Source organism: Schistocerca cancellata, chromosome 10 (genome assembly GCF_023864275.1).
Source record: "Schistocerca cancellata isolate TAMUIC-IGC-003103 chromosome 10, iqSchCanc2.1, whole genome shotgun sequence".
NCBI lineage: Eukaryota > Metazoa > Arthropoda > Insecta > Orthoptera > Acrididae > Schistocerca > Schistocerca cancellata.
In genome coordinates, this window is record NC_064635.1 from 38,137,358 (window position 1) to 38,209,446 (window position 72,089).

Consider the following 72,089-nt stretch of genomic DNA (forward strand, 5'->3'; position numbering starts at 1 on the left):
CGGTTCTAGGCGCTTCAGTCTGGAACGGCGCGACCGCTACGGTCGCAGGTTCGAATCCTGCCTCGGGCATGCATGTGTGTGATGTCCTTAGGTTAGTTGGGTTTAAGTAGTTCTAAGTTCTACGGGACTGATGACCTCTGATGTTAAGTCATTGGATCAGAGCCATTTTTTGTTCAGTGTAATACTGGCGACGAACTTTTGTAATTCATTGCTCAAACATATCTTGTTGAAGAAAGCTTTCTTTTTTAAATAGTTTTCGTGTCTGCTATCTATTCATGAAGTTTTCTGGTTTACCTAGTTTTTTCTTGAAAAAAAAAAAGATTACCTGATCCTACTCTCTCATTTAGTAGTTATGACATTACCCAATAAATTGATTGACCGAATTTTCTAACCATAACTTAGTGTACGAGGCTTCCTGATACCTTCAGGTATTAAATTCAGCGTTTCTTGCGTACAGCAGTCGGTATATCCGTGTAATCCACGTGTTTCATGGTGGTATTTTATTATCTCCCAGGAGTAGGTACGATAAATTAGCAAGATTTGGTATTTTGCATACCAATAGTGAATTCGTTGAGGTAGCGTTTGTGATCACAGAACACCGAATTCTGGCAGTTGCAGTCCCTGTGTCAATCTTTTCTTGCTTGTTGCGTGATTTCATAATTTTGTTGCAGAAGTTTTGGAATCGACACAACCTCGCTACTCATTACTGCAGCTTATGCTGAGCCCCCAGCTATTGCCACCGACATTATTGCATTCCCACCTTTTATCACAACAGCTAGTGCCCCACAGCTGTTGCCATCTGGCAATGACTTTCTGAGTAACTATCAGTCTTATGACACTTGTTGAATTCTTCTTTAATTTTAAAAAAAATCTCATTTATTCTTCAGTTTTAGTTGCATATTTTAAATTATCAGACATGTTTCGATCACCCTGGATCATCTTCAGATCTAAGTTGTTGTGTCAATAAACCTGGCTGCTTACGAGAGAGTACGCCTCAATAGCCGTCAAGCAGTTCCGTTGATGGACGGTATATATGTACTACTACACTACTACTACAATTACTACTACTACTAACAGTAATAATAATAACTATAATAATCATAATAATAATAACGCCAGTTGAAGCTCCAGTTCTACTAATCAAGTGCCTGAGATAAGCTGAATTACATATTTGCAATATTCATTGATTCAGTGTGCCCTAAGGGATAAGATATAACATGCCAGTGTCGACAATACAGTTGGGTGTCGTGACCCACTCATATTCCTGAATGCATGCAAATCCGTTTGTGGAATGGTGAGTTTCCAAAATCATAAACAGCCCTCAATATCCCGGCATTAAGTGCATAGCACTATTATGCTGAGATTTCACAAGTCCTGAACTGCGTGGTATCACTGAGATGTCAGTTACACGCACATGGAGCGAAATAGACATTACGTTGCAGGACACCTAGCTCGCTAAAGTAAACAATAATAAACGTCTATAATCGCTTACAGACCACGTTCTTTGAATTTGAAGAAAGAGACGTCTACACATATGTGAGTGATCCAGGTAATGGCCTTTGTAGATTCTCCTTCCAAGGGATATGCCTTAAAAAACATTCGGATTAACGATGTATTTTGCATGGTACCTTCTGGCTTGTGAGAAAGATCTTAAGCAAAATCCGGAGTGCAGTGGCAAATGTGACATGAAAAGTATGCTTCTGATATTATAAACGTGATGAGATAGAACTCTCCATGAAACTCCAGACGCGAGTAACACCAATAACAAGTTAGTTTCATAAACGATCATTTTAATAATGTATCTATTCAGGTGTACAACCTGTATAAACACTAATCTGCTGATAATAAGACTGTTCATAAAATTGTTGATCTTCTCCATTTTTCCAGTGGTAGATTTATTGGTCATCTCTGATGATGACAATCATTATCAATGCTGGATAAAGACAAGTGTGGCATCTTATTCCTTCCCATTTCACTACACATCATGGTGCACAGAATATTTTTCCTCTGTTCCTGAACGCGTTTTATACGAGTGATAAAGTCACCGAGCGTCAGTAGGACTTCTCTACACAACCCCAACACATGTAGATATTCCTACAGATGCTAACAAACTCACGAAGTTTAATAATTTTGTCCGCTAGAAGCGACTACCGTTTGCAGTACATGCCGATATCCAGTGACTTCTCAGTGAGGCGGAAAGGGTGATCCCATTATCTCAAACAATACCATCAAAGAACGACACGTACCATTTACGGACGCATTAAGTTGTGTATGCATATGGTTCAACTCGTAACCATTTTGTACGTACTTTGGAGAAAATTCTGCGGAAATGCTGCATTCTGAGCCTGAAGAACTTGCCAAGATAGTTGCTGTGATTTATCACACAGGCGTTCCTATGATCATCATACCGAAAGATCAATCATCGTTTAAGAGAACAGCTTTATAGCAGAGGACATGTACCATTACTGGAGCAATCAAGATCATCTAAGGTTGTCGTAGCCTCCTTTGCTCCAGGCACAGGTGTCATTGTTCTCTGAGGTCAATGTCCTCTGCTCTGAGCCAGCCGTGTGACTTGAAATGAAAGTGATACTCGTAAAATAAAAATTAATTTATTAATGAGCTAACTTGCACTTTGACTTTTGTCTCTGACAAAGGTGAGACAGGTACTGCATTAAAATTTGATTTTTTTTGCCCAGATGCATACATTATAAAATTTTTACCTGTCTAATACAAACTACCTGTGAAAAAATTTGACTATAGATGAATGTGTTTTTCTTCGTGGCTGCTGTAAGGAGAGAACGCATTAGGTACAGCATGAGATGGCGGTCGGAGGTTTCTCCTTCTCCGGTTCTCAGAGAAAGCCAGGCAAAGTCGGAGAAAACTGCTACAACTAGCTTTGAATCGCTGGAATATTACGAGGGCAGTTCAATAAGTAATGCAACACATTTTTTTTTCTCGGCCAATTTTGGTTGAAAAAACCGGAAATTTCTTGTGGAATATTTTCAAACATTCCCGCTTCGTCTCGTATAGTTTCATTGACTTCCGACAGGTGGCAGCGCTGTACGGAGCTGTTAAAAAGGCGTCTGTAACGGATGTGCGCTGCAAACAACGGGCAGTGATCGAGTTTCTTTTGGCGGAAAACCAGGGCATCTCAGATATTCATAGGCGCTTGCAGAATGTCTACGGTGATCTGGCAGTGGACAAAAGCACGGTGAGTCGTTGGGCAAAGCGTGTGTCATCATCGCCGCAAGGTCAAGCAAGACTGTCTGATCTCCCGCGTGCGGGCCGGCCGTGCACAGCTGTGACCCCTGCAATGGCGGAGCGTGCGAACACACTCGTTCGAGATGTGTTCTGAAGTGTATTGTGCTACTCTTAAGAAATTGAAGAAACGACTTAAGCGTGTTCGTAGGCACAAAAATCTGAACGAACTTCTCCTTCTTCATGACAACGCAAGACCTCACACAAGTCTTCGCACCCGAGAGGAGCTCACAAAACTTCAGTGGACTGTTCTTCCTCATGCACCCTACAGTCCCAATCTCGCACCGTCGGATTTCCATATGTTTGGCCCAATGAAGGACACAATCCGTGGGAGGCACTACGCGGATGATGAAGAAGTTATTGATGCAGTACGACGTTGGCTCCGACATCGACCAGTGGAATTGTACCGTGCAGGCATACCGGCCCTCATTTCAAGGTGGCGTAAGGCCGTAGCATTGAATGGAGATTACGTTGAAAAATAGTGTTGTGTAGCTAAAAGATTGGGGAATAACCTGGTGTATTTCAATGCTGAATAAAACAACCCCTGTTTCAGAAAAAAATGTGTTGCATTACTTATTGAACTGCCCTCGTACAATCACATTACATAACGTAGGGACATTACAGACTTACGTCTTCAAAGTCGCAAGTTCTCCCTGATTGGCAAGGCGCGGAACTACACCTAATCTAACTGGCACAGTGCTCGTATCCCAGGTGGCATAAATGAAAAGAGCTTTCCACAGCTGACGAGCGAGATAAATATTAGTAGTCCGTCAGGATCTCAGATACATATCCTGTCCAGCATTAGAAAGTGGGAAGACGTTGATTATGTTTGTATGTAACACTGCAAGCCGTAGGGTTCACATATACTGATCTGCCAGAACGTTATGACCAGCTATCTTATAGCCTGTATGTCCACCTTTGGCACGGATAACAGCCGGGAGTCGTCGTGACATGGAAGCAACGAGGCCTTGTTGGGTCGCTGGAGGGAACTGGCACAACACATCTGCTACACCAACATCGACTGCATTGCCACCGACATTATTGCATTCCTACCTTTTATCACAACAGCTAGTGCCCCACAGCTGTTGCCATCTGACAATGACTTTCTGAGCAAGTATCAGTGTTACGACACTTACTGAATGCACCTGTACCTTATTTCTATGCACTAGGATTGCATTGCTTTGTGACAGATGGCGCTGTAATAGTTACAAACATATGGCTTACAGTTTTAGACGAACAGTTGGTGACACGTAGGTTTTTTAAATTAAAATACAGACATTTAGACGAAAAGTATTCACTGCTCAGAAGAAAGTGGATAGAATAATGTGAGGGGTTCATAGTCCCACATCTTGTAGGCATCTTTTTAAAAGACTGGGAATTCTTACAACAGCCTCACAGTACATTTACTCACTAATGAAATTTGTTCTCAATAATATGGACCAGTTTAAAAACAACAGTGATATTCATGATTATAATACCAGAAAAAAACAAAGACTTACACTATTCTTTACTCAACCTATCCTTGGCACAGAAAGGGGTAAAGTATGCTGCTATAAAAATTTTCGACAAATTACCAGATTAAATAAAATGTCTCACAGACAGCTGTAACAGCTTCAAAAATAAATTGAAATCATATCTCCTTGACAACTCCTTCTATACCATAGATAAATTCTTGAATAGGAATAAATAAATCTACAAATATAGTATATGCATTTTGTGCCATTTAAGGCAATGGGGTAAATATAAAATATTAATCTTTATTAATCTTTAACTCTGTATTGTAATATATATATATATATATATATATATATATATATATATATATATATATATATATATCTTGTTTCATATGTGCATTTCTTGTGCACTTGACACATTCCACATCATAACAGCTACCATACCGTGCAATTGATGAATGGAACGTGCAACCAACTAACTCTGAAGTGCATTGTCATACCCTCAGGAAACTGAACAAACTTTGCCATAGAAATAAAACGAACTTCTCCATAACAACGCAAGGCTTTACATAAGACTGTGAAACTGAGAGGAGCTCACAAAACTTGGTGGATTGTTCTTTCTCACCCAGCAAGTTGCTTAAACAGGCATACAAGTGAGAATGGCATACATAATTTTATTTTCCACAGTGAATGCGTTTTGCCTTAGTGGATAATCACCTCCACGTATCACACTGTGAAACCAATGAATCAACACATGTCAAGTGTGTTATTTTAGTCATTTGTATGTTCCACAGCTGGTCAACTATTTTATTGCAAAATAAGTTGGACCTAATTGTTTTGACTACACATGACCTTATTGCTGGTGTGCTCCATTTATCAAAATTTTACGTTTTATGGTTCAGAGTTAATGCGAGCCTAGATACTTTGCAGGAAGCAAGAGCAATACCCAATATTTGACAAAAAAAAGGAATTTCTTCAGATACAAAAGATGTGTGAATTAAACGAGAGACTTAACACTATTTAACGTATTTCTTACAGCAGAAAGCAAGTCTTAGCATATGACTGTCCACTCAAATTTCAAAAGAAAGTTTCACTTCTGTGGCATACATTATTGACACAGGAAACTCCTGGGATAAGCTACTGAAAGCCGGAACTGGTGATATTTTATAATTTAGAATTTCTAATAAGTGACGGATGGATTTATGTATGTAAATTGCTTTGTACAGCGATGGTTCAGTCAAATATTCAGGAGCTGTCTTGCCAACTTGAAAATAAGTTTGCTCGCTTTTGTGAACATCACAGATTTTGACAAGTTTCTGCTGTCATACTGTCCCCAACAGAAGTCTGCCAATCATTTACAATAACCTATAGTGTCACGAAGTGGAGTCAACTACAGAATGAAATTAGTGAAGCTAGAATTATAAAAATTAGTCATTTATTAATTTCAGTAAAAATACATTCAAACATTAATCTTTAGTCAGCAACAGTAAATAATCAAAACATCTTACATTTTGTACTACAAACTATATGTAACATGAGATGAAGACGATCATCATTCACTTACTCAAATGGAAATACACATAACGTAAATAAATACGTATATTTTGTTCGAGCAAATTGTATAGCAGATAGTAAACTACGCTTTGTTAGATGCAGGAATTGAGGGTGATATATACAAAATTCTCTTGAGAATAGTGTGGAAAGAGTTCTTGTAGACATGAATGGTCTCTGAAATTATTTATGACACTCTCTGTTTGTGAAAAGGGAAATAGCAAGTGGAATCATTAGTATATCGCTACTAAAATGTAGACACTGTTCGTGATAAATGTTCTACATGGTTTCTATATGCACTGTCAAAACCAAAAGTGACAGCTGATAACTTTGGTTACTTCAAGATTCGTAAATGTATGCACAAGAAAAAATCTGAGTCTCAAGGAATTTTATGACCTACACGTTTCGCAGAAGTAATGGTGACGCAAACACTCAACTGCTTTCACCTCTCTTCACATTTCCGCATCCTCGCTCTCCTCTATCAGCCTGACAGGACGTGGGTTACCACGGAGATCCCGGTAGTAACTGTAGACGATCACGAGGGAGTACACGCTGAGCACTGGAAGAGAAAAGCCAGAGATACACGCAGGATGTATGCGGATGTTAAGCTAATCAAATGCAATGGGTTATCACTTAGAAATAAATTGTATGGACTAGATATGAACAGAACAGCAAATGATTCATTCATGCAATGTGTGTGATTCACATATCTCATCAACAACCAGTATCTTCAGGAGTAGATTAACAAGGGGCAAACAAATGGCAGAAATTTAACCTGTATGCTGTTGTAAAAGGAAACTCGTGTTTTATTAATTTTATTTATTTCATGTGTATACTATATATATTTAATCAATTAAAATAGACTGAAAGCTTTTGAATAGGATACTGCTTTTCAAGTTATACTCAGTAACTACCAATTAGCTCCTATTGACAGCTGAGCCAGTGCTATTACACACATAGTCCAGTTACTATGTGCATTATGTATGGAAGTTTACTTGTTAATTCTGTGTTTGCTTGTGTTTACAAATCCAGAATTAAAAATTCTTTTCATTTGTAGAAGCTATGACCAACAAGACATGATTATAATTTATTTTTAAAACTCTCGTGTTTCGAAATTTTGTACTACATCTACGGTCAGATTCATTTCTATGCCTGTTCACTTTGTAACTTGTGGGGAATGACTAACCAAATATACAGTCTTCTACCTCCTCTGTTATATCATTTTTATTGATATTTTTGCTATTAAAAGATCTTTCACATTTAGAGCCATTGGATTTCTTTCAGTGTCTGGGATATTCATACGGCATTTTTGAACACTTTTGAATGTACTGTAAGTAGGCTGTTTATGTTTTCTTATTGGCAACGTTACGTAGCGCTCTGTATGAAAATCACTGGCTGCGCTGTGTGTAGTCTGTGGCTAGTTTGCATTGTTGTCTGCCATTGTAGTGTTGGGCAGCTGGATGTGAACAGCGCGTAGCGTTGCGCAGTTGGAGGTGAGCCGCCAGCAGTGGTGGATGTGGGCAGAGAAATGGCGGAGTTTTGAAATTTGTAAAAATGGATGTCATGAACTGCTGTATGTATTATGACTTTTGATGACTATTAAGGTAAATACATTGTTTGTTCTCTATTAAAATCTTTCATTTGCTAACTATGCCTACTAGTAGTTAGTGCCTTCCGTAGTTTGAATCTGTTATTTAGCTGGCAGTAGTGGCGCTCGCTGCATTGCTGTAGCTTGAGTAACGAAGATTTTTGTGAGGTAAGTGATTTGTGAAAGGTATAGGTTAATGTTAGTCAGGGTCATTCTTTTGTAGGGATTTTTTAAAGTCAGATTGCGTTGCGCCTAAAAATATTGTGTGTCAGTTTAAGGACAGTCTTGTAAAAATTGTTCTATGGGGACGTTTCATAGTACGTATATGGATCTTCGCTCATAGCCATTACACTGAGGTAGAAAAAGGTATGGGATAGCTCCTAATATCGTATCGGACCTTCTTTTGCCCTGCCTTGAACAGCATCTTGCCGTGGCATGGACACAAGTCGTTGGAAGCCCCCTGCGGAAACATTGACCCATGCTGCCTCCATAGCCGTCCACAAATGCGAAGGTGTTGCCTGTGCAGGATTTTGTGCACGAACTGAACTATCGATTATGTCCCATAAATGTTCGATGGGAGCTGGGTGGCCAAACCATTCATTCGAATTGTCCTAAATGTTGCTCAAAACCAATCGCGAACAGTTGTCACCAGGTGGCATAGCGCACTGTCACGGGAACATGAAGTCGTTTAATGCTTGCAGGTGGTCTCTAAGTAGCCGAACGTAATCATTTCCAATCAATAATAGGTTCAGTGTGGTCAGAGGACCCTGACACTCCAAGCAAACACAGCCTACACCATTACAGAGCCACCACCAGCTTGCGCACTGCCTTGTTGATAGTTTGGGCCCTAGGCTTCGCCACACTCGAACTCTACCATCAGCTCTTACCAACTGAAATCGGGACTCAGCGCCCGCATCTCGTGGTCCTGCGGTAGCGTTCTCGCTTCCCACGCCCGGGTTCCCGGGTTCGATTCCCGGCGGGGTCAGGAATTTTCTCTGCCTCATGATGGCTGGGTGTTGTGTGCTGTCCTTAGGTTAGTTAGGTTTAAGTAGTTCTAAGTTCTAGGGGACTCATGACCATAGCTGTTAAGTCCCATAGTGCTCAGAGCCATTTTTTTCGGGACTCAGCTGACCAGGCCTCGGTTTTCCAGTCGTCTAGGATCCAATCGATATGGTCACGAGCCCAGAAGAGGCGTTGCAGGCGACACAATGGTGGCCGGCCGCTGTGGCCGAGAGGTTCTAGGAGTTTCAGTCTGGAACCGCGCTGCTGCTACGGTCGCAGGTTCGAATCCTGCCTCGGGCATGGATGTGTGTGATGTCCTTAGGTTAGTTAGGTTTAAGTAGTTCTAAGTCTAGGGGACTGATGACCTCAGGTGTTAAGTCCCATAGTGCTCAGAGCCATTTGAACTTAACACTGTTGGCAAAGGCACTTGGCGTTGATCGGCAGCTGCCATAGCCCACTAATGCCAAATTTCTCAGTACTGTGCTAATGGATATGTTTAGTCGGGTGACTGAAATGAGCAGTGACTGGTGCAGAGCCAACCTTTTATCAATAAACAAATTGAAAACTGAAGAAATTTAGTTCACCCTGAAACCAATTGAACAGAATACAAAAAATGTCAAGTTGCTAGGTTTACGTATAGATCGAAAACTTACATGGGACAGACACACAAATTATCTATGTGGCAAACTTGCTCGAACTCTCTTTCTATCACACAAGCTTAGACACGTTATCAGTAAAAATCTGCTAATCTCCACATACTTTGCTTTTTTCCATTCACAACTTTGGGGTAACTCAGTGGGTTCAAGTACCATCTTCAATTGGCAGAAGAAAGCAGTCAGGTGCATTTTAGGACTAGCACCAAGACAAAGTTGCAAAAATCATTTTAAAGAACTAAAGATAATGACACTACCTAGTATATACATTTATAATTGTTTAATATATGCTAAAGAGAATGTAAAAAACTTTAACTTAAGATCTGAAGTGCATGTTCATAATACTCGAAATAATAGTAACATAGACCTACCATACACAAGGCTGACATTAACACAAAAGAGCCATAAACACCTTAGCTTGAAATTTTATAACAAACTCCCAAAAGCTGTGAGCGAACTACCGATGAATAACTATAAGCAGACAATAGAAGTGTGGCTCAAATGTACGCCATATTACTCACTTGATGAGTTTCTAAACAGTGACACAAAAGAGATATGCTACATGAAACAAAAAACTGCCATATGAATTATACCTACAGTAATGTACCAGCAAAGACTTTTTATATGGATACATAAGATGTACCATAAATATATCTTGATACTATTGTATATTTTACTGTTATGATGTATTATTATTATTATTATTATTACTACTATTGTGAATGAATAATTGTTGTATTATCAATATTACTTTAGCATGCGTATCTGATTGCCCTGCACAGGTACAATTATGTACAATAATAATTATTGTAATTTTAAAAAATGTATTGAACACACTGACGATGACAATTGTATGGAAAACATACTGAAAGGCAAGTAAAGATTGTATTCTATTCTATTCTATTCTATAGAAAATCCGAAGCTTTTCAAAGGATCTACGTATCACTGTGTCGAAAATGAAGTTATGGTGTTTGATTGTAGACAGAGGCAACACACTGTGCCAGAGTACGTGCGATGAAGGAAAGGGCAGAAGTGTGCGAAATTTATGAAAAATTAATAGAAAGAGAGAGTCATGAAATACCAATCTGAGGAATAGGGCTAAAAAAAGAACCACTACCAGAGGATAAACCAAATGCAAGCTTTCTGTGAGATAACTGTTTAATAATACTGAATGACAGATCGATGTGCAACAAAAGGCTCTTCAAACTATTGTAACTAGCAAATAGTTTCGTGTGCATTATGATAACAGCCTATTGGCGTGCTTCTAGTACCATGTGTGTCAACGAAAACTATATAACTGTAGTGAGAGTAGAGCGACTTTTGCATCGGACTGCATAATAATTGTGTACTTACGAAAGTAGAGGACGAGCCAAACAACTGTAATACTGCCGGCGATAGTTGATTCGATAACCGCAAAAGCTTTAATACATGATACAATGCCCATTACAGTCCCTGCTATGAGTAGCAAGGTTTCCACAACCACCCATGGAAGAAGTATGCCAGCATTTTCCTGAAATGCAACAGAGAGAGCTGACAATACTGGTACACATTTGCGTCTTTACTTTCACACATGATATGTTGGCAACATTATGTATTCGTCCTCTTGAAAACAAAGACCACTAATGTTCACTGCTAAATAAGAAGCATTTCAACAGAACTAATAAATTGTATTTCTTAGCAAAATTAGGCAACTGTAGAGTGAGCAGTAAAAACAATAATATAGAGAAATACGGCCTTTGTTTTTCATTTCAAAGTGTAGTATAACCTTGTGTGCATTTGAGTGAACTGTTCGTTGCAGGATATGATCCCTGCGGGGAATGTGTAGGGCGGTACAAACAATACTCGCGTTCGAACTAACCCAAACATACACACTCACAAAAACGCAACTCGCACACTGATGACTGAAGTCTCAGGGAACTACAGTCATGAGTGTATGAGTTGCGTTTGCGTTAGTGTGTATGTTGGGTTGGGTTGTTTGCGGAAGGAGACCAGACAGCGAGGTCATCGGTCTCATCGGATTAGGGAAGGAAGGGGAAGGAAGTCGGCCGTGCCCTTTTAAAGGAACCATCCCGGCATTTGCCTGGAGCGATTTAGGGAAATCACGGAAAACCTAAATCAGGATGGCAGGACGTGGGACTGAACCGTTGTTCTCCCGAATGCGAGTCCAGTGTTAATGTGTATGTGTGTGTTTGTCGTCTAATTTTGACGAAGGCCTTACTGGCCAAAAGCTATATTTGTGACCGTCTTTTCGTTGTGCCTATCTGCGACTCAGTGTCTCCGCTATATGGTGAGTAGCAACTTTCCCGTTCACGATATTGTTACATTGCATCCTGGATTTTCCATCGAATGCTATTTAGAAGAGTTACAGCCGCTCAACGCCATCTTCGGATACAGCTCAGCAAGGTCTAGCAATTCTATGGAATTTTGGAGCTCTTCAGAGAATATTTTGAACTCACGACAACACTTAACAATTAGCTGCCGATAAGCCACAGAAAACGATGTCTAACCACTCATACAAAACAGATAATACAAACATTTAAATAGAAAAGATAAATTTCTGAATTTTAAATAAAACTTTCAATTCTCTGTCAGAATAATAATAAGTATTAGTTTTTCAATCATTTAATACTTTAAAACAGCAAGAATGAAACAAAAAGTGTCAAAATGAAGTGTTGTTCATTTTCTGATAAACATAGTGTGTTTCTGTAGTAAGACAATTTACCTGAATTGCTCCATAGATGAGAAGTATGCCACAGATAAACTGGATAACAGAGAAGAAGACGCCTAAAATCAACTCCGCCTTAGTAACTGAAGCAGAAATGGAAATAAATATCAGTTGTATTTCTCATAACTAAAATTTTAACACAAAAGGAAATGAATAAACCAAAATGAAAATAAACACATTCAGAGTACACACATTCTACTAATTCTACTAAAACAGTGAAGATTCTCGGTGTATAATGTGCACTAACCAGCCGGGTTGGTAATTCAATTGAATGCATTACGTAAGCTGGCTTACACACCTGGGCTCATTACGGTTTCTGAATGTAGCTTGCTCGTGCTTGCTGCGTTAGTTCCACGATTATAAATTATTTCTCCATTGTGTCAGTTATTATTTATAATTAACCTGTAGAATTGATGTTCTTATGTCTGGCAGGAGAAAGGAAATGGGTGGGTAGGCAGGAAGCGTGGAGAGGAAAACCAACAAGGATTATTTTGGAAAGTTTAGTAAAGAAACATAAAAAATGAACTACACGACAATTAATTATATTGCTCTATCTAAGATAAAACATGTTCTCTAGCTCAAGGATTGGTGTGCTGCAGTTCTCCATGCTACTCTATCTCGTGCATGTCTGTTCCCCTATGTATAGCTACTCCAACTACATGAATTTGAACTTGCTTTCTAAAGTGAATCCTTGGTCGCCCTCTACTGTTTTTACCCCACCACTGGCCTCCATTTCCACATTAACTAACTCCTGATGTCTCAAGACGTGTATCAACCTGTCAACCTGTGCATTCTGCTAGCCAGGTGGCGCCACAAAGCTCGCTTTCATTCTGATTAGACTCAATACTTCTTCATTACTTCTGCTTATCCAATCTACATCATCACATTTCAGTGTCATACAGTCTAGACAAATACTTCCAAGAGAGTCTTCCTAACACATTTTTATTCGACGTTGCTACGGGAAGCGTTGAATAAGTAAGCACTCCGTCTTCAGGCCACGACTGGCCTACGGGGACCATCCGACCGCCGTGTCATCCTCGGTGGAGGATGCGGAAAGGAGGGGCGTGGGTTCAGCACACCGCTCTCCCGGTCGTAAGATGGTATTCTTGACCGAAGCCGCTACTATTCAGTCGAGTAGCTCCTCAGTTGGCATCACGAGGCTGAGTGCACCCCGAAAAATGGCAACAGCGCAATGGCGGCCTGGATGGTCACCCATCCGAGTCCCGACCACGCTCGACAGCGCTTAATTTCGGTGATCGCACTGGAACTGGTGTATCCACTGCGGAACAAGTAAGGCAACACATTTTTTTGTCAGCCAATTTCGGTTAAAAACATGCAGACTTTGTTGTGCGACGTCATGGAATATTGCTGCTTCAACCCCTACAGTTTCATGAAATTTCGATAGGTGGCGCTGCTACACACAGTATTCGAAGAGGCGCCTCTAACGGAAGTGCTTTCTAATCGGAGAGTTATCATTAGGTCCAATTCGGCAGAAAACCAGAGCATCACAGATATTCAAAGGCGCTTGCAGAATGTCAGCGGAAACATGACAATGAACAAAAGCACGGTGAGTCGTTGGGCGAGGGGCTGTCATCGTGCCAATGAGGTCATGCACATCTGTCCGATCTCCCGCTTGCCACTCGGCTGTACACCGCTGTGACTCCTGGAATGTTGCAACGTGCGGACACTCTCATTCGTGACGATAGACGGGTCACAATCAAAAACTTGGCTGCACAACAGGACGTCTCTGTTGGTAGTGCCGACACAGTTGTCCAGCAGTTGCAGTATTCAAAGGTGCGTACCCGGTCTGTTCCTCGCCGTCTAGCAGAAGATCATAAAGAGCAACGGAAGACCATCTGTGCGCAAGCGCTCGCACTTTAGCACACTGATCGTGACAATTTTTTTGTCGAATATCGTCACATACGATGAAACATGAGTTCGTCACTTCGAACCTGAAACGAAACTGCAATTCATGGAATGGTGCCACACCAACTTTCCTCCAAAGAAAAGGTTGAAAGTCGGACTCTCACCTCGTAAAGTAATGGCGTCGGTCTTCTGGCACTCTGAAGGGTTTCACTCTCTTTGTTATTGCTCGCCTAACAACTAATATACTGATAAATGGTCATCATCATCATCATCATCATCATCATCATCATCATCATCATTTAAGACTGATTATGCCTTTCAGCGTTCAGTCTGGAGCATAGCCCCCCTTATACAGTTCCTCCATGATCCCCTATTCAGTGCTAACATTGGTGCCTCTTCTGATGTTGAACCTATTACTTCAAAATCATTCTTAACCGAATCCAGGTACCTTCTCCTCGGTCTGCCCCGACTCCTCCTACCCTCTACTGCCGAATCCATGAGTCTCTTGGGTAACTTTGCTTCTCCCATGCGTGTAACATGACCCCACCATCTAAGCCTGTTCGCCCTGACTGCTACATCTATAGAGTTCATTCCCAGTTTTTCTTTGATTTCCTCATTGTGGACACCCTCCTGCCACTGTTCCCATCTACTAGTACCTGCAATCATCCTAGCTACTTTCATATCCGTAACCTCAACCTTGTTGATAAGGTAACCTGAATCCACACAGCTTTCGCTCCCATACAACAAAGTTGGTCGAAAGATTGAACGGTGCACAGATAACTTAGTCTTGGTACAGACTTCCTTCTTGCAGAAGAGAGTAGATCGTAGCTGAGCGCTCACTACATTAGCTTTGCTGCACCTCGCTTCCAGTTCTTTCACTATGTTGCCATCCTGTGAGAATATGCATCCTAAGTACTTGAAACCGTCCACCTGTTCTAACTTTGTTCCTCCTATTTGGCACTCAATCCGCTTATATTTCTTTCCCACTGACATTACTTTCGTTTTGGAGATGCTAATCTTCATACCATAGTCCTTACATTTCTGATCTAGCTCTGAAATATTACTTTGCAAACTTTCAATCGAATCTGCCATCACAACTAAGTCATCCGCATATGAAAGACTGCTTATTTTGTGTTCACATATCTTAATCTCACCCAGCCAGTCTATTGTTTTCAACATATGATCCATAAATAATATGAACAACAGTGGAGACAGGTTGCAGCCTTGTCTTACCCCTGAAACTACTCTGAACCATGAACTCAATTTACCGTCAACTCTAACTGCTGCCTGACTATCCATGTAAAGACCTTTAATTGCTTGCAAAAGTTTGCCTCCTATTCCATAATCTTGTAGAACAGACAATAACTTCATCCTGGAAACCCGGTCATATGCCTTTTCTAGATCTATAAAGCATAGATACAATTCCCTGTTCCACTCATAACACTTCTCCATTATTTGCCGTAAGCTAAAGATCTGGTCCTGACAACCTCTAAGAGGCCTAAACCAACACTGATTGATAAATGGTTGAGGTAAAATATGTCGCTACGAAAAGAGCCCTGAAATACTTTTTAGGGATGCTGTGCTGTGACTTTCTTTGGATCATTAATTTTCAACAAAACAGAATATATTATGTTCTTATTATTATAGGATCTGGCTTTCTACAAAAGGAACATTGTTTCGTTACTGTAACTCGCTATAAAGTTCAACATATCTTTCTTACTTTGCAGTTATTTAAAAGGGTACTGAAAATTATTTCGTTGTCAATATTGGTGTTACATTTACATCTTTTTTTGATATTTAATAAATATCGTCTGTGGCGGTTCCAGTAGTCCCCGACACAGATATTATCTTTAAAAAATTGATACATAATTTTATACAAGTATAAAACATGACACATAATGGTTTCTCTTTATTACATAAAGTTCACACATCATTGTCCATGCAGAAATAAAAATATAATCATCCAGTTCAATTTTTTTACCATATATAATATGTGTTTTGCCAGTAGACGTTACAAGGGGTTATTTTGTTTCATGCCTTCCCTCACTGTGCAACATCATCTCTGAAATGTACTATGTGCTACCCTCAGGCAATCGAAGAAACCACTTCAGAGCGTTCGTCGCCAGAAAACTGTAGATCCTCCCCCCACGATAACGCACAGCCCCACACAAGTCTGCGCGCCCGAGAGGAGCTCACAAAACTTCACAGCCTGGATCTCGCACCTCCCGAAGAAAATGTTTCAAATGGCTCTAAGCACTATGGGACTTAACATCTGAGGTCACCAGTCCCCTTGACTTAGAACTACTTAAACCTAACTAACCTAAGGACATCACACACATCCACACTCGAGGCAGGATTCGAACCTGCGACCGTAGCGGTCGCTCGGCTCCAGACTGCAGCGCCTAGAAACGTACGGCCACTCCGGCCGGCTAATAATAATCATCAAAGAATTATCGGAAGGGATAGTAAGTGTCCATGATGCTTAAAGCAAGTGTGAGTTGATTTACTGTTTGAATATGACAGATATTAATCACGGAATAGTCAGCTGGTTGATACGTTGCTTTGCAACCCATAAACAGATTGTGATAGAATTGCCGAAACGATTATTTCTGTCATTAGTCACCACTACACACACACCAGAAAACTAACTACTCTCGTTGTGAATGACATTTGGAACGGATTAGTTTTGGTTCAACTCCTTGGGATCAATAAACTTCATCCGAATTTGAAACTTTACAAACTGTGTCGTGTTCCTTCAGTTTGGTGAAACGATAGACATTATAGTCTACACTACGATTTACCTTTTTTTTAAAAAAGAGAGCGCTTACCTTTTACTGTAAGAGGAATGTTTCTGCTTCAGCCATCAATCTACTCAAAGGGTGACACACATAACACTACGTCATCGTGATCAACCACACATATGTGCCCCCTTTCTCCTTTCTTTTTTTGTGTTGAAAACCCGGAGATATAGCCGCGGTACGACGAAGGAAGAAGAAAGAGGAGAAACGAAGAAGAAGGGAGAGAGGTGCGAGAGGAGAGAAAACAGAAGAAGAAAAGAGAGAGAAGAAAAGGAAGAGAGAAGAAAAGGAAGAGAGAAGAAAAGGAAGAGAGGGGAGGCTAAAACTTTCATACTGATTCTCGACTGCGCGGCCTTCGAATAGAAACCATTTCAAAACTCCTTACAATTTCATTTTTCAAGATCTCATTTTCTGATTATGGCTTCTGCATTTTACGTCCTCATTACTTCTGTAATCACCAGTATTTGTGCTCTCCGGAAAACGTTCTGCATTTCATTTTCCAATCTAACGCACTGAGAGTCACCTCATTTAATTAGATTACCACATTCTCTTACCCTGTTTTATTTCTGTTGATGTCCATATTGTAATCTGTTTCAAGACACTATCTGTTCCTCTCAATTAATCCTCCAAGTCTCCAAAGCCTTTGACAGGATTATGATTTCAACAACAAAGCTAAAGTTCTTTTTTCTCCGTGACCTTTACCTGCTTTCTCAAATTTATCCTTCATTTCCATCATTGCTTGCGCTATGTACGGACTGTATAAATTAGGGGATAGACTGCACTCCCTTCTCAGCATATTCCTTCGTTCATGTCTTTCAACTCTAATTGATGTCTGGCTTCTGTGCGAGTCGTTGTCCCTGTATTTCATCACAGATAACTTCAGAAGTCCAAAGAATGACTTCACATTAGGTACACAAATTAATTACACCAATGTACTTACGTATACGGATGAGATGTAGCACACTGAATGTCAAAACGGTTTTTTATTGTTACTCAGGGAAAAATTTAATCTTATAAATTTAATTGGACTGTATGGAATACAGCATTCCATTAAAATGTGGAATGGAACAGGGTCTGTAGTCATGCCTTTCGTGTAGAAACATATTATGAATAATTTTTTTAGCACTTTTGATGTGTAAAATCTTATCTTGCAGTTCATCAGGCTTCGGATTAGGTGCGATGCACTAATGAAAAAAAGTAATGTGAGAAACGTTTGAAACTGAAATTGTGTTCACGGAATATACAATGCTACTTGTGTTCATGCAGGAAACAAGAATGTCCACAAACATTAAATTGCGCAAAATGGAAATCCCGGTTCGCTCACCTCGAGTCTGGGATAGTGCTTTATCCATTGTGCTGCTCAGTCTGCCGTCCTCGCCCTTTAGTGCCAAATGATTGTTGAGAGTATCACCTGTATTTATGAGTGGATTCTCGACGTCTGTGTATACGTGACTATTAAATTTGTCGATGGCTGCACTTAGATCGTCATCGATGTAGTGATAGGTGTTCAGACTGTTCGCTGATGTTCCTATGTCCACAAGGCTCCAAACCTGCAATGAAACACGCGATACATTTTCGATCAATTGGTTGCAGGTTATGGTTGATAGACTGTACTGATACACAACTGTTTGGAAGAAGTGGAACGCCAAGATCGAGAGTTGTGGTCACAACGAAATTTATTCTACGTATTAAGGACGGGGCACTACAGAAATGATTATGGACCGTAGACAAGTTCATGCACTGTGACTGCGGAAATTCAGTACGGAGAGCTGTAATCACAGCCACTAGACGTCGTGGCGAGGAATCAAAGAATGCCTGAGTGAGCTGCTGGGAAATACTCTGCCACGCGGTGTGTAAGTATGTCCGAAAGCATCAACTGCGGCTTCAGGAACACCTGAACGAACAGCGACTGACCGACCACATCCCAGACATGCTCGATGGGCGATATGTCAGGCGAATGGGCAAGCCAGGGAAGCTGTGGTCATCCATCGAAGAAGGTTTGCACATTGATCGGCACATGTGGCCTGGTGTTGTCCTGCTGAAGTATGGCCTTTGGAACGATCTGCAGGAGAGGCATCACCTCGGCCTGTAAAACTCCCACATGTGGCGGCAGCTGTTCAGATTGCCCTCAATGGCTCCCCAAACCACCACACTTGGCATTTGCCCACTATGACGCTCAACAATACAGTCTAATTGGGTTCACCCTGGCGGCGCCAAATGCTTATTGTAGGATGACCTGGAGCGGGGTCTGGAAACATTAACTTTTTTCCACTCAGCAGGCCAGTGTAGGCGTTCACGTGGCCATTACAGTCTGCGGCGTTGATTGGTACTGGTCAGTGGATGCCGATGCAGCGGCATTCGTGCCACAAAGTCCAGCCTGCAGCAGATAGCATTGAACAGTCGACGCAGGCTTGTCCACACCCCTTGCAGGGCTCCATCGTCGCACCAACACTGTGGATGAAGCTGTTCTGACTGTTACAACCAACCAAGCTGTTGTCACCCTGAGTAGTTCAGTAACCTGTCGACATTGTGTATGACCCGCTTCTCTCCAGTGGTTCTGCATACGCCTCACTGTTCTACATCTACATATACAGGGTGGTCCATTGATCGTGACCGGGCCAAATATCTCACGAAATAAGCGTCAAGCGAAAAAACTACCAAAAACGAAACTTGTCTAGCTTGAAGGGGGAAACCAGAGGGCGCTATGGTTGGCCCGCTAGATGGCGCTGCCATATGTCAAACGGATATCAACTGCGTTTTTTTTTTTAAATAGGAACCCCCATGCCCGCATCTCGTGGTCGTGCGGTAGCGTTCTCGCTTCCCACGCCCGGGTTCCCGGGTTCGATTCCCGGCTGGGTCAGGGATTTTCTCTGCCTCGTGATGGCTGGGTGTTGTGTGCTGTCCTTAGGTTAGTTAGGTTTAAGTAGTTCTAAGTTCTAGGGGACTGATGACCATAGATGTTAAGTCCCATAGTGCTCAGAGCCATTTTTTGAACCCCCACTTTTTATTACATATTCGTGTAGTACGTAAAGAAATTTGAATGTTTTAGTTGGACTACTCTTTTTGCTTTGTAATAGATGTCGCTGTAATAGTCACAAACATATGGCTCACAATTTTAGACGAACAGTTGGTAACAGGTTGTTTTTTTTAATTTAAGTACAGAACGTAGGTACGTTTGAACATTTTATTTCGGTTGTTCCAATGTGATACATGTACCTTTGTGAACTTATCATTTCTGAGAACGCATGCTGTTACAGCGTGAATACCTGTAAATACCACATTAAAGCAATAAATGCTCAAAATGATGTCCGTCAACGTCAATGCATTCGGCAATACGTGTAACGACATTCCTCTCAACAGCGAGTAGTTCGTCTTCCGTAATGTTCGCACATGCATTGACAATGCGCTGACGCATTTTGTCAGGCGTTGTCGGTGGTTTACGATAGCAAATGTCCTTCAACTTTCCCCACAGAAAGAAATCCGGGGACGTCAGATCCGGTCAACGTGCGGGCGATGGTATGGTGTTTCGACGAAAAAATCCACCTGTCATGAAATATGCTATTCAATACCGCTTCAACCGTACACGAGCTACGTGCCGGACATCCATCACGTTGGAAGTACATCGCCATTCTGTCATGCAGTGAAACATCGGTAGAACAATACGTAGGAAATCAGCATACAGTGCACCATTTAAATTGCCATCGATAAAATGGGGACCAATTATCCTTCCTCCCATAATGCCGTACCATACATTAACCCACTAATGTCGCTGATGTCACACTTGTCGCAGCCATCGTGGATTTTCTGTTGCCCAGTAGTGCATATTATGCCGGTTTACGCTACCGCTGTTGGTGAATGACTCTTCGTCGCTAAATAGAATCTGTCATCGTCCCGTAATTTTTCTTGTGCCCAGTGGCAGAACTGTACACGACGTTCAAAGTCGTCGCCATGCAAATCCTGGCGCATAGAAATATGGTACGGGTGCAATCGATGTTGATGTAGCATTCTCAACACCGACGTTTTTGAGATTTCCGATTCTCGCGCAATTTGTCTGCTACTGATGTGCGGATTAGCCGCGACAGCAGCTAAAATACATACTTGGGTATCATTTGTTGCAGGTCGTGGTTGACGTTTCACATGTGGCTGAACACTTCCTGTTTCCGAAAATAAAGTATCTATCCGGTGAATGGTCCGGACACTTGGATGATGTAGTCCAGGATACCGAGCAGCATACATACACAAGCCCGTTGGGCATTTTGAGAACAATAGCCATACATCAACACGATATCGACCTTTTCCGCAATTGGTAAACGGTCCATTTTAACACGGGTAATGTAACACGTAGAAAATACCGGCCGCACTGGCGGAATGTTACGTGATACCACGTACTTATACGTTTGTGACTATTACAGCGCCATCTATCACAAAGCGAAAAAAGTGGTCCAACTAAAACTTTACGTACTACACGAATATGTAATAAAAAATGGGGGTTCCTTTTTGAAAAAACGCAGTTGATAACCGTTTAACCTATGGAAGCGCCATCTAGCGGGCCAATCACAGCATCATCTGGTTTCCCCCTTCAAGCTAGACGAGTTTCGTTCTTTGTAGTTTTCTCGTTTGATGCTTATTTCGTGAGATATTTGGCCCTGTCACTATCAATGGACCACCCTGTATACTCCGCTAGCCACCAAGCGGTGTGTGGAAGAGGAACCAGCGTGCCTTGTACAAGCCGCATTGTCACAGAACGACAAACCCGCCTCCCGAAGACCAGTCATTCTGCCAAATCCGAATGCACTCACATGTTGATATTCCACCCTGTGATGTCGGCGCGGCTTCTCTCCCGCCGTCCTTCCTGGCACCATCCATAACACAGATTCGTACACCTTTTTCCCCTCCGCCGGTGTGCCCCAAGGCTCCGGCCTCTCCCCCCTTCTGTACCTTTTGTACACGGCGGACATGCCGCCGCCGTCACCCCCTGTCCACCTTCTCCAGTTTGCCGATGACACCGCCTTCCTTGCCCTTGCCCCCACCCTGCAGCGCTCCCAACACCTTCTCCAATCCCATCTTGACCGGTTCACCGCTTGGTGCAACCAGTGGTTGCTTAAGGTCAATCCCTCCAAAACCCAGGCGATCATTGTAGGCAAAACCACCCCTTCCTTCCGCCTCCTTGATTTCTATCTCACCATCTATGACCGTCCTATCGCCCTCACTCCCACCCTTAAGTACCTTGGCGTCACCCTCGACCGTCGCCTTTCCTGGACTCCCCATCTCCGGACAATTCTAGCCAAGGCACGCTCCCGACTCCGTCTCCTCAAGCTCCTTTCCGGCCGTACGTGGGGTCTGGACCCCTCCACAATCCTCCACACCTATAAATCCCTCATCCGCCCTATCCTTTGCTACGCCCATCCAGCCTGGATCTCCGCCCCACCCCTACCTTTTATAAATTCCTCCAAATCCTTGAACGCCATGCTCTCCGCCTCGCCTATCGCATCCGTCGCCCCTCCCCCACGCAGATCCTATATGATCTCATCCCCTTCCCCCACCTCCTCCTTTTCCTTGAAAGGATGCGGATCCTGTACACCTCCCGCGAACTGGATCCTCCTCATCCGCTTGTCTCACCCATCCTCTCCCACCCCCACCCGCTGCCGCGCCTGTATTCCCACGTCCCACCTGGTCTCCATCTCTCCACCCTCCTCACCCTCTCCCAAGGTGGCTTCCACCAGCACCCCTGCCTGATGATGTCCTCCTCCCCTCCATCTACCCCTCCTACCAAATTTGATCACTTCCTGTGTCCTTTCCTTTCGGCACCCTCCCTCCCTTCTCTTCCCTTCCCTTCTCTTTCCTTTTCCCCTGTCTCCTCCCTCCTCCCCTCTTCCCCCGGGCTTCCTCTCCCCCTTCCTCCCTTCCCCCCATCTCCCCTGCCCTTGGCATCTGCTCTCCCCTCTCCCTCTCCCTCTCTCTCTCCCACCCCCCGCCTCCTTTCATGGCAGGTCCCCGAACTCGTACACGGTTGGGGAACATTCGCGCGCCGGAGATCTATGCCTCGTGTTCTGTGTGTATCGTCGCTTTGTGCTTAAGTGGTTCTGTATTATTCGTTTTGTGCACCTCTGTTCACGTGTGACAATATTCGTCTCTGTCCAAGTGTCTGAACAAATTTTATCTTCGACTCTACGCCCGCGAATGGCTCCATGTATTTTAAATAGTGATTGTCTCCGTTTCTATGTCCACCATGTTTTTTCTCTCGATGTCTTCCTTTATATCTTGTGTGTCTCTCTGAGGCCAAAGAGCGGCGTAGCATGCTGCTGCTGGCCCGCCTGTACCCGGGTTTGAAAATAACAATAAAGAAAAAAAACAAAAAAAAAAAACAAGTCGGCGAGGCATTGTGGCACATGGTTGCACGTTTCCACTTCGTATGACGGCTCTTCACCGACTGAACATTGCCTAACACTGGCCTGTCCAGTCGACACACACACACACACACACACACACACACACACACACACACACACACACAACAAACAACTGGCTCATCCCTGGAATATAAGGGATGAGCCAGCCACTCTGAAACACACTTTAGGCCAGAGTTCAGACACGTCACAAAATTTTAAAAGCTGCCAACATGTCCACATCCATTAAGATCAATAAGGAATACAGCCAGCCTATCCAGTAATGATAACCGTAATAAGACATTCAGCATGTTGAGACCTGATTCATAAACAAGCAGCTGATGAGACTGTTGACATCATAACGTAGATACCAATATGGTCGTCGACTGAAGTAGATAACCAGTTGATGTACATCTGCAACCAAGCAATAGGATTACAGAGAATTTAAATGAGCATTCCTTGGACTGGATTTACATTTCATTGTGGCGAAGTCCAAAATTCATACATTTGTCTATGTAAATTCTGAGAAAAATAGGAGTAAGCTATAGGGAGGGACGGGTAATATACAATATGTACAAGAGCCAAGATTTAATAATACGAGTGGACGATCAAGAACTAAGTGCTCGGATTAAAAATGGTGCAAGACATGCATAACATGTAGTCTTTCACCCCTGCTGTTCAATCTGTACATCGAAGAAGCAATGATGGATAAAAAAAAAAAAATGCTGAATGAAGAGGACAGTGTAATGGCTGCAGAATATGGAAGAAAGAATATCGAAGAAAGACGAAAGTAATGAGAAGTAGCAGAAACGAGACCAGCGAGAAACTTATCAGAATTGATGATCACGAAGTACATAATGTTAAGGAATTCTGCGACCTAGGCAATAAAACAACCAATGACAGACGGAGCAAGAACGACATCAAAAGCAGACTATAAATAGCAAAAAGAGCATTTCTGCCCAAAAGAAGCCGACTAGTATCAAACATAGGCCTTAATTTGAGGAAGAAATGTCTGAGAATGTACGTTTGGAGCACAGCATTGTATGGTAGTGAAACAGGGACTGCGGGAAAAGCGGAACAGAAGAGAATTGAAGCATCTGAGATGTGGTACTACAGACGAATGTTGAAAATTCGATGGACTGATCAGGTAAAGTACACCACTGGCCATTAAAATTGCTACACCAAGAAGAAATGCAGATGATAGACGGGTATTCACTGCACAAATATATTATACTATAACTGACATGTGATTATATTTGCACGTAATTTCGGTGCGTAGATCCTGAGAAATCAGTACCCAGAAAAACCACCTCTGGCCGTAATGACGGCCTAGAAGCGCCAGGGCATTGAGTCAAACAGAGCTTGGATGGCGTGTACAGGTACAGTTGCCCATGCAGCTTCAACACGATACCACAGTTCATCAAGAGTAGTGACTGGCGTATTGTGACGAGCCAGTATCTCGACCACCATTGACCAGACGTTTTAAATTGGTGAGAGATCTGGAGAATGTGCTGGCCAGGGCAGCAGTCGAACATTTTCTGTGTCTGGAAAGGCCCGTACAGTACCTGCAACATGCGGTCGTGCATTATCCTGCTGAAATGAAGGGTTTAGCAGGGATCGAATGAAGAGTAGAGCCATGAGTCCTAACACATCTGAAATGTAACGTCCACTGTTCAAAGTGCCGTCAGTGCGAACAAGAGGTGACCGAGACGTGTAACCGATGGCACCCCATACCATCACGCCGGGTGTTATGCCAGTATGGCGATGACGGATACACGCTTCCAATGTGCGTTCACCGCGATGTCGCCAAACACGGACGCGACCATCATGATGCTGTAAACAGAACCTGGATTAATCCGAAAACATGACGTTTTGCCATTCGTGCACCCAGATTCGTCGTTGAGTACACCATCGCAGGCGCTCCTGTCTGTGATGCAGCGTCAAGGGTAACCGCATCCACGGTCTCCGAGCTGATAGTCCGTGCTGCTGAAAACGTCGCCGAACTGTTTGTGCAGATGGTTGTTGTCTTGCACACGTCCCCATATGTTGACTCAGGGATCGAGACGTGGCTGCACGATCCGTTACAGCCATGCGGATAAGATGCCTTTCATCTCCACTGCTAGTGATACGAGGCCGTTGGGATCCAGCACGGCGTTCCGTATTACCCTCCTGAACCCACAGATTCCATACTATGCTAACAATAATTGGATCTCGACCAAAGCGAGCAGCAATGTCGCGATAGACTACAATCCGGCCTTTATCAAAGTCGTAAACGTGATGGTACGCATTTCTCCTCCTTACACGAGGCTTCACAGCAACGTTTCACCAGGCAACGCCGGTCAGCTGCTGTTTGTGTATGAGAAATGGGTTGAAAACTTTCCCCATGTCAGCACGTTGTAGGTGTCGCCACCAGGGCCGACCTTGTGTGAATGCTCTGAAGAGCTAATCATTGGTATATGACAGCATCTTCTTCCTGTCAGTTAAATTTCGCGTCTGCAGCGCGTCATCTTCGTGGTGTAGCAATTTTAATGGCCAGTAGTGTATGAGGAGGTTCTGCGCAGAATTGGAGAGGTAGGAATATGTGAAAAATGCTGATAAGGAGAAGGGACAGGATGATAGGACACCTGTTAAGACATGAGGGAATGATGTCTATGGTACAAGAGAGACCTGTAGAGCGCAAAAATTGCAGAGGAAGACAGACATTGGAATACACCCAACAAATAAATCAGGACGTAGGTTGCAAGTGCTACTCTGAGATGAAGAGGCTGGCATAGGAGAGGAATTCGTGGCGGGCCGCATCAAACCCGTCAGAACACTAGTGACAAAAAAGGTAACATATGCCATTGGTTAATACTGCAAGATCACAAGTTAGTGTACTCGAGATAAGGCATTGCAAATGTAACCACAAACGGCGGTGGTTTGGGGTCTGTGGAATTGACACTTATGGGCGTCTACCTCAGAGCTGTCCTTGAAGTAACCGATTAGTAACAGTTCGTTGTGTCACTGTGGTGCCATCTGCTGCTGAAACTGCTGCTGCAGATGCAGTATGATGCACCAGAGCCATACGTCAAACACGACGGTTTTCCCTCTCGGTAGCGTCACGTGCCCGTCTTGAGCCCGGGCTTCTTGCGAGCGTACATTCCCGTGACCACCGCTGGCGAAACTCATGTGCAGTGGCTACTTTCCTGCCATGTCTTTATGCAGTATCATAGAAGGGGGGTGTAAAGCTAGTTCGCGTCCGTAGTAGAATACTACACGTGCACCCTGGGTAACGCTAAATGAACTAGCAAAGTACAGGCGACCAGATAATTCTTAGTTGATCTCCTGGTCACGGCAAATCACGATGAATTCTAGCAAAACGAACCCTTTGACTAGAGAACTCGGATCGCTGATTCGAGTCTGCCACCTGAATATTGAAGGCATAAGTAGAGCCAAATGCATGTACTTGCATAAAGTTTTAACAAAGAACGACATTGACGTAGTCGCAATTCAGGAGACCCAATAGGCGCCACACACCACAGACATTATGGCACGGCAACATACGTCAGGAGAAATATCGAAGAAGTGGCTCTCGTATCAACATCTACCACAAACGAGATTCACGAAGTCATTATAAAAGTGGGTGAAGTCACAATAAATAATATATACAAGCCTCCAGGGCAATCGTGGCCCCCACAAGCCCTTCAAACCCTGCCTCACCCAGCAATATACGTGGGTGACTTCAATAGCCACCATGAACTGTGGAAATATCGAATATCTGACCAAAACGGCGAAGACCTGGTGAAATGGACAGAAGATCATAATACTCAACTAATCTTTGACGCCAAAGACCGAGGTACATTTAAATCAGCCGCTTGGCTAACTGAGACCTGCCCTGACCTCAGTTTTGTTACAACTGACAAGAACAACAAACCCCTGCCGGTCTCTCGCAGGGTACTTGAGGACTTCCCCCACTCTCAGCATCGCCCAGTGCTCTTGGAAATAGGTCTTACTATTCTCCTGATATCCTCTTATCCTCGTCCTAGATGGAACTTTGGGAGGGCAGATTGGGCTGCTTTCTCGGAAAAACTTGATAAATGCCTTGGATGGATACCCCCAACGTATAAGAACTACGAAAGATTTGTTGGAGCCGTCATCAGCTCAGCTAAAGTTAGTATGCCCAGAGGATTCAGAAAAGAATATGTTCCAGGATGGAGCGAGGAAAGTGAACGGCTTTATAGACAGTTTCTGGACAATGGGGATAAAGAAATTGCAGACGATCTATTACATAGCCTAGACGCGGCCAGGCGTGCTAAGTGGATGGAGACCGTGGAACAAATGGATTTTACAAGATCAAGTAGAAGGGCGTGGTCTTTGCTTCGGAGACTTGGAGGTGGAGGTAATAATCTGCGAATGACCAGTGCTATGTCCCCAAATACAGTTGCGGTTCACATCAGCAAGACGTCCAGGGCCCCAAAGGAACGAGCCCATACTATAAAAATTAAAAAGGAGCTTAAAGAGCTAAAATCGACAGCAGAGAACAATACATCTTATTCCCAACCCTTTTTAGCCGAAGAGTTAAATATGGCCCTGAACGATATAAAACCAGGAAAGGCCACAGGGTTTGATGGGATTCACCCAGAATTTCTGCTTCACTGTGGTAAATTTGCAAGATTATGGCTTGCGCGATTCTTCTCTAACGTGTTGCAAACTGGAAAAATTCCGCACACTCTCAAAAAGGCTAAAATTGTTGCCATATTAAAACGGGGGAAACCGAGTGACCAACCTCAGAGCTACCGCCCAATCGCCTTACTCAGCATGATCTATAAATTACTGGAGAGACTTATGTACAACAGAATGAGCGAAGTCATCCTGGAGGCTGTACCGGTAGAACAGGCGGGCTTCCGGCCGAAAAGAAGCTGCACGGATCAGGTCCTCGCTCTAACAACCTACATCGAGGCGGGCTTCCGAAGACAGCAAAAAACATCAGTGGTATTTGTTGACCTGACGGCGGCGTTCGACACTGTCTGGAGACAGGGCCTGATTTATAAGCTCCTCCGCATCGTGCCATGTCTAAAAACGGCTAACCTTATCAACGAAATGCTCTACAATAGACCATTCCAAGTTGTCATCGGTAACAACAGAAGTAAATTCATGAAACTTAATAATGGCCTGCCCCAAGGTTCAGTACTGGCTCCACTGCTTTTCAGCATGTATATAGCCAATATGCCTAGGACGAGATCCAAAATGTTCGGATATGCGGACGACTGGGCCTTGGCCACACAACATCGAGTGATGGAGGAAACTGAGATCACACTATCCAGCGATTTGACCACTCTAGGAAAATACTCCCGTGACTGGAGGCTCCAACCCAGCCCATCCAAAACAGAGGCCACTTGTTTCCACCTGAATAACAAATTAGCAAACAAAGAGCTCAAGATCCGCTTTGATGGCGGCATTCTTCCATATAATAGAACACCAAAGTATCTGGGCGTGACACTCGATAGAACATTGAGCTATAAACAACACCTTGTAAACACTGCTGAAAAAGTCAGAACTAGAAACAACATTGTCCAAAAGCTTTGTGGCACTAGTTGGGGGTCCACTGCCTCCGTTCTGCGTAGCTCTGCACTAGGACTTGTCTATTCTGCAGCAGAGTACTGTTCCCCAATATGGTTAAATAGTGCTCACATCAAGAAGGTGGATGCAGTCTTGAACCAAACGATGAGGATTATCTTTGGAACGATCAGGTCAACTCCTGTCCAATGGCTGCCTGTATTGAGCCATATCCCGCCGCCACATTTGCGCAGAGAACACGCACTTGTCAGGGAGTGTCGAAAAATCCAAAATAGCCCAGATCTTCCTATCCACACCCTGAGTAATGGAATTGAGCAAAATAGATTGAAATCCAGACACCCCCCTCTCGCAAGTGCCAAAGATCTGGTAAAGAACGCTTTTATTCTTGAGGACCGCTGGAGAGAAAAATGGGAGGAAAAGACACCGCCTCAGGTTAACACCTTATTGGGAACATGTAACAGACCTCGGGGCTTTGACTTGCCCCGCAAAATCTGGTCTACCCTTAACAGGATCAGGACGAGCCACGGCCGCTGTGCGGACTCCTTGTACAAATGGAGCATAGTGCCATCACCACAGTGCGACTGCGGCGCCGACAGGCAGACAATTCACCATATCGTGGTAGAATGCCCTCTGAGGGCCTACCCTGGGCCAACAAGGGACTTCATGGATGCGACTAACAGTGCAATCGATTATATTTCTAACCTAGATGTTTGTTTGTGATATTGTAACTGTTTTGTGTGTTATGTACTTTTAGATTTTTCATACGTGATTTGTACTTGCCATACGCTAAATAAATAATCATAGAAGGAACATCCAGCTTCTCGGAGACCTATTAAACGTCCTCAGTGAACTCGGTGAAGTATTGACAATGGTGTCTCTGTCGCCCTAAGTGCATTCGAGATAACATCAACTCACCACGTCCAGTCTCAAAGGTAACTAACGACCACGACAGTTACAAGTTGTATTTAAAGCGAACCTTATTTGCATCCTCATAGTGGCTCTATTAGCGCCAGTCTTGTGCGACTCACTTAATTTTTCACTAGACATCGTCTTTCAGATGCTGGAACATGCACCAAATTTCGTTTATGTCGCACGATTCCTTCTTTGGGTAGAGATTTTTTCCCGGTGGTGGGTAGTGTTTAACGTCCCGTCGACAACGGGGTCATTAGAGACGGAGCGCAAGCTCGGGTTAGGGAAGGATTGGGAAGGAAATCGGTCGTGCCCTTTCAAAGGAACCATCCCGGCATTTGCCTGAAATGATTTAGGGAAATCACGGAAAACCTAAAGCAGGATGGCTGGAGACGGGATTGAACCGTCGTCCTCCCGAATGCGAGTCCAGTGTGCTAACCACTGCGCCACCTCGCTCGGTGATTTTTTTCCCGTCATTGTACGTGATAGTTAAAGTGGGTTTGGCCCAGTTACTTGCATGTCTACCACGATCAATCACGAAACTGAATTAAGTTTACTTGTCTATGATAGTGCCTCAATGCTGCAGCATTTTTAGATAGCTACGGCAGTACTGGTGTCAGCCTTCTGCAGCTTGCGCCTGAAAGCTGGCAACAACGCTTTCAATTATCAGTGATCTTCTATCGCAATATGGAGTGGAGGTAGGATCCAAACATCTATAAAAAAATTAAACAGCGCTTGCCTCACAAAACAGAATGCATTACAGTTTTAAGCTGTCTGTCTCAGGCAGACACAGTTCGCAGGCGACATAAACTTTCTGTCTGGATGTAAGAAGAACTTGACACAAAAAAAAAAAAATGGTTCAAATGGCTCTGAGCACTATGGGACTCAACATCTTAGGTCATAAGTCCCCTAGAACTTAGAACTACTTAAACCTAACTAACCTAAGGACATCACACACACCCATGCCCGAGGCAGGATTCTAACCTGCGACCGCAGCAGTCCCGCGGTTCCGTACTGCAGCGCCAGAACCGCTAGACCACCGCGGCCGGCTTTTGACACAACAGGGGAGAATAGAACATAAGGGTAAACTAAGCAAAGAAGAAGGTGAGGAGCAGAAAGGGGAAGACTGGTTTTATTAACAGCAAATAGGGCCTGCCAGTATGGTGGAAGAAGCACACAATTCTCTGTTCCAGTCTGGCATGGAAGATTAGACAGGATGGTCGAAACAACAAGAATAGGCTTTCTTCAATCGAAGAGCCCTCTAAATACCATATATTGAAATGGGACAAATTAGTTGCCTGAAGTACCCATCTGGAATGTGGGATTATGCAGAAGTAAAATGTGGACTGTTCCAAATATGAAGAAAAAAAAGAAGTAGTGGTAGAAGAAGAAGAAAGAGGAGGAAGGAAAAGAAACTGCAAGCGGTTGAAATAAAGTACTTTGGAAGTACACTCCTGGAAATGGAAAAAAGAACACATTGACACCGGTGTGTCAGACCCACAATACTTTCTCCGGACACTGCGAGAGGGCTGTACAAGCAATGATCACACGCACGGCACAGCGGACACACCAGGAACCGCGGTGTTGGCCGTCGAATGGCGCTAGCTGCGCAGCATTTGTGCACCGCCGCCGTCAGTGTCAGCCAGTTTGCCGTGGCATACGGAGCTCCATCGCAGTCTTTAACACTGGTAGCATGCCGCGACAGCGTGGACGTGAACCGTATGTGCAGTTGACGGACTTTGACCAAGGGCGTATAGTGGGCATGCGGGAGGCCGGGTGGACGTACCGCCGAATTGCTCAACACGTGGGGCGTGAGGTCTCCACAGTACATCGATGTTGTCGCCAGTGGTCGGCGGAAGGTGCACGTGCCCGTCGACCTGGGACCGGACCGCAGCGACGCACGGATGCACGCCAAGACCGTAGGATCCTACGCAGTGCCGTAGGGGACCGCACCGCCACTTCCCAGCAAATTAGGGACACTGTTGCTCCTGGGGTATCGGCGAGGACCATTCGCAACCGTCTCCATGAAGCTGGGCTACGGTCCCGCACACCGTTAGGCCGTCTTCCGCTCACGCCCCAACATCGTGCAGCCCGCCTCCAGTGGTGTCGCGACAGGCGTGAATGGAGGGACGAATGGAGACGTGTCGTCTTCAGCGATGAGAGTCGCTTCTGCCTTGGTGCCAATGATGGTCGTATGCGTGTTTGGCGCCGTGCAGGTGAGCGCCACAATCAGGACTGCATACGACCGAGGTACACAGGGCCAACACCCCGGCATCATGGTGTGGGGAGCGATCTCCTACACTCGCCGTACACCACTGGTGATCGTCGAGGGGACACTGAATAGTGCACGGTACATCCAAACCGTCATCGAACCCATCGTTCTACCATTCCTAGACCGGCAAGGGAACTTGCTGTTCCAACAGGACAATGCACGTCCGCATGTATCCCGTGCCACCCAACGTGCTCTAGAAGGTGTAAGTCAACTACCCTGGCCAGCAAGATCTCCGGATCTGTCCCCCATTGAGCATGTTTGGGACTGGATGAAGCGTCGTCTCACGTTGTCTGCACGTCCAGCTCGAACGCTGGTCCAAACGAGGCGCCAGGTGGAAATGGCATGGCAAGCCGTTCCACGGGACTACATCCAGCGTCTCTACGATCGTCTCCATGGGAGAATAGCAGCCTGCATTGCTGCGAAAGGTGGATATACACTGTACTAGTGCCGACATTGTGCATGCTCTGTTGCCTGTTTCTATGTGCCTGTGGTTCTGTCAGTGTGATCATGTGATGTATCTGACCCCAGGAATCTGTCAATAAAGTTTCCCCTTCCTGGGACAATGAATTCACGGTGTTCTTATTTCAATTTCCAGGAGTGTATATTAAAAATTCGATGGGCAGATAAGGTTCAAAATGAACAAGTACACACTGAAAAAAAAATGTGGGGAAATAAGTCTGTGGAAGGACCTAAGCAGAAAAAGGGAGAGAATAACGTGACACTTGTTATGGTATCCAAGAATAGTTAACCTGGTGCTGGGATTAGCACTATGGAAGAAAATAGTAGGTGTACAGACAAAGGTTATAAAGGTTAGACTATGCAAAACAGTTTACATAGTACGCTGGGTGTAGTAACATCTTATGGGTTAATACAAGAATGGAACAGAGTGAAACAAGTAGAAAGATTGATGGCTTAAAAAAAGAGTATAAGAGGAAACGGCAAGGATAGATCACTAGCGAGTACAGCTGAAGTTGTTTATGCACTGAGGATGGAGTACTCTAATTACTGCCGTATCATGTGTATTTTTTCTTGTGTACTCACCACAAAGAAGATGGCAATCATGATGGCTCCAGCCCTGAGCGAGCATCCGCAACAACACTGCTTTAGAACTACCATGTCTGCAACACTGGTTTTCTGACTCGGAACTTGCAGTGAATTGCTCTGTAACAACGGTATGATGGTCACATTTCATACAGGCGCTTGAACACATTCTGAAGTTAATAGCCAAATTGTTTAGTGTGACGTGATTGGCGACACTAATTACACTGCATATCCTCAGCGGAGGAGAATTGCCTAAATTGTACCACTTGAGATTTTACTTATTATATCCTACACAGTAAGTTACAAAATTATTCAAACAATACCATCCCCAACTATAAGATGTCGTTCTTGGTATCTGATTTAAATAACTGAAAATCTGAGAAAAATGAACATATTCCATTCAGTTTTTTAAAAAATGTGCAAGCGGTATAAATTAGGAACCATGTTTCCTTAATTCGTGTCAGTGGATACATAAACTGAACCACCCACAACGGACGACATACAATATAACCATTTAGGTAAGCCTAGATGAATGCGAACTATTTCAAATAAAATATTACAGTTTTTCTTTATTTTATATTAAAGCGTAAAGGTGTAATGCCAGAAATGTATAAGAATCCATCTTGAATTAGATGCGTGAGGACTTCCAATAACGTCCTAGCGTATTGTGGTTGATGATGTAAAGTTAGGATCATTGGTTGACAAAAAACTCATGCCTAGACAATCGTAATTCTGAAATAGCGGTCATAGTATTTTAGAGTTAATGGAGTCCGTTCAGAATTACACGGAATGCTCTGCGCACGTGTGTAACAGCACGGAGTTGTAGATCTACATCTAACAAAATAAGCTCGTTGAATTGCTACCGAAATCCATTTCCCTCAGAGTCAGTGATATTTCTTGGATAGACACATTTTGCCTGCCATTCCTTCTTCTGCATTCAAGGTATGACGCAGTCCGTTTCTTTCTGCACCGTAGGAATCTAGTTTTCTTGCGTCTGACATGCATTATAACAGCCAATACAATTCTTTTGGGTGTTTGACCGCACTGCCAATGTGTAAAATTTTTCAACGTTTTGGCCACTGTTGCAAATGGCCGAAACGTCAGAAAATTTTACACACAATGCGGTCACGTAACGAGACGAATTTTATTGGCTATACATTATCTTTTCATATGTACGAAGGTGAGTCAAATGGAAACCTTAAATTTGTAATAGCAAATCGAAATTTTGCGCTGTAAGTTGGTAAGCGTGCTACAAACAGCATGCAGAATGGCCTGTAGGTGGCAGCATAGTGCAGATGCACGCATACCGTCGCAGTATCAGTATAAAGATGGCCGCCCCACTTGAGACTGGCATCAGGGAAAAACAGCGTTCTGTTATTCGGTTTTTACGTAGTCAAGGTGTGAAATCTATTGAAATTCATCAACGAATGAAGGTTCAGTACGGTGATGCATGTTTGTCACAGCAGCAAGTCTACGAATGGAGTAGGAAGTTCGTAAATGGTGTGACTTCAATGGAAGATGCTCCTCGTCCAGGTCAGGCACAACGAGTTGTGACTCCACAGAACACTGCAGCAGTTGAAGCCATAGTGAAGGAAAACCGCTGAGTGACACTGAATGACACTGCAGCATGTTTACAGATTAGTCATGGGTCAGCACACCACATTGTGCGTGATGTGCTCCAGTTTCACAAGATGTGTCTGCAAGATGGGTGCCACGGTAGCTGACTCCTGAAAAGAGAAGAACTTCTTCAGCGCTTTGAACGAGAAGGTGGCTTCCTTGCGAGAATCGTTACTGGAGACGAAACCTGGGTTCACTTCATTCTGAGTGTCTTCCTCATCCACCACACTCACCAGACCTTGCCCCAAGTGATTTCCATATGTTGGACCACTCAAAGACGCAATGGGAGGAAAGAAGTTCCGTTCTGATGAAGAGGTACGCCACGCGGTGGATGAGTGGTTGCGCAGACTACCAAAAGAATTTTTTCTAAAGGAATTTGTGCACTTTGTAAGCGCTGGAGGACTTGCATTGAGCGTGGGGGGATTATGTTCAAAAGTGATGCAGGTTTGTGCCACTTCTGCACAATAAAAAATATTTTAAAAAATATTTAAGGTTTGCATTTGACTCACCCTCGTAAGAATAGACTCTAACCGTCATTAATTTAGTTAGAAATTGCTTATCTGCAGCTAAAAAAGTTACATATCGACTTCAATTTTTTATTGTTATTATCAGCACGCCTCTTAAAATTTTTGGGTTGTATGCACGTTTCGTATGTGTGTATATTCATTTAATGCCCACCTCTGTAGCTGAATGGTCGGTGCGGATGCCTCCCATAGGTTTATCCGGGTTAGTTCCTCAGTTTTGTGAGCAATTTTTCCTTGGTGGGAGGACTGCTATGGGTGCCCCCCCAACGATTAGTAGCGCCTCCAAGGTCAAGAAATCCGAAAACTAGGGAGAGCTGACCATGTGCCTTTCCACACCGCATACGATGACACCATAGGCAGAATACGACACGGCGGTCCGTCGGTCGCGATTGACTCCTCTCAGATCAGAACACGGAACTGTAGCTTTATTTTAAATTCATGTGATCCATGATCCACATTTAGATATCCTGATAAAGCTAAATACTGTGCATCTATGCTCCTTGTTACCATACTATAATGCAAAATAATTATTTAATTCACCGTTGTTGTTGTTGTTGTGGTCTGCAGTCCTGAGACTGGTTTGATGCAGCTCTCCATGCTACTCTATCCTCTGCAAGCTTCTTCATCTCCCATGCCTCAGAACATGTCCTACCAACCGATCCCTTCTTCTGGTCAAGTTGTGCCACAAACTTCTCTTCTCCCCAATCCTATTTAATACTTCCTCATTAGTTATGTGATCTACCAATCTAATCTTCAGCATTCTTCTGTAGCACCACATTTCGAAAGCTTCTATTCTCTTCTTGTCCAAACTATTTACCGTCCATGTTTCACTTCCATATATGGCTACACTCCATACAAATACTTTCAGAAATGACTTCCTGACACTTAAATCTATACTCGATGTTAACAAATTCCTCTTCTCTTCTCTTCACCGTATCATTTCTAAACATTATGTTACGCTAATGAGGGTGATCGCATTTTTAAAGGTCAGTATACAAGCAGGTTCAGCACTGGCGAGCTAGGCAAGCACTTAGATGGCTGACCGACCGGACCTGCCGAGAGGTTTTGGCAAGCGGAGTGCACTCAGCCCTTGTGAGGCAAACTGAGGAGCTACTTCATTGAGAAATGGCGGCTTCGGTTTCGTAAACTGCCATACGTCCGGGAGACCGGCGTGCTGACCACATGACCCTCTGTATCCGCATCCAGCGACGCCTCTGGGCTGAGTATGACACGGCGGCCGGTCGGTACCGTTGTGCCTTCCAAGGCCTGTTCACGCGCAGTTAAGTTCTGTACACTAACGAAATTTATAGTCGTCGTCATCTCTTTAAAATTTCGAACAAACTAATCGCAGCTAATACAAAATGGCAGCTGTCTGAAAATTAAGTTTGTTTCCCCTATTAGGTTGGTGCATAAGTTCGTAACACTTTTGTTTTGCATGTTGGTATTTGTATTGCTACGGATTTATCTGTCGACCGTTATTTTTTATTTCTAGTTCATTGTTATTTGAGTTTACATATTGTCATTTTGTCAAAAAAATGGTTCAAATGGCTCTGAGCACTATGGGACTTAACATCTGTGGTCATCAGTCCCCTAGAACTTAGAACTACTTAAACCTAACTAACCTAAGGACATCACACACATCCATGCCCGAGGCAGGATTCGAACCTGCGACCGTAGCAGTCGCGCGGTTCCTGACTGCGCGCCTAGAACCGCTAGACCACCGCGGCCGGCTCATTTTGTCATTTGGAGGTAGTGAGTGGAGGTGTGGAAGCTAGAATGAGAGTGCCGAGTGGAGAAATCGGAACATTTCCGACATATTCTTCTGTATGAGTTCAATAGAGGAGTGACTACAGCGAAGACAGCCAGAAACATTTGCGTCATGTATGAGGATAATGCCATTGGACAGAGCACCGCAAGAAAATGGCTTCCTTGTTTTAAGCAGGACCGTTTAGGCATTAGTGCCTCTTCACGTTCGGAAAGACCTTCCGGGTTCGATAAACGCCTTAACCCACTACAATCCAAGTCAGTCTACTCGACAACTGGTAGATGTGATTAACTGTAATCATTCCAAAAATGGTTCAGATGGCTCTGAGCACTATGGGACTTCTGAGGTCATCAGTCCCCTAGAACTTAGAACTACTTAAACCCAACTAACCTAAGGACATCACACACACCCATTCCCGAGACAGGATTCGAACCTGCGACTGTAGCGGTGGCGCGGTTCCAGACTGAAGCGTCTGGAACCGCTCGGCCGTTCCGGCCGGCGTGATCGTTCCACCATCGCGCGACATTTGCATGGAATGGGGAAGATTCAAAACTCGGATGTGTGCTCTAAGCCAAAACAAAAACAAAAAAAAAAAAAAATGAGCAGGTGGTCACATAAGCATCTCGGATGGCTCGTCATCAATTCACTCGTGAAAAACACCAACCGTTCCTATCCCGTATCGTTAGTGTTGGCGATAAACGACGTCTTCATGCTAACATAAGGAAAATAAACGGATGGTTGAGCCCAAACAATGCAGCGACTCCCCATTCAAGAACCTGTGCGCATCCACAATGTCATGTATCTGGTGGGACAGCGGCGGGGTGTGATTGCTTTCCTGTGTTGTAACCATCACTGCCGACATTCGTTGTGCGGCCCCTATTTCCCGTGGGCCCTGATCGTTTCATAATGACATCACGTAGAAAGAAAGTAAAATGGGTGTGACTTGAACAGAGCTGGAAGGGTTGCCAAACACTCCAACAGTATTCAAGAAGGGGTCGCACTATCATTCTGTACGCCGTCTGCTTTTTGGATGAGTTACATTTCCCCAACTAAAACAAAGCATTTGCCTGCAGTGCCACCAGCCTGACGTGATCATTCCATTTCTCATCGCTTTGCGATTTACGCCAAGATATGTAATTGACGTGGTTGTGCCAAACAGCACACTTCTAATGTTATACCCGAACATTACGGGTTTGCTTTTCCTATTCATACGCATTAACTTACATTTTTCTACTGTCAGAGCAAGCTGCCATTCATCGCACCAACTAGGTATTTTGTCTAAAGTCATCTTGTATCCTCCTACAGTCACCCAACGACGACACCGTCCCGTACTCCATAGCATCATCAGCAAACAGTCGCGGACTGCAACTCAGCCCTTCAGCCAGGTCACTTTTACATACAGAGAACAAAAGCAGTACTGTCACACTTTCCTGGGGCACCCCTGACGATAACCTCGTCTCTGATGAACACTCACCGTCGAGGACAACGTATTGGGTTCTATTTCTTAAGAAGTCTTGGAGCCACTCGCATAACTTGGAAACTATCATGGTTAGCAGACTCCAATGGGACACTGTGTCAATCGCTCACCGGAAATCTAGGAATCTACCTGTTTCCCTCTGTGGTGTCACCGCCAGACACCACACTTGCTAGGTGGTAGCTTTAAATCGGCCGCGGTCCATTAGTACATGTCGGACCCGCGTGTCGCCACTGTCAGTAATTGCAGACCGAGCGCCACCACACGGCAGGTCTAGAGAGACGTACTAGCACGAGCCCCAGTTGTACGGACGACTTAGCTAGCGACTACACTGACGAAGCCTTTCTCTCAATTGCCGAGAGATAGTTAGAATAGCCTTCAGCTAAGTCCATGGCTACGACCTAGCAAGGCGCCATTAACCATTTCTAGAGAGAGTCTCACTTGTATCATCAAGAACGCTGTATACAAATGATGGATTAAAGTTAAGTATTCCAGCAGCTACGTACTTTTCTTTATAGCATTCATTACGTATCCTGTTTCAGACCTAACGCCAGCCTGCGTGAGTTGACGCGTGCATTTCGGCCTCCTCTAAATTAGTGTGCGTTGTTTTGGCTAATCGGCCGACACAACACCCTCCATCCATTACTTGTACGATATCATGTGAGAGAGTGGCAAATTGAGTTTCGCACGAGCGATGCTTTCTACATCCGTGATGATTTGTGGACCGAAGCTCTTCTTCTCTCTCTAAGAAGATTTATTATATTCGAAATCAAAATGTGTTCAAGAATTCTGCAGGAAACCGGTGCAAAGGATTACGCTTGTCAGTTCCTATACCCTTCTTACTCGTACATACAGGAGTGGCTTGTGTTTTTTTTTTCCAAGCGCTTGGGGCTTTTCGCTGAGGACGAGATTCGCGATAAATGCAAGCTAGTACGATAGTTCAGGTATACATGCCGATGTGGCAAGGTGAAGATGAAGAGGTAGTGAAAGTATAGAGGATATTGAACGGGAAATGCAGTAAATAAAGAGAGATGAAAATGTAATAGTCATGGGGAATTGGAAGGCTATTGTAGGAGAAGATAGAAGAAAATATCGCGGAAAAAAAAACGGACTTGGGACTGAGAGAAGAGAAAGACTGAGTTCTGTAATAAGTTTCAGCTACTTATGGCGAATACTCGGTTCATGAGTCACACGAGGAAGAGGTATACTTGAAAGAGAGGGTGGCGATACGAGAAGCTTTCAGTTAGATTACATCATGATCAGACAGAGATTCTGAATCAGATTCTGGATTGTAAGGCGTATCCAGGAGCAGACGTAGACTCAGATCACAATGTAGTAGTGATGAAGAATAGGCTGAAGTGTAAGAGATCTGACAGGAAGAAACAATACGAAAAGAAATGGGACACGAAGGTACTGAGGAATGAGGAGATACGTTTGAAGTTCTGTGAGAGTATAGATGCTGCAATACGGGATAGCTCACAAAGCAGTACAGTTGAAGAGGAATGGACATCTCTAAAATGGGCAATGGCGAAAGGTGGGAAGAAGAACATTGATACAAAGAAGGTAACAGAGTAGGAACCATCTGTTTCAGAACAAATGCTTCAGTTGATCGATGAAAGTAAGAAGTACAAAAATGTTCAGGGAAATTCAGGAATACAGAAATACAAGTCCCTGAGGAATGAAATAAACAGGAAGTGCAGTGAAACTAAGACGAAATGACTACACGGAAAATGTGAAGAAATCGGAAAAGAAATGATTATCGGAAGGACTGACTCAGCATACAGGAAAGTGAAATTAAAAGCAAGGGTGACATCATTAAGAGTGCAACGGGAATTTCACTGTTAAATACAGAGGAGAGAGCGGGTAGGTGGAAAGAGCAGTGAAGATGTCTAAGAGGGGGAAGATTTCTCTGATATGATAGAAGAAGAAACAGTAGTCGATTTAGAAGACATGGGGGATCCAGTTTTAGAATCATAATTTAAAAAGTATTAGAAGACTTACGATCAAATAAGGCAGAAAAGATAGACGGCCCCGGTGGCCGAGCGGTTCTAGGCGCTTCAGCCCGGAACCGCGTTACTGCTACGGTCGCAGGTTCGAATCCTGCCTCGGGCATGGATGTGTGTTATGTCCTTAGGTTAGTTAGGTTTAAGTAGTTCTAAGTTTTAGGGGACGGATGACCTCTAAAGTTAAGTCCCATACTGCTCAGAGCCATTTGAAAATTTTTGGTTAGCACACTGGACGCGCATTCGGGAGGACGACGGTTCAATCCTGCGTCCGGACATCCTGATTTAAGTTTTCCGTGATTTCCCTAAATCGCTCCAAGCAAATGCCGGGATGGTTCCTTTTAAAGGGCACGGCCGACTTCTTTCTCCGTCCTTCCGTAATCCGAAGAGACCGATGACCTCGCAGTTTGGTCTCCTCCCTCAAACAACCCAACCCAACCCATTTGAACATTTTAAGACAGAGAAGATAGATAACATTCCATCATAATTTCTAAAATCATTGGGGAAGTGGCAACAAAACGGCTATTCACGTTGGTGTGTAGAATGTCTAAGTCTGGCGACATAACATCTCACGTCCACACAGTTCCAAGACTACAGGAGCTGACAAGTGCGAGAATTATCGCATAATCAGCTTAACAGCTGATGCATCCAACGTGAATAGTATACAGAAGAATGGAAAAGAAAATTGAGGACGTGTTAGATGATCAGTTTGGCTTTAGGAAAGGTAAAGGCAGCAGAGGGGCAATTCTGACGTTTCGGTTGATAGTGGAAGCAAGACCAAAGAAAAATCGAGACACGTTCATAGGATTTGTTGACCTACAAAAAGGGCTCGACAGTGTTAAATGCCGAAAGATGTTCGAAATTCTGATGAAAATGTGGGTAAGGTATAACGAGAGACGTTTAGCATACAACATGTACAAATGCTAAGAGGGAACAAAAAGAGTGGAAGACCAAGAACAAAGGGCTCAGATTAAAAAAGGTGTCAGATAGGGATGTAACCTTTCGCCACTACTGTTCAATATATACATAGAAAACGCAGTGACGGAAATAAAAGAAGGGTTAACAGTGGAATTAAAATTCTAGGTGGAAAGATATTAATGACACGATTCGCTGATGACATTGCTATCCGCAGTGAAATGAAGAAGAATTACATGAAACTTCCTGGCAGATTAAAACTGTGTGCCCCACCGAGACTCGAACTCGGGACCTTTGCCTTTCGCGGGCAAGTGCTCTACCAACTGAGCTACCGAAACACGACTCACGCCCGGTCTCACAGCTTTACTTCTGCCAGTATCTCGTCTCCTACCTTCCAAACTTTACAGAAGCTCTTCTGCGAACCTTGCAGAACTAGCACTCCTGAAAGAAAGGATATTGCGGAGACATGGCTTAGCCACAGCCTGGGGGATGTTTCTAGAATGAGATTTTCACTCTGCAGCGGAGTGTGCGCTGATATGAAACTTCCTGGCAGATTAAAACTGTGTGCCCGACCGAGACTCGAACTCGGGACCTTTGCCTTTCGCGGGCAAGTGCTCTACCAACTGAGCTACCGAAGTACGACTCACGCCCGGTCTCACAGCTTTACTTCTGCCAGTATCTCGTCTCCTACCTTCCAAACTTTACAGAAGCTCTTCTGCGAACCTTGCAGAACTAGCACTCCTGAAAGAAAGGATATTGCGGAGACATGGCTTAGCCACAGCCTGGGAGTTCGGGTCTCGGTCGGGCACACAGTTTTAATCTGCCAGGAATTTTCATATCAGCGCACACTCCGCTGCAGAGTGAAAATCTCATTCTGAAGAATTACATGATCTGCTGAATGGACTGAACAATCTAGTGAGTGCAGAATATGGATTGAGAGTAAATCGAAGAAAAACGAAAGTAATCAGAGATAGCAGAAATAAGAACAGCGAGAAACTTATCATCAGGTTTGGTCACGTAGTAGATGAAGTTACGGAATTCTGCTACCTAGGGACCAAAATAACCAGTGGTGGGTGGAGGAAGGAAGACATCAAAAGCAGACTAGCACTGGGAAAAAGGGAATTTCTGGCCGAGTGAAGTCTACTAGTATCGAACATAGGCTTTGATTTGAGGAAGAAAATTCTGAGAATGTACGTTTGGAGCACAGAATTGTATGGTAGTGAAACACGGACTGTGGGAAAAACGGGAACAGAAAAGAATAGAAGCATTTGAGATGTGGTGCTACAGACGAATGTTGAAAACTGTGTGGGCTGATAAGGTAAGGAATGAGGAGGTCCTGCGCAGAATCGGAGAGGAAAGGAATATGTGGGAAACACTGAGAGCGAGAAGGGACAGGATGATAGGACATCTGTCAATATATCAGAGAATGACTATCATGATACTGAAGGGAGCTGTGGAGGGTAAAAACTGTAGAGGGAGACAGAGACTGGAATACATGGAGCAAATAATTGAGAACATAGGTTGCAAGTGCTACTCTGAGCTGAAGGGGCTGGCACAGGAGAGGAATTCGTGGTGGGAGTCAGAAGACTGATGACTCAAAAAAAAGGGATGGGGAAAATTCTCCGGAATACTCTCTATAAAGCCGAAGAGGGATTCCATCTAGTTAGCGACCTAGACCTAGCGACTGTTTCCAAATATTTCAGCTGCTACTCTACACCTGGGTTACCTACTTCCTTGCCATCCATGGAGGACTATATGCGACAGTCAGACGACTGTATGTCTGCACGATTGTGTTGCGTGAATAATTTCTTAAACGCGAAATCTATAGCTTCAGCTTTCCTTTCGCCATCTTCTGTTGCGTCACCTGTCTGTTCATCGAGTGACGGGATACAAACCTACGGCCAGCTTAAATTAAGTGTAACTAGAATTATCTCGGATTTCAGCGAGATCTTTCGGTAAGGTATGACGTTGGAAGTTGTTGTATACCTGGCGCACTGATCTTCTTACGGACTCACGAATTTCTACTAACTTTTGTCTGTTAACAATTGCGTGCTCTTTAAACGAGAGCGCAATAATCTCTATTTTCTCAGCATTTTCCGAATGTGATTACTACTTTTCCTGCATTCTGTCATTCAGGTGCAGTTACCGTTGAACTAGATACAACTGACCACGAATTGACTCTTGCTCCGTACTCAACATTTCCTTTTTGTGCTTGTGGACGGTCTATTATTTGACTTAAATCTGTAGTTTTCATAAAGCAATTGTAAGAAATTATGGTTTTTTTGAAAACAAATGCTTTTCGGCTTACAAAATAACCCAGAAGGCCGAATTGTTGCACAGCACTTAAGTGCGGTTGCATCTCGCCTCCGATTCCTTACCGGCTGCCATAGACATGCAGTTATTGGTCTATCGGCCGAGTGCGAGATAATTCCTACACATTAAAGGTATTCGCAAATGCGAATATGGAGAATCATCAGCTGTAGAATGGAATGACGACAATGAAAATTTGTGCCGGGTCGGGAAACGAACCCGGATTTCCTGCTTATCGCGAGCGGTGGCCTTACCATTCATTATCAGATCCACTCACAGATGTCGTCAACCATGCGTCTACAACCTATTATGTGTATTCACGTATAGCTGAGACATTTTACTTGAAACTCGCTTGCCCGGTGTCGGCGGATAAATACGATATTGCAGCACCTGTCTTATCATGAATGCAAGTCCAAAGGAACTTTGCACCGTAATTCAGAATAACACAGCCACTGCAATTCGCATCATTCCTACACATGTCTCAGAAACCATTATCGAGCAACACATCTGCACATGTCCACTAGCCTCTGTGGAAACGTCACTGCGTATCGTGATAACACTTTGCGTGCCGAAGAAAACTAATTACTCGAGTACATCGCAGAAGGCACTGTACTAAAGCACCGACAGTCACATTAGAAAGAGTGACTGGCGGAGACGAGTCGAACAGTTCTCCGAGGAACACACCTTGACAGCGCAGACGGACTCCCTGTGGATTCCAGCGTAGCTTCACGGGTTTCCCTCTTCTTTCCCAACTGACTGTTCCATTTGTGCGACTCGAGCGTTTAAAACCGACTCAAGGAAGGAAACTGCGGCTTCGCTTCGATTGCGTCAGTTCGTAAACGAAATTTTAGGAAGCCCGCACTCGGTGGTGGGAGGACTTGAGATGAGACAGAGAAGGAAGCAGTGGATTAAGTAGGTAAAAATTGAGGATCTAGTAGAAATCCCTGGATAGCTCAGGAGGCATTGAATAACGGAGGAGAAAACAGAAAAAATCAGTAAGTGAAGCATCAAAATTCGATCGTATATCAGAGAGACAAGCTTCTGATGCTTCGTGTAAGATAGACGATCAGACAGCGCGATCAGAACCGGGTTCAGACCTTACGGGAAGGACCCCATTTCGCATCCACCAGGTTGGATTAAAGAAAGACATCGAAATAATTCAGATTGAATGAAGGAAGGAAGGCCGTTCCCTTTCAAAGGAACCATTCCCGCAACATAAAGTTGCGATTCGGTAAGCAATTCGGGGCTGTGCTGCCAGGTTTGTTACCGGTACGTTCGTTCACCGAGCGAGTATTACGGAAATGATCCGTGAATTCGAACTCGATTCCCTGGAGGGAAGAGGACGTTCTTTTAGCGAAACACTATCGAAAGTAGAGAACCAACATTAGCGTCAAAGCTATCATATATCTCACGTAAGGACCACAAAGACAAGAAAACGAAAACTGGGCCTCGAACGGAGACATACAGACAGGAAAGGGAACGATAGCAGTGGTGTAAGTTCTTTCTACCATGCACCGTATGGTGTCTTGCGGAGTTTGTGCGAGTGCCTACGGAAAAATGATTCCTCCGAATTTTTTATGAGGATAGTCTTAAAGCTTGTAAATAAAACAAATTTTCTCCATCTTTACTCTTCAAATCTACATGCTAAGTTCTCAACATAATCGTCCTGGCGACGAATACATTCCTCCCAACGAGCGACCAGTTTTATGTTAGTCTGCAAGATATCGTCGCCCTTGGCACTGAAATTAAAATCTTCTTGACTGTTAGGCCGCGTCATATTTCTCCAAACAAGTGGCGTTTCCACCCCTGTGCTGGAATCTTCCTCAGAATCTTGTGGTGTCCACTGCAGTTGGACACTGTCAGAGAATAGTGACAGCTTGTCTTGTAGAGGGGAGTTTTCCCGTGCTTGTGCCGAAGAAGTGGGATTATTGGATGAAAAACCTTGGTCGACTGTTGGTGGGGCGTCTTCATTAGATACTGACTGTTTTTCCGTGCTAATACCGAAGAAGGGAGCTACTGGCAAAAGCTTGGCGGGCCAGCGTCATTGGTTAGAAAGGGTGTTATTTTCCTATACTTACGCTGGAGAAGAGTTATTAGTTAAAATTCCTCCTGCTGGTATTGCTGGACTCTTGCCATTGGCAAACAGGTAGAGAATGAAAGAGGTAATGAAACTTCCTGGCAGATTAAAACTGTGTGCCCGACCGAGACTCGAACTCGGGACCTTTGCCTTTCGCGGGCAAATGCTCTACCATCTGAGCTACCGAAGCACGACTCACGCCCGGTCTCACAGCTTTACTTCTGCCAGTATCTCGTCTTCTACCTTCCAAACTTTACAGAAGCTCTCCTGCGAACCTTGCAGAACTAGCACTCCTGAAAGAATGGATATTGCGGACACATGGCTTAGCCACAGCCTGGGGGATGTTTCCAGAATGAGATTTTCACTCTGCAGCGGAGTATGCGCTGATATGCTAGTTCTGCAAGGTTCGCAGGAGAGCTTCTGTAAAGTATGGAAGGCAAGAGACGAGATACTGGCAGAAGTAAAGCTGTGAGACCGGGCGTGAGTCGTGCTTCGGTAGCTCAGATGGTAGAGCACTTGCCCGCGAAAGGCAAAGGTCCCGAGTTCGAGTCTCGGTCGGGCACACAGTTTTAATCTGCCAGGAAGTTTCATATCAGCGCACACTCCGCTGCAGAGTGAAAATCTCATTCTGAAAGAGGTAATGTTTATCCAAACTATTATTGGCCTCAGAGGTGGTTTACAGGGCGTTGTTGTATTGCTCGTAATTTTGGAAATTTGTGGTAAGAGCCGGCCGCTATGGCCGAGCGGTTCTAGCCGCTTCAGTGCGGAACCGCGCTGCTCCTACGGTCGCAGGTTCGAATCCTGCCTCGAGCATGGATGTGTGTGATGTCTTTAGGTTAGTTAGGTTTAAGTAGTTCTAAATGTAGGGGACTGATGACCTCAGATGTTACGTCCCATAGTGCTTAGAGCCATTTGAACCATTTGGGGCAAGTTCCTATGGGTCCAAACTGCTGAGGCATCGGTCCCTAGGCTTACACACTACTTTATCAAGCTTGAACAAACTTACGCTAAGAATAACACACACACCCATGCTCGAGGGCGAATTCGAGCCTACGACGGGGGTAAGGGGGGGGGGGGGCAGCGCAAACCGTGGCAAGGCGCCTAAGACCCCACGGCTCGTAAGCCGCACCTCAAATTCACTTCCTTGATGGCAAAGAGCCAAGATGCCGGAAGCTGTAGCGCTCTTAGACACTTCAATCGCATTTCGGACTTTTCTTCTGTAAATGTTGGTTTCCTTAGCCAACAGCTGTACGTTATTGAAATTGATTTCAAGGCCGTAGTTCTCGAGACGTCTGCTAACGTCGATTTCATACTTCATGCTTTGTGTCAGTCGCGTGTGGCGTCTGTGTTCCTTAATACGTTCTCTAGCAGTCCTTCCCCCTTACCGCAGCCACACGTCACCTTACAGAAGCCTACAGTGTGGAGGCAATCAGGTGCATCCATTTTCCGTCGCAAAAAGTCTTTTACTTTGTTTTGGCTGAAGAAAGTGATCTGAATACCATTTTTCCTTAAAATTCTACTTGTACGCTCGGTGATCTCAGAAACAAACAGTAACTTAAAAGATTGAAAAGGCGCTTCCCCACCCTTCCTATTAGGACAATTAATACTTCGCTTTAAAGTCTTGTTTAGGGAAAAAGTTCAGAGGCGTCTTCTTTAAAAGATCCATCTATTCCAATCTGTTGCCGTCGCTTATATGGAAGGCACGTGAAGACAGAGCATCCCAGTGGGACGTCTTCAGCTCAGCTCAGCGTGTGAAGCTCAGGGCCAGGAATCTGACTGGAGTAGAAGTGTGTTCAGTGATGAGTCTCCGTTTCGAATTGAGCCCCTTACGGCCCAACAGCTAGAAGAGATGGCCTGGGGTGACATTTCATTTCGTAGCAGAACCTCTTAGGTTGTTATCAGCAGCACCTATAGAGCGCTCCGGTACATCGATGACATTCTGCGCCCAATTTTGTTGCCCTTCTTGGCGAGCCATCCTGGGCTAACATTTCAGCAAGATAATGCCCACCCCCCACATGGTGAAGGTTTCTACTATTTGTGCTTGCCAATCCGCACCTTGGCCAGCAATATCGTCGGATCTGTCCCCAACCGAGAACGTTCAAGACACGAAGTGCAGGACCCTCCAAAACGCCAATTGGACAGAATTTCGCACGAGATCCCGGAGGAGGACATCTGATAACTGCTTGCCCAAGGACCAGAGGTGAACCAACACGCTATTAACTTGCTCAATTTTTGAAGATCTTTATCTTGAATAAATCATCCATTCTTTCTTAAATTGTAGTCTTTAGTTTTTCTGTAAAAGTAGATCACATCTTTCGGTTTCCCTCCCATTCGGATAATTCCTTCATAATGTGCATATTTATTTTTCTTTTTGTCATAGAGTGTATAAAAATATACATTATTGAAACTTCCTGGCAGACTAAAACTGAGTGCCGGACCGAGACTCGAACTCGGGACCTATACCTTTCGCGTGCAAGTGCTCTACCAACTGAGCTGTCCAAGCACGACTCACTCTCCGTCCTCACAGCTTTACAGTTTTAATCCGACAGGAAGTTTCACATCAGCGCACACTCCATTGCAGAGTGAAAATCTCATTCTGGAAACATCCCCCAGGCTGTGGCTAAGCCATGTCTCCGCAATATCCTTTCTTTCAGAAGTGCTAGTTCTGCGAGGTTCGCAGGAGAGCTTCTGGAGAGCCTGGAAGTTAGGAGACGAGATACTGGCAGAAGTAAAGCCGTGAGGATGGGGCGTGAGTCGTACTTGGGTAGTTGGTAGAACAGTCGTAGTTGGGTAGTTGGTAGAACAGTTCCCTGCGAAAGACAAAGATCCCGAGTTCGAGTCTCGGTCCGGCACACAGTTTTAATCTGCCAGGAAGTTTCATATCAGCGCACACTCCGCTGCAGAGTGAAAATCTCATTCTGGATATACATTATTCACTGCTCACAAGTAAGTCATTATACCGCTATATAATAATCGTGATGCCCAATAGCTGCTTATGTCATGTAGAGAGTGACAATTATTGAACTATATGAAAAAATCTACCTCTGAATCTACATCCATACTCCGAAAGCCACCTGACGGCGGAGGGTACCTCGAGTACCTCTATCAGTTCTCCCTTATATAACTTAGTAACAAACTACAGCGCGGACACATTTTATTCGACATGTAAACGTCACCGCAGATATTCGGATTTAGGTTATGACACGTTCGATATGCTTGCCATCATTGACGATGGTGTGGCGCAGACGAATAGCGAAATTCTGCATTACCCGCTGAAGTGTGGGAACATCGATGGTGTTGACGGCTGTTTTCAGCTCAACATTGGTTTTGGGATTACTGCTGTGGGCCGTCTTTAATATAGCCCCACAAAAAGGAGTCGCATGTGCTCAGATCCGGAGAATATAGTGGCCAATCGAGGCTATTGCCAGTGGGTGCCCCAGTGCCAGAATGCGTTCCCCAAAATGCTCCTCCAGGACATTAAACACTGTCCTGTTTCGATGGGATCGAGCTCCGTCTTAGCATGAGCCACATATTGCCGAAATCAGAGTCGCTTTGGATAATGGGGATGAAATCATCTTCCACAACTTTCTCGTACCGTTCGGTAGCCACCGTGCCATCAAGGAATATCGCAGCGATTATTCCGTAACTGGACATTGCACGTCACACAGTCATCCATTGAGGCTGAAGAGACTTCTCGGTCGCGAAATGCGGATTTTCAGTCCCCTAAATGTGCCAGTTTTGCTCATTGACGAACCCATCCAAATGAAAGTGGGCTTCGTCGCTAAAAGAAACCACACAGCGCATACTAATTCCGATCATACCCCGCAGCCAACCGTGCAGTTTCAACGTTGTAACCTCCCCACAAAAATGAAAGATAAAAATTAATTTTTAAATGTTAATGGACATAGAGCCAAGTGTAACCTCCCCGTAATTATTTTTAAATGATATGAATTCAATAAAAAATGAAATCTCAGTGACAATGAAAACGCAAATAGACCGAAATGTCGATCTTAGGCCCTGTTCTTACCTCAGTAAAATTCCATCTGCTCTTATTTTTTCGCAACAGCTTGGAGGAAATGCATCGCAAAAATTCTTTGAACTTAAGTAAATTTTTTCTTTAAGGAAATGCATGGGAAATTTTCTTTCAATAAAATGTTTGTTTTGTTAAAATGCTTGGTTTGAAAACAAAACTATTATTGGGGCGATTCTTGAACAAATTAATTACACTTACAATACATTATTAGCTGAGCGCAATGCTGTTTCATTACCTTATTTAAAAAATATACCTTGTCCTGAATCTCGACCATAGAGCCATGTCAACGCCCGCCGACTCCTCACACACAACAGCTAACTCGCAACTGTAGACCGAGTGCCACTTGCAACTACTACTACCGACTCCCTACACGCCACTGCACTGAACTCTCGCGCGGTCAAGCGCAGACTAGCAACGATAAATAACTCTCTGGTCAGAGATTCTGTCATGCCACCGCTGCACCAAATACATACGCGTTTCAACGTCCTACGCAAACAGTTCAGAATATATCACGATTTTGTTTCATACAGTTCAATGATTGTCACCCTGCATATTATAATCGTGTTGCTCAGTGGTTGCTTATGTCATGTAGGCAGGTCGGACATTTTCTGACTTTTCAGCTTGCGCTTCAGAGTAGTCATAAAACTGAAAAGACGGCTGTGCTAATTAAATGAATACTGGTTTATAGTCTAATGGAGGAAATTTCCTTTAAAAAGATTGCGTATGCAGCGGGAACGCTGCGAGTACGCTGTGGTGTGCTCGCTCTCCTTTCAGAGCGAGTCGAGTTCCGTTCTTCCCGACAGGTGACGAGAGTCTAGTTTGCGAACACACGGACAGGGCGCGCTCAGAGATAACATCAGAGGACTCGTTGGCGAATTTAAAAAGCGTATACGGAGCTTATTTCTGATATCTACCACATACCTGAGTATTCTTCTGCTGTAGAAAACACAAGTGTCCTGTTGAGCGGTCTCCTTTGTAAGGTGACTGCTTTTTCCCAGTATGCTACCAACAAACTGAAGTCTGCCACCAGCTTTACCTACAATCTGGCTTATATTTTCATTCCATTTCACATTCCTGCAAACTGTTACACCCAAATATTTGTATGAGTTCAACGATTCCAACTGAGACACACAGATATTGTAGTCATAGGATATGAAACGTCCCCTTAGAACAATTATACAGGACTGAGCTTAACCTGACACACAATATTATTTAGCGCAACGCAATCTGACTTTCAAAAATCCCTACAAAAGAATGGCCCTGACTAACATTAAACTATACCTTTCACAAATCACTTACCTCACAAAAATCTCCGTTACTCGAACTACTGCAATACGGCGAGCGCCACTACTGCCAGCTAAATAAAAGATTCAAACTACTGAAGGCACTAACTACTGATAGGGATAGTTAGCAAATGAAAGATTTTAATAGAGAACAAACAATGTATTTACCTTAATATTCATAATTGACATCCAGTATTACAAATTATCAAAACTCCGCCATCTCTCTCCCCACATCCACCACTGCTGGCGGCTCACCTCCAACTGCACAACGCTACGCGCTGTTAACATCCAGCTGCCCCTCTACAATGGCAGACAACAATATAAAAATCTAAACAGCCTACTTAAATAAAGAAAACATAAACAGCCTACTTACATAGCCCCATGCTCCCCACAAAAAATTTGTACAAATGGTGTTGGGCACTGGCCAATACAGATTTGAAAAAAAATTTTTCACAATTACAGTAACAAAGATATAAAATGCACACGCTTATTGATACAATGTTGGTCAAAAGCTAAAATTTTCTCACAGTCCATAAAGATAGTCTGATAATTCATCATAATAGTAATTACAGTTTCTCATTAGTAAAAGAAATTGCACACAGAAGTAGTGGATTTCCATGCAGTCTTGAAGAAGTAGTGGTGTCCTTCCAACGGAAAGACAGTGCTGACTCTTGACATGCTGACAGGTAATGGGCCACAACAGAGCAAACCCACAGCAGAGTCATTCGACGTTTTGAAGAAGATTCGTAGGTAGGTCATCACAGAGTAGACCCACTGTAGTCCTGGTAGAGATTGTGGTATTGGTGGGCCACCAGAGGTGCAGACCCACTGCAGTCCTTGTAGAAATTGTGGACAGGCCCACTGTAGTCCTGCTAGAAATAATGGTATTGGTGAGTCAGCAAAGGTGTAGACCCACTGTAGTCCTTGTAGAGATGGCCAGCAGCCATCTGTTGTGACTGTGCAGGTGCACAATCAACATTGAAGAGTCTTGCAGTTAATATAGCAAGTCCATGAACCACCACTTGTGCACTCACAAAGTTTTTGGAATTGTCCGTAGAACCAGCAATGCTGTTATCCAGTCCCTTGCTGAATTATTAACACACATGCAAACACTAACAGTCCCTACTTCTCACATATTGTCCATATACTATGACCAACAGAAAAGTGTGCAGTGAAATGAATGCTTACAAGTTAATAACATGATGAACTTGTGTCAATTACAATTATATAACATAAGAATACAATTACAAAGGTACAAAATACATCATGAAAGAACATAACAATACAGAAAACATTTGTAGTACAGGCTGTACAACAGAATAGAAATAAACATATACATCAGTGTTACAGGAATTATGACATAAGTAAATACATAAAAGATCAGAATAATGATTGAAACATCCACTTCACACATGAGCATTAAAACAAAACAGAATAAATAATGTCTAAGCATCTTTACAAAGTAAATAACATATTATTAATGCCAATTAAATTTGAGGATAACAGTATTCCTCATCATAGTGAATGTAGCTTAATATTAAAAGAAAAAAAAATCTATGAAACTACACAGAGACAGGAAGAAAACAAATACACAAGGGTACACAAACACATAGCGGGATAACATAAAAGGAAAGGACAGGGTTTGTTTCATTGCAGTATTTTGCAAACAAAACTTTCTTTGCTTCTTGGAGATCTCCCTTCATTCATCATTATTCCCAAAAAGTCCTATCTATACCTCCTTCCTGTATTCTATTCATATTTCTTTCAAAATAATTATTTCTCATTGTACAATACTCATTTTGGCCCAAATCTTTTTCATATAACTTCGCAATGCATTCTTTACCTATTCTTCATAGGCAGTTTCTTATATAGTCTAACCCTCTTAAGCTAACTTAAATCTACTGAGTTCAGATGCTAAACTAAGGGACGAGGCAATGCAGCATCACATAACAAATTAACACAAACAGCAATGCAAAAAAAATGGAAAATCGCAAAGCAAGCTACAGTAAATCTAAATTACCAAGCAATGCAACATTACAACTAATATGAGCCAATGTGCAGCAACAATAAATATAAGTCAGTAGTAAAACTAGCTTAACAGAGTAACACAATTTAAAATTCAGTAGCACTATGCCTGGCAAACAGCAGCAGAAATAACTTATATCTAAACATGACATAGCTCAAGCAGAAAAAATATTACAGTAAAAACAACAATGCATATTCACATCTTAATGTCTATGTAATTAAAGTGGTGCACCATAACAACTTATTGTAAAAAATATTACCATGTACTTGAAAAGAAAATTATGTGTTACTGTTACTAGTTCCTTCTTATTGTTCTTTCCTTTCCAAGTGCTCCTTTTTTAAAGAATGTGGATCATAAAATAATTATTTAATAGATCTGTTGACAGAAAGTGTTCACATTAGCAAATGCATTTTATTTTATAAAAGCAATGCTGCAACACAGCTGGAAACCAGATATCAAATGAAATAAGCAATTACGCAAACCAAAGCATAAAAATATCATTCAATAGTCATGTGACATTTCATAAGTTAGTAGCTCTCAACTCTCGTAGAAAGACACTTGTCATAATCAGGTGTGCAGATGTACGAATATTTCCCATCAATTCATAAGCATTTCAGTAATTAGCACAAAGTACGAGTAATCATATGTTTTCAAGTAACGAGCGTGTCGCATTAGCAATGCCCTCTACAAAGGAATGTAAACAGCGAGTTTAATGGCCTCCCTTTTTTTTCTTTTCTACCTGTGCCTCTGGAAAGGCACACCCTAATGGCTTGTTCTCCAGGTGTCTGACACAGCTGTGTGCCCACGACGCACGTGCAGGTGGTCACTTAACTTTCTTACGGAAATATTTACGACACCAGTTTCCGCTACAGTGACAGTCTCATATGAAAATTTCACAGGTCGAAAATTTACGTCACAAGTGTGTAGAAACAAAATCCTATGAATATAACAGTGTCCAAAAAAATTTTCGCCGGCATTGTGATACATTCACGCATTTACACACATTTCATAACTCTTAAAGTACGATTCTTGGTTTCCAACATCCTTTTTCACAAGTCAAGAGTCCCTAACTTCTATTCATTATTCATATACATATAAACACGTAATCACATTCGTCATATATGGTAGCATCATCTTATTGACATAAACATACCTCAACAGCATAATACACATTGTTGTCGTAAAATAACATCATAACACCTCAGTCAAATCTCAAAAAAGTCGTAGCTTTCTTCAATAATTTCAAACCATAACAAAAAAAAATATTCTCTGCTCATTTCAATAGTGTCATTTACCTCAAACGTACTTTAAAAATCATGATCTCATACCAAATAGATCATTCAAAGCTCTCATAGTATCACAATGGTACCAAAAAAATATGAACAGTTCACACAGTACAGACAAAATACAATTTCGTAAGTGTGAAGTTATCCAACGGTGTAATCACATAAACATCTGTCACTGACGTAGTAAAAAACATGTTTATCTCTCAGTTAAATGATCAGATAGCTGTGTAATTTATGTTTTAGAGAAATATGGTACCGATGTGTAAAGTTGTATAAGCAAATACCATATTAGCTAGGGCTCCTTGTGCTTGCCAAACACATGGTACACAAAGTAAGCATGTACCCCCCTGAGGATTATTGTAATTATACCCTCAGGTGTTACAGATTACAGCAATGGAATGAAATGTATCACGGAAAATTTTCTTTGTAATTCAAAAATCTTTAAAAATAAATGTTTTAAGTACAAAATTAATCACTCAAATACATGTCCTGTAGCGCTAAATGTGCGTCTTGCTGTAAGATAATCTCTGTGGAAGTGTCGTAGTTATCGTCCTCCAAAAGCTAAGTGCAGCAGAAGCCAATGTACTTACCTCATGATAAACAAAAGTGAAATGCTTTGCGTATCGATATCATACTTATTACGCTTATTGCCGTGATGAAGAAAGTACTGTGCTGTAACGTATTGTTGTGCTACGAAAGAGGCTGTCTCATTGTAGCTATACCACAAAAGTTACTACTAAAACATATTTTACTTTACAGAAGAATTCAGAAAAACTGTGCAGATATCAAACAGATACACCGCAAAAGCAACATTGTAAATTGTCGCTCATTAGTAGCGTCGTGATAAAATCGTGTAGCTGTCACATAAACTAACCACTGTCTCATCTGGTATCTCACTGAAAGTACCCTAAATCCAGAATGTATTTTCAAGTGAACCAAAATGTTGCATGAAAATCTCATTAGCAGTGCTGGTATATGTTCTAATTATGTAAGCCGTATATTCGTTACGTAATCGTGCAACTAACAAGCAAGAATGTACACACACAATAACACTGTGTCGTCTGTTCGCAATAACAATGCATTCGTAATTTCTGTTTAAATAAGTTCTCTTGGTTCTTGACTGGATATTTAACTTCAAACATTGTTGCATGTTAACAGTTTCTCAGTGTGACAAATTGTACAAGTAGCGTGATGCGAAAATTGCAAAGACTAAGTTAAAAAGCAGATTATCTGTCAATAAATGGTTTTACATGAGAAATGTGGTGTAAACCTTTACTCTTCCTAGTACGCAGAGTTTCAACTTCAACGCAATTATCATGTGGTATACGTCGGATTCTGTAAGGTCCATTGTAAACTAGAAAGAATTTGTGACTCAAGTGTTTCTTCTTATGTGACAATGAGCGAGCTTTAATGAGAACTTTCTGACCAATACATAATTTCTTTGCATTTGCTTTACCGTGTAGTTTTCTCCTTTTGTCTGCTGCAGATTTTATATTTTTAAGAGCCAAATCAATTATGTCTTTGTGTCGAAGTTTACGTGTATTCGGGAAAGGTACAAGCTCTCTGATTTTGTTCGGAGATTCTACATTCTTCAGTACAAGAGTAGGTGGTAAAGCAGTGGAATCATGAGGCATTTCATTTAGCACATTTTGAAATAAGTGTAAATATCTGTCCCAATGCTGATGCTTTCTGTGACAATAAAGTCTGCAAAGCTTATTGATTTCTTTCATAATCCGTTCAGACGGGTTACAATGTGGTGAATACAATGAAATAAAAACAGGTTTGATTTTATGATTCCGGAGCATGCGTGACCAAACAGCAGATCTGAATTGCGGTCCGTTATCTGAAAGGACTTTAGCAACGTGGCCAACTTCACGTAAGAAATTTTTAACAAAGGCGTCGGATACAGACCGTCCAGTGGCTTTACGTAACGGAGTGAAAGAAACAAATTTTGAAGTAAGTTCAACAGCGACTAGAACGTACGAAAATCCATTCGATGTTCTGACAAGTGGTCCCAAGAGATCAACAGCAGCAAATTCTTTTAATTTAGAAGGAATGATAGGAAACAGCGGAGCACGATGTGAGACAGTAGACGGTTTCGCCTTTTGACAAAGTTTACAAATAGACAAGACTCTTCGAATTCGCTTTTCCATATTGTTAAAATAACAAGTCGTTCGAAGAATATGATAACATTTTCGTGGGCCAAAATGTGCGTAGCTGAAATGAATGTACCAAATGAGCTTATTAACAAAATCGTCTGGAATGCAAAGTACCCATAGCTTGTCATCAACAGTGCAGCGTTTGAAGAGTATGTTGTTTCTAACCAGGTAATAATGCCGAATCTGAGTGTGTGTCTTTTCATGCCATTTACTTTTGATGTCTTTCCAAATCGGATCTTTATCTTGTTCATGAGCAATGTCCTTTAAAGATGTGGTGATGAAGTTTTCAAAGGCGACTTTCTGAATGTAAAGAATACTGAAATTTTTTTCGAGGTTGCCTTCTGTGTTACTTTTCTCAAGCCCAGCCGGTGCGCGTGACAGCGCGTCCGCAACAATGTTCTCCTTGCCGGGAATGTAGACTATTGTGAAGCGGAATTCTTGCAGAAACAATGCCCAACGTTTTAACCTATCATGATTTAATTTTGAAGACATAAGAAATTGTAATGCACGATGATCACTGTATACTTTTACGTGCTTACCAGAAAGAAAGAAACGGAATTTATTAAATGCCCAAACGATAGCTAAAGCTTCTAATTCAGTAACGGAATAATTTTTTTCAGATTTTGTTAGCACTCGGCTAGCAAAAGCAATGGTTTTCTGAACAGTAGTGTCATTTTCTATGGCTTCTTGAAATAAGTGGGCACCAAGACCGACTTTAGAAGAATCCGTGCTAAGGCAGAAATCTTGTGACAGATCTGGATGAGCTAGTATTGGCGCGTGAAGTAACGCCTCTTTCAAAGAATTGAATTCCAACTGTGCTTGTTCGTCCCAGTTCCAAATAGTATTTTTTCCAGTGAGAGAACAAAGTTTTGGTGTAACTAGAATTTGCATATTCAGAAAACGACGGTAAAAATTTACGAGACCTAGAAAACTGCGGACTTGTCTTTTTGTGGATGGAACTGGAATGGCTCTGATTGCTTCTAACTTTTCAGGATCCGTCTGAATGCCTTCAGAAGAAATAATATGTCCCAAAAACTTCACCTTTGACCTACCGAATTCAGACTTTTCCAAGTTAACTGTAATTCCAGATTCTGCAAAAATACGTAACAAACTGTTGAGGATGCGGTTATGTTGTTCCCATGAAGCTTCTGCTATTAGAATATCGTCCACATATAAGGTGATGTGACGTTTTAAGAACTCAGGTAATATGGAATTTAACCCGCGAATGAATGCTGCCGAAGAAATGTTCAAACCAAAAGGAAGTTTCCGAAACTGATAACAAACGCCGAAACAAAGGAAAGCTGTGTATTTTCTGCATTCTGGATGAAGTTCGATCTGATAAAATCTGGATCTGAGATCAATGGAAGACAACACTTTCACACCATTAAAATTTTGAAGAAGTTCTTCCATCGTCTGCGGCCTGTCTGTTTCAGGAATAATGATAGTATTGATTTGTCTCGAATCTAAGACAAGCCTGATCGATCCATTTTTCCTCTCAACAACATGTAATGGGTTGTTGTATGAGCTTACTGCAGGCTCAATAATGCCCTCATTAAGCATAGATTGTATTTCTGTTCTAACACGGTCCCTATAATGCGCCGGAATTACGTATGGTCTAACACAAAATTTAGTATGCTCACGAACACGAAATTGGTATTGAAATCCCGTGATTGTTCCTGTTTTGTGAGTAAAAACTGTGGAATGTGCTTGTAAAATCTCAAAAAGGTCCTGCCTATCAGTGTCATTACAATTCTCAATTGTTCGAATTTTATTCTGAATTAACTCATTAATTTCAAATATGCCGTCGATATCATCCCTGTCAGTACTTGCAGAGTGATTGTTAGTGTCTAGTTCCGTAGAAAATTCCGAACTGTTGTCTAACAGAAGGTAAAGCCGATTAATTTCCTCGTCATGGTTTGAGAGCCAATCTTCAAATTTCAAAGCTATTGACTTACCTTCTTTCTCTAAACTTATTTCAGCATCGTGGAAGCTTGAGATTGCTTTGTATTCATTCAAAAAATCTACTCCCAGTATAATTTCCGTCGACAATAATGGAACAATAAGAAAGTTCATAGAGAAGCTGTGGCTTTGGCAAAAGAATTCTAAGTTGGTTTGTTGGCGTACATCTACACTTTTTCCAAAGATTGCACCTTGTAATTTAATCTTACGTAACGGAAGTGTGGGGCAATCGTTCGATTTGTTGCATTTGCTAAACGCTGTTTCACTAATTACTGAAATGGGACTGCCAGAGTCAAGTACTGCCGTAAATTTTACGTCATTTACAGTAATGTGAATCACAGGATATGCAATGTTGTTATGTTTTACGTCGTGTTCCTGGAGTAAGATGTCCCTAATGTCTTCCATTTTTACGTAATTACTAGCTACGGCAGCTGCGTCGTCAGTTTCATAAGTACGTATTGTGGCTGACAGCGGAGTGAGTCATTGCCTATTGTCTCTTTGTTGGCGCGCGTCGTTATTGGGATTTGGAGACCTAACTTCTACAAATTCATCATGACGAGAGTGCTCTGCTCTGTTTAAATCTCGCCAGTACTGATGCAATTCAGGTCTGTCGTTACGATCATATCGTCTGTCGTCATGTCGGTAGATTCCATAGTTTCTTTCTTGTCGGTCATGTGGTGGAGAATTTCTCCCTGTGTCGTAACTGTGCGCTGGACCGTTCCGTCTAAAGTTATTCTGTCTCCCTTGATAATAATTATTTTGGTTCCCATATTGTCTGTTTCTCTGATTGTCTCTGTGATAGTCATTACTGCGGAGAGGTGATCTTTCCCTGTAATTATTACTACTCTGCCAACGGTTGTCATACGGGTGGTGACTATTTTGGTCACGATTTGTGTGGTGAGAATAGCCTTGTCGCGTCCAGTTATCATTTCTGTCATCACGGAATTGTGACGGATGTGATCTGTAGTGATTGTTCTCCCGTTTTCGCATCCCGCGACTGTCTGTGTCAATTTCTAATTCTTGTAAGAGTCCCTGAAATGCTTCAATGTCGTCTTTGCAACGTCCTGCTAAAATAATATGTCGTAAATGTTCAGGCAGTTTGATTAAGCAAATGCGGATGAGTTCTGAGGGGCTGTATGGGTTTGAAAGATACTGATTCTTGTCCAACATGTCTTCAAAATATTTGACAAGACTGGAAAATTCTGATTGTTCGAAATGTTTCATCATTATGATGCCATGTTTTACTCGGTCTTGTGTGGCTTGAGACCAATATGTTGAGAGGAAGGCATGATAAAATTCTCCTTCACTGTGACAATCATGAATGACCGATCGCATTCTTACAGCTGGTTCATTCTCCAAGTAGCCACACATAAATTCTAATCTGTGCTCCAATGACCAGTTGGGAGGAAAACAATGAGAGAATTGATGGAGCCATGCTTGTGGATGAATGTCGTTGCCAGAATTCTTAAATGTTTTGAATTTACGTGTAGTAATGAACAGCTTATAGTCAAAATCATCGTGTCGGCGAGTAGCATGTCGGTCATTGTTACGTCGTGTCGGCGGTTCGATCTCAAAATTCGGTGCACATTGCCAATTTCTTTGATAACTTCCGAAATGTCCTGTGTTATTATTTTGTGGCTGTTCCGTATTTCTATGTCCCTCTTCCCGCATTGGAGCGCGAGTGTCCTCTGAAATACGTAATTCTTGTATCACCTGTGTCAACTGATCTTGTACTTCCCGGATTTCTCTTTTGTACTGTGTATTGATTTGATTTTGATTTTGTTTGAATTTTCTTATTTGTTCATACTCTTCTGTGTCAGTGAAGGCTATGGGTCTTGTGTCATTCAGATCATCATCTACCTTTGTAGATAAGTTAGTGACCTGATCCGAAAGTTCGGCTACTTTCTCCGATAGTGAACACATTTCCTCAGTGTGTTTTTCTGAACCAAGTTTCAGAGTGTCCATTTGTGTTGAAATCGAATCTACTGTGTTCTTTAAGTTTTCCTGAGTTTTTGCCAGTTGCGTAACCGAATCGGTAGATGCAACTGAGTCAATTTTAGCTTGCAAGGTGTCGTGATTTTCATGAACAATAGTTTGCAGTTCTTTTATGGCTGCTTCATGATTCTGTAATGCATTTTCATGACGCGAAAAAATAGGTTGGAAATGCTCACAAATTTGTGTTTTTACGTCATTACAGACTTTCTGACATTTCGATTCAATGTTATGTAACTCAGCAGTTAAATCTTCACGTGTTCGTTCAAGTGTGGTGTCTAACTTTTGAAGCTTTTGCTGTGTTTGTCTCTGATTTTGTTCCATTGCGTGTAACTGTTGCTGTGTTTGTTTCTGGTGTTGTTCCATTGTGTCTAACTTTTGAAGATTTTGTTCCATTGTGTCTAACTTTTGAAGATTTTGTCCCATTTGTTTCTGATTTTGTTCAAGCGTTGTGTCTAACTTTTGTAGCCTTTGTCCCATTTGTTGCATTAACTGTAATAACAACGCACTGGTGTCTGAAACATGTTCCTCAGTGCTTTTCGGCAGTGAATTTGCACCGGCAACATTCACATTTTGACAAGCGGAAAATGTGTCTTGACTCATTTGAGAAAACGGTGAGGACGCAAAACCTGAATCTACAGTATTTGCAAAATTGTGTCCTATCATTTCGGATTCCTGAGGCGAGCTGTTGCCGACCGATCGATCGATAATGCTTCCCTGTTCACTACCTGTTTCACTGCCTACGCCATTGTCTGACGCCAGCTCCATTTCCCTATGCACTACTTTGAATATTAGTTAATTCATTACATGGTGGGGCCAACACACTGCTTTCGTCTTCACTGTCATTTCTCAGTTTACTTTGGAGCCGAGTGTTACGTTTTTCACACGCCATTATTGTCACAATATTTCACACGATAACACAGAAAAGCACAATTTGAATAGCAAAAATAAGAGAACACATTAACATAGCACTGAAAATAATATGTAGTTAATTACAAGCGCAGCTGCGAAATACTTGGTGCAAATCTACATGCATGCCACAACTGTTTTACAGTACAACAATGAAAGACTGCAACTACAAAGGAGATTATCTCTACAATTACGCGCTAGCAATAAACAAAAGCTACACTAAATACACAAACTACAAGAAAAAATCAGAAGATTCCAGTGAGGTATCCTAGGCTAAGGGTCGACATATGAAACGTCCCCTTAGAACAATTATACAGGACTGAGCTTAACCTGACACACAATATTATTTAGCGCAACGCAATCTGACTTTCAAAAATCCCTACAAAAGAATGGCCCTGACTAACATTAAACTATACCTTTCACAAATCACTTACCTCACAAAAATCTCCGTTACTCGAACTACTGCAATACGGCGAGCGCCACTACTGCCAGCTAAATAAAAGATTCAAACTACTGAAGGCACTAACTACTGATAGGGATAGTTAGCAAATGAAAGATTTTAATAGAGAACAAACAATGTATTTACCTTAATATTCATAATTGACATCCAGTATTACAAATTATCAAAACTCCGCCATCTCTCTCCCCACATCCACCACTGCTGGCGGCTCACCTCCAACTGCACAACGCTACGCGCTGTTAACATCCAGCTGCCCCTCTACAATGACAGACAACAATGCAAACTAGCCACAGACTGCACACAGCACAACCAGTGATTTCATTTTCATACAGAGACCGCTACGTGGCGGCGGCGTTACCAATATAAAAATCTAAACAGCCTACTTACATAAAGAAAACATAAACAGCCTACTTACAGATACTCCTTTCTTTCCTCTTGTGAGGTGCATAATTTTATATTTATATCAATGTAAAGCAAGTTGTCAATCTTTGATTATGTGGACCTTATCGCAAAAAGTGTCTCATCACACACTCAAGCGCCAAACAAACTGGTATAGGCATGTGAGATACGTGAACAGGGAGAATGCGAGGCTGCAGTCGGCAACGCCTATATAAGACAACAAGTGTCTGTTGCAGTTGTTAGATCGGTTACTGCTCCTACAATGGCAGGTTATCAAGATTTAAGTGAGTTTGAACGTGGTGATACAGTGGGTGCACGAGCGATGGGACACAGCATCTCCGAGGCAGCAATCAAGTGGGGATCTTTCCGTACGACCATTTCAAGAGTGTACCGTGAATTTCAGGAGTCCGGTAAAACATCTAATCTCCGACATCGCTGCGGCCGGGAAAAGATCCTGCGAGAAGGGGACCAACGACGACTGGAGAGCATCGTTCAACGTGACAGAAGTGCAACCCTCCCGCAAACTGCTGTAAATTTCAATGGACACAAGCTCATGAGTCCATGGACCCTGCATGTCAGCAGGGTACGTTTCGAGCTGTTGGAGGCTCTGTAATGGTGTGGGGCGTGTGCAGTTGTAGTCTAGATACGACTATGACAGGTGATACGCACGTAAGAATCTTCTCTGATCACCTGCATGCATTCACGTCCATTGTACGTTCCGACGGACTTGCTCAATTTCAGCAGGACAATGCGACAACCCGCACATCCAGAATTGCTACAGAATGGCTCCAGGAACACACTTAGGAGTTTAAACACTTCAGCTGGCCACCAAACTCCCCAGACATGAACATTATTGAGCACATCTGTAATGTCTTGCAACTTGCTGTTCAGAAGAGATGTCCACCCACTCATGCTCTTACGGATTTATGTACAGCCCTGGAGGATTAATGGTGGCAACTCCCTCCAGCACTACTCAGACATTAGTCGAGTCCATGCCACGCCGTGTTACGGCACTGCTACGTGGTCGCTGGGGCTCTACTCGATATTGTGTACCAGTTTCTTTGGATCTTCAGTCTGCCTAGGAACCTGAGGGCAGCACGTGTGTGCATTTATCACCATGGTCAGCCAATGACCAAGATGAAACCCCCTGACAAACTGTGCGCTCTGACTTTTAATTCTCTCAGTTGTTGTTAGCAGTAACAGAAGCGTCAATTCACATCTCAGTGCTTCGTCGTGCCAGTATTCTATTTGGCACAAGGACCTCTAGCAAGTTCCGGATAACTTATAATGCTAGTAATAAGTTAATTATGTTGTTATACAAGTTCTATCACTTCATTTCACAGGGCCACCCATTCCCATTCTCCAGCAGTTCACGTCAATTCCAGATGCGCACGGGCGTATTAAGCCGCAGCAGCGTCCCACACAACTACTTGAGGAACATCCGCCGTCGGTCGCTATCTCCTTATGGTACAGGACGTTGAGACGACGAGAGACATATTAAGCACTTTGCTGGAAGTGGGTTTGCGGTCGCAGTTGAAAGGGTGGGGGAATCGTGGAAGCGATAGCGGCACATCACACAGGAGCCTGAGGTCTGTGTAGCAGCAGACGCTACTGGAACTACGTAACGCCAAGCGAGGGAGACCTCAGGATCTTAAACCGTGAGTAAGCGATCCTTTGTTCAGAAGATGTACAGGGTGTTCAAGAAGTCTCTGCGCAGTGCCGTATGATTGTTAGCCGCGCGCGCCGTGTGATTGTTCGCCTGCCTGGGTTACTTCCCTTCAAGTGGACTCTTCCAACGTTCCACTGTTTCGTTTATCTCAGCCAGCGTCAGTAGTATCGTTGGTGTGTGTCGTTACGTGTTGACGTGAACGATTTAGTTCCGTTGTTCGTTTGTTTCGTTTTTGTCACTGTTAAAATGCTAACCACTGAAGAACGTGTGTTTTTAGTCGAACAAGTGTTCGCAGCTGGCGGTAAATACATAGTTTCAGTTCGTCAAACATTTAATTCAGTTTTCCTGGAGGCAACACTCCCACATCGCGATACTGTGCGAGATTTCATCAACAAATTTCGAAGCACGGGTTCTGTGACAGATGCACCGAGAAGTGGTCGTCCTAGGGTTTTGTCTGAGGATAAACTACTCGACATTTCCGATAAAATGTCCATGAGTCCCAACAAGTCAGTAAGAAAACTCACCCAGGGAATCGACGTTAGTGTCGGAACGGCCCACACAGCTGTTGGTTGATTGGTTTGTGGGCAAATACTGATCATGGCAAGAGACTGCATTATTGTCAATGGTTCAAAAATTTCGTTCAACAAAATGGAAGGGATATTCTTAATGAAACGGTTTTCACTGATGAGGCGTGGTTTCATTTATCCGGGTATATGAACACGCAGAACTGTCGTATGTGGAGTACAGCAAATCCATTGTGTATTCATGAGGAACTACTTCATTTTGTGAAAATAGGAGATTGGATTGCAATTTCTAGACGTCGGATTGTAGGTCCCATATTTTTCAAGGAAACAATAAACGCACAACGATACTGCAGTGATATTCTGGACCCATTCATATGAGAACTTGTGTTAAGTGAAGTACTGAACGATTGTTTTCAACAAGATGGTGCAACCGCGCATACAGCTCACGTTTCAATGTCACTGCTTGCTGATGTTTTTCGTGATCACAGAATTTCACAGGGACTTTGGCCTCCACGATCGCCTGACCTAACACCACCTGACTTTTTCTTCTGGGGTGCAGCGAAAGCAACTGTCTATAAAAACCGTCCAAAATCCATCGATGAATTAGAAACTGCAATATCCACTTTCACTGCTTCTGTTGCAGAAGAAATGTTACAGCTTGTGTTTGGAAACATGATTAGAAGAATTAAATTGTGTATTCAACAACAGGGGGGACACTTTCAACATTTAATGCGAAAATTTGTAAGTAAAAATGAATATTCAATAAGTTGTATTTCACTGAGTTTCATTTCGGTACATTCACTGCGGCATACGGCACGCGCGGCTAACAATCATACGACAATGCGGAGAGACTTTTCCAACACCTCGTAGTTACTTATATGCTCTTACAACAGACACCATGCTCTACTTTAAAAAAAAAAAGAGTCATTCCTTGCGCTCTTGTTATTGTCATAAATGGAATCAATGTAAAGGGTAGGCTGTTTGGCGTTCCTCTCACTTGATGTAAAAAATCAGTTAGATGCGAAGACCCAAGATCCATATTATGGATTAAATTGGCTGCAGACCATTCCATGAGATTGGTGCCAGAGTTCACTTGTACTATGTTCCGTGTTTCAAGTAATAAATCAAAACATCTATCTGAACTAGGTGGTTTTTTTAGTAAACACAGTTCAAGGAGTTCGATATTTACAGTAACAAATATCGGCCATGTTTTTTTCACTGTTGCCAACTTAATTAAGGAAGGCATCCACAAAAAAAGGAAAGTACTGGACATTTTAACCACATACCGGAACAATAAGTCATAACTGCCTGCGTTATCCCTTACAAATCTTTGCACAGACATTCCTCTATCCACCATATCAAGGGATGTGAGATAAGAAAACCAAAATATAAACATGTACTTCTTGTAAGAATTACGCTCCCTGCTGGCAAGCACTACGTCATTTAATATTATTTTTAATACAGGAGAGATTCTCGTTTGTATATTAAATCAATCGAAAACTGTGCAAGTGTGATTGCATCAATATTTGAGTCTGTTATTGCTTCCACGACTCGTTCTGCCATCTTAGCAAAATCAAGTAAACGTAATTTGTACAAACTTTAGAATGAATGTGAAATGACGTATAAAATGTCTCGTTCCGAAGGAATTGTTATACTAATTGCAAATCTGGTTTTAGATTTTGCGTGTCATCCATAATTACACACTTATGGAGAACCTGATATTGTGATTAATATTTTATCACTTTAATTCACCTGTTATGTTTGGATGCCAGCTGTGTGTGTAAAAGATTATCTTTTGTACTCTAGAATCAGTTGAGTCAGAGTTACTTTTGAAAACAGTCTTTTAACTGGATTTAAATACTAGGTAACAGCTCCCTATCTGATTACGTGATACTACAGTTTTGAAATTAGCCAAAACAGAAGGTCCCACATAGATCTTTTTATCCTGTCGTGATATTTAGTTATTATTAATCCTCAGTTCCTGGTAGTAAAATATGGGGTAATGGATTTATCTGGTTTCAACATTCTAAATATGTATGTCTTACAAGGCTCCGAAAATGCTGTTTCAGAAGGATTGTTTGATATCTACAAAATAAGCAAGCAATCACCAATGTTGTGGTGTTGTTAAAAGCATGTCTTATGTTAAAAAAAATATAATTTACGAAATGTCGGTTTAGGCTACCGGTACGATCAAATAGTCCGATACAAGACGTCGCGATCACCTTTGCTTCAATAGACGACAACCAAATACTTCAATTGTGTCTCAATTGGAAGGTACTAGTTTGAGTTCTGAAGGCAGCGGGGATAAAATACACGTAGCGAGAGATTATCTGCAACTTTTAGAGAGAGTGTACTGTAATCAGAAGAGTCGAAGGATAGAAAGGCGGTCAGTAGTTGAAAAGGGAGTGAGCCAGGGGTGTAGCACATGGCTGTCTTATCCAGTCGGTACAAGAACAAATCAGTGATGGGAAGCACGGAGAGATCTTGGTGAGGGAATTAGCCTTCAGGTAAAAGAACTGAAAACATCCAGGTTTACTGACAATATTGCAATTAATTAAATTAAAAAAGCCTTCGAACGGAGTGGAGAGTGTTTAAAACAATGGTTGTAAAATGAATATCAAGAAAACAAAAATGAGGCTAGTGGAAAATAGGCTAATAAATTCAGGCGATACGGAAGGGATTAGTTTAGGGAATGAGACACCAAGAGTAGCAGACGAGTTTTGGTATTCGGGCACAAAAATAGCGAACGATGCAGGAGGAAAAGATGTAAAATGGAAACTCCAAATAGAAAAAAAAATCTTGTCTGGAGAAGAGGAATTAATTGACATTGAAAAACTCGATAGTCTCGTCCTAAGGCATTTTGCTGTTGTGTCCGTCTGCTTTGGTGGACAACAATTGTTCACACTGGTATGGTAGAATACGTTTATTTAACAAGAAAGAATACGTCTTATTCGAAGTGCATTGACTACAACGTAAGAATTAATTATATAAAAAAGGCAGTGCCTTCTGAAATGTTTTCTTCAGGCAGTTCTCAGTTGCTGTTGTTGTTGTTGTGGTCTTCAGTCCTGAGACTGGTTTGATGCACTCTCCATGCTACTCTATTCTGTGCAAGCTTCTTCATCTCCCAGTACTTACTGCAACCTACATCCTTCTGAATCTGTTTAGTGTATTCATCTCTTGGTCTCCCTCTACGATTTTTACCCTCCATGCTGCCCTCCAATGCTAAATTTGTGATCTCTTGATGTCTCAGAACATGTCCTACCAACCGGTCCCTTCTTCCAGTCAAGTTGTGCCACAAACTCCTCTTCTCCCCAATCCTATTCAATACCTCCTTATTAGTTATGTGATCAACCCATCTAATCTTCAGCATTCTTCTGTAGCACTACATTTCGAAAGCTTCTATTCTCTTCTTGTCCAAACTATTTATCGTCCGTATTTCACTTCCATACATAGCTACACTCCATACAAATACTTTCAGAAACGACTTCCTGACACTTAAATCTATACTCGATGTTAACAAATTTCTCTTCCTCAGAAACGCTTTCCTTGCCATTGCCAGTCTACATCTTATACCCTCTCTACTTCGACCATCATCAGTTATTTTGCTCCCCAAATAGCAAAACTCCCTTATTACTTTAAGTGTCTCATTTCCTAATCTAATTCCCTCAGCATAACCCGACTTAATTCGACTACATTCCATTATCCTCGTTTTGCTTTTGTTGATGTTCGTCTTATATCCTCCTTTCAAGACACCGTCCATTCCGTTCAACTGCTCTTCAAAGTCCTTTGCTGTCTCTGTCAGAATTACAGTGTCATCGGCGAACCTCAAAGTTTTTATTTCTTCTCCATGGATTTTAATACCTACTCCGAATTTTTCTTTTGTTTCCTGTACCGCTTGCTCAATATACAGATTGAATAATATCGGGGAAAGGCTACAACCCTGTCTCACTCCCTTCTCAACCACTGCTTCCCTTTCATGCCCCTCGACTTTTATAACTGCCATCTGGTTTCTGTACAAATTGTAAATAGCCTTTGGCTCCCTGTATTTTACCCCTGCCACCTTTAGATTTTGAAAGAGAGTATTCCAGTCAACATTGTCAAAAGCTTTCTCTAAGTCTACAAATGTTAGAAATGTAGTTCTCAGTAGCGGATGTAAACTGAAGAGCCAAAGAAACTGGTACACCTGCCTAATATCGTGAAGGGCCACCGCGAGCACGCAGACGTGCCGCAACACGACGTGGCATTGACTCGACTGATTTCTGAAGTAGTGCTAGAGGGAAATGATACCGTGAATCCTACAGGAATGTCCATAAACTAATAAGAGTATGACGGGGTGGAGAGTTCTTCTGAATAGCACTTTGCAAGGCACCCCAGATATGCTAAATCATGTTCATGTCTTGGGAGTTTGGTGGCCAGCAGAAGTGTTTAAACTCAGAAGAGCAGGGGCGGCCAGGAATCCTGCACGTGTGCGGTGCACTTGCACGCGTGCAGTTAACAGGTGTTCCGCGTGCACACAGGGGCAAGCTGGCCACCCGCTTATCTCCCCTCCCCACCATACCCTGTGTCCGCTCCTTCCTCTGCAATGCGTTTTGTTTCCTAGCTTGCTTTATTGAATGTAGGAATAAGATTAGTAGTAGTAGTGCTTGAAAGATATTGTGGTTTGAAAGAGTACCTATTACGTATGATACGTTTTATTTAATTATCACAGGTGGAGTGGAACAAAATTTCTACATACAGACAAACGCAAGCAGTTACTTAAATTTTCATCACTGATGTTTGGTCTTAACCGACACTTACTAATTCAGCAAATGGCTTTCCAGCTCTCGCTATATTAAGCTCGTACCGCTGGGCTATTATTGTTGTCGTCCTGAAAAACTGAAAACGGTGCTCCATAAAATGTTAAATCAGTTACATGACAGACATGACGAAAGGAAGTCGCAGATCTCTCGTGACCACAGCAACTACGACAGATTCATCTAGTATCGTCAGATCGCTCTTCTTAAGCTCAGTCAATTTCCCCATCCGCTCAGAATGCGACCATAAATTGTACTCGTCCTTGTGAAATTTGTTATAATGGCCTTCAATACTAAACTTCCGCTGACCAGCTAGAATACTGCCACATATTAAACATTTTGAATTTTCACGTTTTTGCACAAAGAAAAAATGATTCTCCCATTACTTTTTAAAAGATAGCAAATCTCCACTTCTCCGTTTCCTTGTTTCACTCTGCACTTTCCGGTTCTTGAAATACAACGTTGACTACGTAGTGGTCGCTACGCATCAACGTCCGCAGCTTTTAGCCTGGCACTACACTGCCGCAACCTGCCGGCTGTCGCCACTGCCCCATTCGACGATTGCACGCGAGCAGCACACGTGCAGCGCTGTGCGCTCATGAGCCGCGTGCAACGTTTGCCCGCCCCTGCAGAAGAGTGGTCCTGAAGCGACTCTGTAGGAAGTCTGAGCGTGTAGAGTGTCGCTTTGTCCGCTAAAATTGATCACGTCCGTTGGAATGCACAATGGACATGAATGGATGCAGGTGAACAGACAGGATGCTTACGTACGTGCCACTTGTCAGAGTCGTATTTAGACGGATGAACACGCCCGACACTATTACAGAGCCTCTACCAGCTTGAACAGTCCCCTGCTGATACGCTGGCTCCATGGATCCATGAGGTTGTTCCATATCCGTACATGTCCATTCGCTCGATACAAATTGAAACGAGACTCGTCCGACCAGGAAACATGTTTTCAGTCATCAACAGTCCAATATCGGAGTTGACGGGCCCAAGCGAGACGTAAAGCTTTGCGTCGTGCAGTCATCAAAGGTACACGAGTGGGCCTTTGGCTCCGTAAGCCCATATCGATGAAGTCTCGTTGAATGCTTCACACGCTGACACATGTTGATGGTCCAGTTTTGAAATCTGCAGCAATCTGCGGAAGGATTGTTCTTCTGTCACGTTGGAAGATTTTCTTCAGACGCTGTTGGTCCCGTTCCTGCAGGATCTTTTTGCGGCTGCAGCAATGTCGGAGATTTGTTTTACGGGACTGCTGATATTCACGGCACACTCGTGAAATGGCCGTATGGGAAAATCCCCACTGCATCGCTGCCTCGGTCTGTCCCATCGCTCGTGCGCCGAATATAACACCACGTGCAAACTCACTAAGTTTTCGAGAACCTGCTATTGTAGCAGCAGTAACCTATCTAACAACTGCGCTGGACACTTGTTGTTTTGCATAGGTGTTGCCGACCACAGCGCCGTATTCTGCCTGTTTACATATCTCTGTATTTTAATACGCATGCCAATGCCAGTTTCTTTCACGCTTCAGTGTATGTTTCATGGAACTCATGACACTTGCCTGCATTAGAACAACTGATTAATTTGCTACCGGTTTCGGTCAACGACCATCATCTGGCACCTGAATGCATGTTAAAAGAAAACTTCGCTGTATATAACGTCATATGGACACAAAAATATAAAACCTAAGTTATGAAAAACTGTCGTGCGAGTCACGTGTCAAACACGTTGAAACACAAAATCGCATCGGACCTGAAATTCATGAATACTAATACACGAGAACAGTTATTTTCCCACATCAGCAACGTTCATCGTACACACGCGACAGGAAATTGGACATATGTTGTCTGGACTTGGTATTAGTAGATAAAAACTTAACCACCAGTTACAATATTTTGTTACACTTTTTTTTGGAACGGCGTGTCGCAGGGTCCTGTGGCGGTTAAGTTCCTCGGACTTCTAGTCTATGCACTTTAAGCTTATGTTTTAATCCTTTTTCGCTTCTTTTCTTTAGTTAGTCTACCAACTTCATGTTATTTAATTAGTTCCCTAAGCTTCTTCTTGCGTATGTTATTATTTTTGTCTAAGATGACCACAAGACCGTTCCAAAATCATTTACCGTAACTTACGCATTTTCTTTTAACAATTTTAAATTTAACTTTATTCGTGTTTTTACCATTTATCACTGTAATAACTTATATATTTGGCAAGTCCATTATAGATTTCACCTATTGTATTGTTCGCTTATTACAACTGTACAATTTTTATAATCGACGAATATCTGAAGGGCTTATTTCAATAGGTGGTACAAGTCCATTACCTCCACTTTTCTTTCTATAATGCTTCTGAAATTAATGGCCCATACAAACAGAAAGAAAGGTTCATCTCTAGCAAGAAGCCATATGCTTGAATATTTCTGGTACCTCAACCGCAGATTTTTCAGCACTCATTTAACTTTAGGACTCTGTATCTCAGAATGAGCAAAAATGGACTTTTACCACTATTGAAATAAGCCCTTCATCTGTCCACTTACAGTAGCGACATGAAATGAGCTCACGACACAAACAAACTATGTTGCAAATGTTTTTTTTTTATTTTTTCAGTCTTTGATCACAATATCAATTCTTTAGACGGTGACCGGTTTCAGTCCGTAATGACCATCCTCGGATCTACACTCCTGGAAATGGAAAAAAGAACACATTGACACCGGTGTGTCAGACCCACCATACTTGCTCCGGACACTGCGAGAGGGCTGTACAAGCAACGATCACACGCACGGCACAGCGGACACACCAGGAACCGCGGTGTTGGCCGTCGAATGGCGCTAGCTGCGCAGCATTTGTGCAC

At 42.8% G+C, this 72,089-nt stretch overlaps 1 protein-coding gene across 2 annotated transcripts; it reads right to left on the minus strand.

Moving 5' to 3' along the window:
• Positions 1-6,200: 6,200 nt before the first annotated feature.
• On the minus strand, positions 6,201-44,415 carry LOC126106539 (uncharacterized). 2 transcript variants are annotated; one of them, XM_049912879.1, is made up of 6 exons: positions 44,355-44,415; positions 33,063-33,182; positions 18,310-18,448; positions 12,232-12,317; positions 10,863-11,019; positions 6,201-6,825 (listed from the first exon to the last, which is right to left on the minus strand). In XM_049912879.1, exons 2-6 carry the CDS (start codon positions 33,135-33,137, stop codon positions 6,719-6,721), a joined length of 564 nt encoding a protein of 187 aa, XP_049768836.1. In that variant the 5' UTR covers positions 33,138-33,182; positions 44,355-44,415; the 3' UTR covers positions 6,201-6,718. The 2 variants fall into 2 exon arrangements, with proteins under 2 accessions (XP_049768836.1, XP_049768835.1); XM_049912878.1 differs by having other exon boundaries at positions 18,223-18,448.
• Positions 44,416-72,089: the final 27,674 nt, after the last annotated feature.

Coding starts and splice junctions, on each gene's coding strand:
- LOC126106539 (XM_049912878.1), bottom strand. CDS start 33,137: ATGGTAGTTCTAAAGCAGTGTTGTTGCGGATGCTCGCTCAGGGCTGGA. Junction 11,020..12,231: donor TCATCTATGGAGCAATTCAG/GTAAATTGTCTT, acceptor GTTGCATTTCAG/GAAAATGCTGGCATACTTCT. Junction 6,826..10,862: donor TTGGCTCGTCCTCTACTTTC/GTAAGTACACAA, acceptor TTTCTCTTCCAG/TGCTCAGCGTGTACTCCCTC.